Raw genomic sequence first — 72,089 nt, forward strand, 5'->3', positions numbered from 1 at the left:
TGTGTATGGCCCCCTCTAACATCAATGACAGCTTTAAGTCTTTTGTGGTAGTTGTGGATGAGGTTCTTTAATTTCTCAGATGGTAAAGATGCCCATTCTTCTTGGCAAAAAAAAGCTTCTATTTCCTGTAAATTCCTGGGCTGTCTAGCATGAACTGCGCGCTTGAGATCTCCCCAGAGTGGCTCAATGATATTGAAATCAGGAGACGGAGATAGCCACTCCAGAACATTCAACATGTTCTGCTGTAGCCAATGACAGGTCGACTTGGCCTTGTGTTTTGGATCGTTGTCATGTTGGAACGTCCAAGTACGTCCCATGCGCAGCTTCCGGGCTGAGTGCAAATTTACCTCCAGTATTTGCTGATAATGTGCTGCATTCATCTTTCCTTTAACTTGTACTGTGCTTTACTGTAGGAATGGTGTTCCTTTCATCATAGGCCTTGTTGACCTCTCTCCAAATGTAACGTTTATGGTTTTGGCCAAAAAGTTACATTTTGGTCTCATCACTCCAAATTACCTTGTTCCAGAAGTTTTGAGGCTTGTCTCTTTGCTGTTTGGCGCATTCTAGGCAAGATACTTTGTGGCATTTGCGCAGTAATGGCTTTCTTCTGGAGACTCAACCATGCAGCTAATTTTTCTTCAAGTGCCTCCTCATTGTGCATTTTGAAACGGCCACACCGCTAGTTTTCAGAGAGTCCTGAATTTCAGCTGATGTTACTTGTGGGTTTTTCTTTGCAATTTTCCTGGCAGTTGTAGCCGAAATTCTTGTTGGCCTACCTGACCGTGGTTTGGTTTTTACAAAGCCCCTGATTTTCCATTTGTTAATCACAGTTTGAATGCTGCTGACTGGCATTATCAATTCCTTGGATATTTTTTTTGTATTCCGTTCCTGTGTTATACAGTTCAACTACCTTTGACCATTCTTTTGCTTTCCCCATGACTCACCCTCCAGAAACGTCAGTGGCTGGTTGAAAGATGCAAGAGTCTGTCTGGATCCCAGAAACTCACTCAGCTTTTATGCACACACACTGATTACAAGCAAACAGGTCACAGGTGAGGATGTTACCTTTAGTAGCCAAACGCATTTGTGTCAAATTCTGTGCATGTTATCAGGCCAAAATCACCAAGGTATGTGAACTTTTGATCAGGGTCATTTGGATGTTTTTGGCTGTCATTAATATTTAAACAGAGAAAACACAGTAGTTTGACAATAAATGGCTTCACCCAACAAATAACCATGAGTGGAGAGAGTTTTTTTGTTATCATTCATATTCTCTGAAATAAGGCCAAGAAAGGAAAAATTCTGCAGGGGTATTTAAAGTTTTGAGCACAACTCCACCGAGCAGAGAAACTCCTCAGGAGAGATGGCTTGAATGAAGCCTGGGACCTGAGCTGGGAGCTTTGGGAGGCTGGACATGAAGAAAACCTCTTTCTGGGGGGAGGGGGGGGGAATTTGATCTTGTAGCCGGAAGTCAAGATCTCTCTGACACAGGTGGCGTTGACTACAGATAGCCACGTGTCTCGGAAGATGGCCAGGTGGGGGTGGATCGTCATGCTGAAGAGAATCTATTGGAACAGGAATGGGATCCGGAAGAATTAGAAGAGCGACCCCTTGCGCACCAGTTGGGGTTGGGCTTGAACAATGGTTTTCGCCTATCCCGCTGCGCAGGAAGGCGGTCCTGCTGAGAGGAGCCCAGTGAAGAGAATTGATGAAAGCGATGAAATTGAAGCGAACGTCTCCTTGTAAAGGGGCGCTTAGGCTTGGGCTGAGGGAGGGAGGTGCTCTTGCCCCTTGTGGCATCTGAAATGACTTGGTCTAACTTAGACCCGAAGAGTCTTGAGACCCGGAATGGCAGGTTGGTAAGGGACTTCTTGGAAGCCAGGTCCGAATTCCAGGCCTTAAGCCAAAGAATTCTCCATAAAGCAATAATATTGCTAGTGACACAGGCTGAGCAGGTGTCGTCTAGGGACGTGGTGAGCAAGTATTTACCTGCTTGGGAGATCTGGTCCGCCAGGTCAGCAAGTTCGTCCGGGGGAGCAGCAGCTAAGATGCCCTGCTGGAGAAGCTTAACCCAGGCAGAAACCAACTTTGCCACCCAAGTGGAAGCAAAGGCCGGGCAGAAGGATGCGAAGTAGGCCTTCAAGGTTGAATTGGCTAGAGCCTCGACCTGCCTATCTGTAGTATCCTTGAGGGAGGAACCGTAAGGTAGAGACCAGACCGTCTTTGCGGAAAGACAAGAAACGGGAGGATCCACCGCTGGGGACTCCGTCCACTTACTAAGGAGGTCCGAGTTAAAAGGGATACAGAATATTCACCGGCTTTCTGCCAGAAAAGCATTTTTCCGGATGCTCCCAATGTTTCAGAAAAATACCTTCAAACTCTGTCTGATTCGAAAAATACAGAGCGGGACATTTAAACATTTTAAAAGAAACAGAGTGGTCCTGGGAGGGGTCATCGTCCTCCTTAATGTCAAGGGTTTGGTTGACAGCAGAAATGAGGCTGTCAACCATGTCCTGGTTCTTTGAAGTCTGTTCCGAATCAGACTCTGACTCCAAATCTGACCTGGACTCGGGCCACCTCGGGAGAGGAGGCTTGGGATACTGAAGGCATCCTGGAGGATGTTGATGGGACTGGAGAACTGGACGAAGAGCTAACGTGAGTCCGCTTATTTGAGCGAACTCTTGATCTGCCCTGAGGAACATTCTGCTGAAGTGTAGATATAGACCGCTCTGGTAAAGTAACAGTTTTTAAGGTTGAAAGAAGACTAAGTCCATCTAGTTCAACCCATAGCCTAACATGTTGATCCAGATTAGTGGGTCTTAATCCCATGAGGAGGCGCCCTGTTCTTACTTCGGTACGCCTCCAAGATTGCCGCCTGACTCCAGTGAGCAATTGTAGCCCCCTCAGGTATAACAAAGAATCTGTCGTCCGGAAGTGGGCGGTCGTGGGAAGGTAAACTCAAACTGCCCTGACCAGGTCCAACCTGGAAAGTTCCAGAGGTTTTGACGGAGCAGGACAAAAGGAAGACGATGTCCTCATTGAGATGAAAGGTGGAGACCACTTTGGGAAGGAAAGGCGGCACCAGTCGCAAAACCACCTGGTCTTGGTGGAGAACCAGGAAAGGAGAGCGACAGGAAAGAGCCGCCAGTTACAACACGCTCCTGATGGTAGTGATGCCCACAAGGAACACCACCTTCCAAGAAAGAAAAAAAGACAGATACAGTAGTGTTCAAAATAATAGCAGTTCAATATGACTACCCAGATTAATCAATGGTTTTGTTTTCAACAGCTATGCCATCAAATCGAGCGACCAAGAATTCCGGTGGAAGATGGGGCCCTGGGAAAGCGGATCAGGCCTGTCTGGGACCTTCCAAAGGGCATTTGAGAGAAGATTGACAACCTACGCATACCAAGACCTTTTTGGAGCCCATGACAGCATCACGAGAGAGGATCCGCCCACCATGGACAGGAAACCTACAGGTTAAAAAGGGCAGCACCTCTCTCCCGCCTCAGTTTAGTTAACAGAGCATGAGAGGACAGCCAAGGTTAACAACAACAAAACAAATTAATTTTAAGCCAATTACTTTAAGTAACTTCCCCCGAAGGTGCAAAAAAAGAAAATAACTCTACAGGAGTGCAAAAAACATCAGTGTAGGGAGGGAATATAAGAGTGCTGTCATGGGCTCTGAAAAATCCCGTTACCGGTAAGTAACCAAATCCAATCTATAATGCCTATAGAAGTTGGAGGTAGAAGACCAGGTGGCAGCCTTACGTATGTCTTCGATGGAAACCCCTGTCTTCTCGGCCCAGGAAGTTGCTACTGCTCTGGTGGAGTGTGCTCTCAACCCTTCCGGTACTTCCCTATCCCCCGAGGAGTAGGCGAGGGGGATGGCCTCTCTAATCCACCTTGCAATTGTGGATTTTGAAGCTTTACAACCCCATCTAGCCCCCTGATGGCATATAAATAGGGAACTATCTTTCCTAAAACTGTGTGAAACCTCCAGATATTTAAGCACGCACCTTCTAACATCTAATGTATGTAGTTTCTCCTCTTTCTGATTTTTAGGGGGGAAACAAAAGGTTGGAAGATTTACTTCTTGAGTTCTATGAAACCGTGAGACTTTTGGGAGAAAAGCTGGATCAGGCTTAAACACAATTCTATCATCCATAATTTGGGTAAATGGTGGGGATATAGAAAAGGCCTGTATGTCACTTACTCTTCTGGCCAAAGTTAGGGCCACTAACAGGGCTGTTTAAAAAAAATAATTTTATGGGTGGCTGAATCTAGATGTTCGAAGGGGGGGGGTTAGTCAAGGCATTTAAGACCAGGTTTAAATCCCAGGGAGAGGGTTTGGATTTAATGATAGGTCTACATCTGAAAGAGGCCTTTGTAAACCGTGCTACCCAATAATTTGCTGCTATATCAAACGCAAATAAGGCTCCTAAAGCCGAAACATATACCTTCAAAGTACTAGTGGTTAGACCCCATTCTAACCCCTGCTGTAGAAACTCTAGTATCTTCCCAATAGGGATCCCATCCTCTAGTTTGAATTCTGCAAAGGACAGGAACTTTCTCCAAGTTCTAGCATAGATGCGGGTAGTAACAGGCTTTCTGCTACTTAAGAGAGTGTTTACTAAATTTGAGGAAAACCCTTTGCTGGTTAACAGTGCCCTTTCAAATTCCATGCCGTTAAATGGAGATTTGGGGCTGGAGGATGGGAAACCAGACCCTGAGTAAGAAGGTCCGGAATTTCCGGAAGGATCCAGGGGTCTGATATTGACATCCTGAGAAGACAAGAGAACCAAAAGTGGCATGAGGATCATTCTGGCTTCGTCTGTGCTGATCTTTCTTAGGACTGACGGTAGCAGGACCATAGGAGGGAAAGCGTACACCAAAGGAAACTCCCAGGGAATCATGAAGGCGTCCACCGCCAGGGGCTTTTCTCTGGGGTTTAGAGAACAAAATGTTGTCACCTTCCGATTAGACTTCGTCGCAAACAAGTCCACTGCTGGAAGACCCCACATTGCCACGATCTTGGAGAATATTCGAGGGTTCAAGGACCATTCTCCTTCTTTTAGGGAATTGCGGCTGAGAAAATCTGCTCTGATATTTTCTTTTCCTCTTAGATGAACCGCAGAAAGGGAGAGAAAATGATCTTCTGCTTTCTGAAGAAGTCTGTCTGCTACTCTCATTAAGTCTCTTGAACGGGTCCCCCCCTTGATGATTTATATACGCTACTGAGACTTGATTGTCCGAGAGTATACAGACATCCTGGCCCTGTAAATATACAAGGAACCCATTGAGCGCATAATCAACCGCCAAAAGCTCATTAACATCCGAGGAAAACTGTACCTCATTTTCTGACCAGGTTCCCTGAATTAAGCGGTTTTCAAAATGAGCTCCCCAACCTGTAGCACTTGCATCTGTAGTTAAAACTGCCGTAGGTTTACTTTCCCAAGGGGCTCCCCTAGAAAGATTAGTGTAAACTAACCACCAGCGAAGGGATTGTAAAGGAGCGAGGGCCCAAGGTAAACTCCTGGTCTAGATGTCCATCTAGGATTGAGTCATTATATAACACATCCCATTAAAGAGCCCTTGAATGAAATTGGGACAAGCGCACTGCCGAAAAACTTGAGTTCAGGGTCCCCAATAAAGACATGGCTTTGCGCAGTGTCATGGAGGGTCTATCCATACAATGTTTCACTAGTCCCTGAATTTTTGCAATTTTCTCTACTGATAAATGACATAACTGCCTATCTGAATCTAAAATGACCCCCAGGAACTGTTGGGCTTTTTGTAGAGTCAACCTACATTTTTCTAGATTTAGAAACAAACCTAGGTCTTGTAGGACAGAAATTGTTACCTGAAGGTGGGCCTCGCATTGTGAAAAGGAATCCCCCACTATCAGGAAATCATCGAGGTACGGGATTATCAAAATATATTTTTCTCTTATGTGGGCCATCACTTCTGCCACCAGTTTAGTAAAAACTCTTGGGGCTATAGCCAACTCAAAGGGAAGAGCTGTATACTGGTAGTGTCTTACCACCCCTTTCATTTCGATGGCTAATCTTAAATACTTTTGATAATCCCTATGAATGGGGACATGGTAATAAGCGTCTAAGATCCAGGACTACCATATAACAGTGGGGAAAAAGCAATTTTATTATGGTTTTTAACGATTCCATTTTGAAGGTGTCTATTCTAAGAAACCTATTTAAGGATTTAAAATTTATGATAGTCCTTAAACACCCATCCGGCTTGGGAACCAAGAAGAGCTTGGAGTAGAATCCGTCTCCCTCTTCTGTTTTCGGAACCTCAATCAGGACATTTTTCTTTGTTAGGTCTGGTATTTCCGATATGAGGACAGCCTGCCGCTCTGGGGAGGAACTAGAGGGAATAATTACGAATCTCCTGTAAGGAAAGGCTTGAAATTGAAATTTAAGACAAAACCTAATTAGGCCTAAAATCCAACTGCTATGTGAAATACGTTCCCAAGCAAGAAAAAAAAAAAAAAAAAAAACAACAACCTCCCTCCCACCTGGGTGGATTGTGATTCCCCTGGCTTCTGCTCATCTCTGGAAGAACCACATAAGAGTAGGCCTCTACCTTTGCGACCTCTTTCCTCGAATTTCTCCTGTTCTTTAAAGAATCGTCTACAAACTTTTTTCGAAAGGATTTTTTAAGAGAGGGTAGAGGTACAGACGGAAAGCCCTTCTTAGGATCTCCTGCTTTTTCCAACAGATCATCCATGGTTTGGCCAAAAAGATATTCACCCTCACAAGGAATTGTACAGAGTCTAGATTTTGTTTGTACATCTCCACGCCAGCACTTAAGCCAAAGGGCTCGCCGAGCAGCATTTGAACGAGCTGATGATTTCGCTGCTAGTCTGAGTCCGCAGATGCGTCAGCAAGAAAGGCCACTGCACCCTGGACTAGAGGAAGAGAAGAAATAATCTCCTTCCTGGAGACACCCTCTTTCAATTGGTTGTCCAGCTGTTCCAGCCAGACCATCAGGGCTCTGGATGTGCAGGTGGCAGCCACTGCTGGTTTCAAGGCTCCTGTAGTGGTCTCCCAAGTACCTTTTAAAAAGGTATCTGCTCGTCTGTCCAGGGGTCTCTTAAAGCTCCCATGTCGTCGAAGGGGAGGGAAACCTTTTTTGATGCTTTAGCAAATGACCACATCAAGCCTTGGTGCCTTTGACCAGGAGGAGCATGCGGTATCATCAAACAGATACCTCCTTTTGAAAGAGGGAGCGATGCTGCCCTTTCTATCCGGCTTTTGCCACTCTTTCAATGAGATCCTTAATCTTTGTATTCATTGGAAAGGATCTCTTCTTTTTTTTACCTAAACCCCCAAACATAACATCCTCCAGGGACTTCTCTGGTCTAGTGTCCACAATGCCCGTAGTAGAACGGACAGCTTTCACCAAGGCATCAACCTCATTTAAAGGAAAACATTGTCTCTCAGATTCGCTATCAGAGGAGAATAGGGAAGAGGAAGAAATGTCTGAGATGTCGGAATCTGAGCCTGGTCGAAGGTCCTAAGGGGAATGCCTGACCTCAGAATTCCCTTGCAAAGCCTTGCCCACTTCTTTAATTGGAGTTTTTAGGCCCAAAGAAAACCCTGGGGATTCTTCCACCATCACCTTGTCAATAGAAGGCTGGCACAACTTTTTAATATATGCATCAGGGAGCGGGCTGCTGCATAGGGCACATTCTTTATGCTTTGATTTAAACGAACATTTCTTGCTCTGAAAAGATTTCATAGACAGAAGAAAAAAAGAGAGGCAATTAGTAGAACTTTCACGAAGACTCCACTAACCCCCTGGCATATGCGATACCATAGAAGCAGAGGAATCCTTCTTAACCGGCGGAGGATCACGCCGAACGACAGGACCTTCCTTCCTGCTCTTAGCGGTGAACTTAGTCGAACGGCTGGACCCGATCCGGGAACGACGTTGCACCGCCTGTTGTGAGGGCTCCCCAGAGGGCAGCTCCTGCAGCATTTTTTGCTGAGGTGAAAGCTCCTGTGCATCTCCCATTGTTATGAAAAAACAAAGGGCTGGGAAGCACCTCTGCATGTAACCAGCCTATTTTATACTGGCCATGCAGGTACCTGTGTGGAACAGGGGGGGGGCCTCCTTTTCCCCCTCCCCGGGGTGGGCAGATCACTGCGCGTAGCAGTACTTGCAGGACACCCATACTGTTCCGGGCTCCGGCGTCCCCACTGCTCGCATGCGGCCTGTACTTCCTGGCCGCGCGCGAACTGCGCCCACTTCCGGTGAAGGCAGGCGCACCGGAAGTACGTCATAGGGCCGCGCCTGACACGTTCCCCGCCGGCGCGGCCCCGATCTCTTGTAGTGAAGCGGGGGCGGAAAGGCTTACCCGCATGCGGTTCCACACACACAGCGGACCATCCGGCTCCATCGAGGGGATGTCACGCTGACCGCAACAGACACGGAGGTGCCCCAATGAGCCGTGCCGTGGTGTCTCCAGGAAGAAGAGAACCGACCAGGGGAGGAACTTTACCGCTCCAGGTACCCCCTCTATCCCCCTGGACAAGAGACTGCTTCCAATTCATCCTGCAGGAACCTGATAGGTCTCCCATCATGGACAGGAAATCTAAACTGAGGCGGGAGAGAGGTGCCACCCTTTTTAACCTGTAGGTTTCCTGTCCATGATGGGCGGATCCTCTCTCTCGTGGTGCTGTCATGGGAGTACGAATAAAGAGTGTTTGGTGGGCTGGAATTGAACTCTATCTTGTATCCCGAAGACACTAGTTCCCTGACCCACCTGTCTTCTGTAATAGGCAGCCAGACTTGATGAAAGAGCGAAAGACGGCCGCCTACAGGTGGGGTGTCTTCCGGAGTCCGTGAGTCATGATGAGGAAATCTGAGATTTTCGTCCTTTGAACTGACTGGCATGCTCTTGCCTGCCAGGTCTTGTCCGACTTTTGCGTCGACCGCGAGTTGTCCCTGCGTGGGGCGTGGTTGCTATTTTGTGCTGGTCGAGAGACGGACCAGCCTGAAGACTTCCGAAAGGATCGGAATAGAGTTTGGTTACGCTTCTTGTAAGTGTGTTTGGGCTTAAATTGGGGGAGAGAGAGGTACTCATATACCCCCGGTGGCGTTGGATATCGTGTCCAACTGTTCACCGAAAAGTCGACCACTGAGGAACGGGAGGTGCGTGAGGGACTTCTTTGAGGCTGCATCGGCTTTCCATTCCCGCGAGGATACGCCGAATCGTGATGGCGTTTGATGCTATACCCGCTGCACCCCTTGCAGAATCCAGAGCTGCATGAAGCATGTAATCTGCTACAACTGCTATTTGGGCCGCTTGGTCCGACAGCTCTGGAGCAGATATTTGTAGGCTAGCTTGTAAATTTTGGGCCCAAGCCAGGATGGCCTTGGCAGCCCAAACTGAGGCGAACGCAGGAGCCAGGGAGGCCCCCGCGGCCTCGAAAATTGAACGAGCCATGCGTTCTACCTGCCCGTCTGCTGTGTCCCTGAGGGTTGAGCTATCTGGCAGTGACTGTGCTGCTAGCCTAGAGACTGGGGGATCCACTTCAGGTGGATCTGTCCATTATTTGGTGACCTCCTGTGGGAAGGGGTACCGCGCCTCCAGATATTTGCGATTGGTAAACTTCTTCTCAGGCTGTGAGAACTGCTTTTTAAGGATCGCCTTAAACTCTGGGTGGTCAAAGAAGACCTTAGGCGGTTTCAGAACTCCTTCAAAAGGAAATCTTATGTCCTGGAGCCTCCGGGGGCGGATCACAGATATGTCCAGCACCCGATGGATGAGATTATATCAACTAGCGCTGTATTGCTAGGGGGGATTGGGATTAGGGACACCTCGGTTTCCTTGTCTGAGTCTGAATCACAGATGTCTTCCGAATCCTGTGTATCGCTAAGGCGTCTCCTGCTGGATGAACCGGAGCGGAGGCCTTCTCTGGTCAGGGATGGCTGTGGAGATCTGCATTGTCTGTCCCTGGCAGGGGACGGTCTAGATAAGCTGGGACTACGGTGTCTCTCCCTAGAAGGGGATGACCGTGTGGTATGGGATGACGCAGATGAACGTGACCTGTGGGTCCCCTTGCGTCCTGACCTAGACGTGGATGTGCCCGGCTTAGTGCACAGGGGTGGCTATGCAGAGAGCCTTGTATATGCAGAGGAGCTTATAGGATTCACAGCCGAGGGAGAAAACTCCAGCTGTGATCTTACCCCACCAGTGTGCCTGTAGGTCTAGCGCCAAACATCCACAGTCCTGTGCCTCCCCGGAGACTGGCAGGCCTGTTCTCTATCTGCCAACCGGTAGCTGCAGGGTTAATTCTTTTCCTGCAGCAGATAATGGCCGCCGGAGTAAAACATGAGGAAGAAGGGGGGGCGGAGGGGTTTGGCGGAGAGCTGAAAAGGGCGGCAGTTTGCTGTGAAAACGCGCCCTTTCAGTCTGAATCCGCCCCTTCTATGACACTGTAGAGTGTCATATTTGTCATCCGGGGGGGGGGGGCGGCGGCTTCGGATAGGCCGGAGCCACGGTCTAAATTAGATACCTGATGCCCAAAGGGGCTCCAGGCCAGCGCGGAAGTCCGGGAGGGGGTCGGATCTGAACCTGACCCCCCCGGATTTAAAGGCAGGATAGCGGTGGGGGTATCAGTGGAAGGGGGGGCCCTTGAAGAGTCCCCCTGAGGCACCATAGCGCTGGTGCTGCCGCAGAGACAGGGCACAGAAGGGCCTGTGTCTGTTTTGTGCCATGCCTGCCTGCACTCCCCCCGGCCCCGACAGGAGTCCGCAGCAGGGCTGGGGTCCCTGGATTCAGCTGCAGTGTGCTGGCTACTGGGAGCTGCAGAGTGCTGCCTGTATAGGCCGTACCTGAGGCGTATCAACCTAATGCCCCCAGAGGGGGATTAGGGAGGGTGCTGCTGTCACCATCAGGGGGCTTTATCCTCGCCTCGACCCAGAAACCAAAAGGAATTGGGGAAGGAGAGGGGTCTCGACTTCGAACCAGCACCCGAGGTGCTGGGGAAGGAGCGACATGGTGAATAGTCATCTCGACTTCAACTGTGCACCCCATAATAGGGGGCAGAGGAAGGAGCCATGCCGGGAGTCTCGCAGGAGACCCACTTTTCTTCATCTGTAATCCCGTCAGAAAAAAATGGAGTAAAAATTTTAGGTGTGCCTCCTATGCAACACGAAGCAAAAACTGGAGAAGGCTGACGCCGTCCAGGGGTGTATACTGCAGAGGTTAATCTTTTTCTGATTATGCATAGTGTCGCCTCCTAGTGGACAGCAGCATAACACCCATGGTCCTGTGTCCCCCAATGAGGCGACAGAGTAAAATCCTTTGTATCAGATTTGATACATTGAATAAAACCTTGATACAAGGTGGTTCTGTGAGGAATCCCCAATCATGGCCTTTGCACTAAAGTAGAAAACAGGCTGCGCAAATCAAATAAGACTATGCATAAAACACACACGGAGAACAGAGTAAAAGATCCACACAGAAGAAAGGTTAAAATCTTCATTAATACACTGAAAATATGACAGAACTCATGCTTTTTCTTTAAAATCAAAAATACAAAAATTAAATGTTTTCCTAAAAACTTACTAAAAAAAACTCCTTACTTTAAGGAGTGACTTGAAAATGAACCCATGTGTAAATTTATACAATAAAATGGCATACAGTTAAACAGGTAATATACATAGAAACAAAAAGGATGAACAGCCTCCACTGTAGAGCTTTAATTTCCAATACTGTACTCTCTGAACAAGCTTACAAAATACAAACCTCTTTGTTTTCTGTTTTTAGAAAAGGAGGGGCAAAAAAAGGGAAAAAGAAAAAAAAAAGTGCCTTCTCTTCTTTCTTTATGCAGTAAGTGCACCACTGAAACATAGTGCACACACTGGAAACAGCAAGCATCCTTGCACCCACATCTTCTGCACTTCCTGCAGGACAGAGCACCTCATACAAAAATACCCACCATTCAAATTAGCTGCATCAGTACCAGAGCTGTGGATGGATACGTATAGGAGGGAGAGGCTGCGTGGATACATGTGTGAACGTAAATATATATATATTTATATGTGAGTGATGGGTGTTTGGATCTGCATGTACAGACAGAGGGGAAAGAATGTGATAACAGAAACCTGGCCTAGTCGCAGGTTACATATCCCCTCCCCCCCTGTACTGTACGCAGAGTCCACACCTTCTGTACAAGCCTCCATATTCCCACTCTCTCTACTTTGCCTTTTAAAAGCTTTTTTTTTTTTTTAAAAAAAAGGTACTAGAATGGATTACAGATAAAATATAAAATATATATGAATTTCTAAAATGGAGCTTACATGGATTGAACCTTAAGAATTAAATTTCATCTAAAAAAGAAAAGCAAAAAAAAAACATTATGCAAGCAGAGAATAGGAACAGCCAAACATATCATACAAAATAAAAAGTAAAATTTGGCTACTAGAACAGATTGAAGCGACTGAAATACAAGGAATGAATATTGAGTAATATACACTAATAAGGATCACTGTGTAGGAGGATAAATCAAAAAAAAAAAAAAATTGAGAAAAACTATCCGTTCCTGCCGACACAAACAAACTATTCAACAGCGGATAGGATGCAATCTGCAGCTCACAGACAGCGGGGTTTCTCTCGGAGACATAACAATTCCTGGGAGGAGGCCAAGCTGCCCAGTGATGTGCCACCAAACCAGTCACAACACGTCACGGTAAAACCGTTCCTTTTTTTTTTTTTTTTTTATCCCATATAGAATTTTTTTTTTTTTCTTTTTTGTTTGTTTTTTTTTTTTTTTTTTTTTTAGACAGCAAAGTAAAGAAATGCCTTCAGCAGTTATGGCAAATGTTTGTGTACATGAATGCTCAAGTCCTGTGGTTGTGCAGCTTTGCTCCCCTGCAGGTATCTGAAAGCTGCCCCCGTTAGGGGATCCTGCAGGTGCGTGATGTCCTCCTAATCTGGTGGCAAACAGTCATGTAAGCGAAATCTGTCTCTGATGTGAGGCCGCACATCCTCATTCTGAAAGAAAGAAAAAAATTAATAATAAATGTGTGGTTAAAGTGTAGGGAAGTCACAAATCATATGTCCAGGTTGAGAACACTATTTTACGGTGTTCTCCCTATATTTTAATGTAAAGAAAATTAAGAGGTGGGGTACTCCTATACATACTGAAAACTTGTGATACCAGAGACTGGAATAGCCACAAACCACCAATTAAAAAATGACAAGTTTATGAAGAAAATTTAAAAACCGAGAAATATAAAGCATATATACTGTAATATCAAGGTCTAGTAAGGAGGAAACATGAAAACATGCAAGGAACAGTTAAGTGCCCCCTCACTGCCGCGACGTGCGTTTCGCGCAACTGCTTTTTCATGACACACCCTTGAAAAAGCAGTTACGCAAAACGCGCGTCAGGGCAGTGAGGAGAGCATTTGTGGTCCTGGGACCCTATAGGCAAGCACCTTATATTTTTTACTTTGAACCTTGTACATACTGTTATCTATGTACTTTGATGCTAGGGGGCTCTTACCAGCATTGATTGTTCTTCTGACTTCTTTATGTATTTGTTGCTGATCTTGGCACATATGTTGGGGTTCCCATATTCTACACTGGACTTTGCCTTTCCTTGCATGTTTTCATGTTTCGTCCTTACTAGACCTTGATATTATATATGGTTTAAATTTCTTAATTAACTTGTAATTTTTTTAAAATTGGTGTTTGGTTGTTTGTGGCTACTCCAGTCTCTGGTGGCATCACAAGTTTTCAAAAACCTGACACTTTATCAGATATACCGTATATTCCGGCGTATAAGACGACCTGGTGTATAAGACGACCCCCCTACTTTCCTGTTAAAATATAGAGTTTAGGATATATTCACCGTATAAGACTACCCCTTTTCCAACGCATACCAAACACCGGTAAAAATTAAAAAAAAACAGATTTGAATTTAACATGGTCCTTTTTTAATTTAAATTCTTATGACATGCAGGTATATAGCAGGAAAACTGTCACTCATAAACATATTAAAATAGGGGGGACCCCACGTCATTTTTTGGGGGGGTCCCCCATTCTAATAGCTAGTAAAGGCTAGGTATTCAGCTGGGGGCTGATATTAGTAGCCTGGGAAGCTCCGTGGGTATTACCCCCTTCCCAGACTTCAAACATCTGCCCCAGCCGTCTGCTTAACCTCCGCTAGAGACTATAATGATGGTGGATCCCACGCCAATTTTCTTTTTAAAAAATCCTTTATTTTAACACTAAATGACAATTGAGGGGTTAATAAAGATGCAGTCCCTAAATTATTAATTTTGTAATTAATTTTTCCCAAAAATGTTGACGTGGGGCTTCGCCATATTTTTGTGTCCAGCCAGGTACAGCAGGCAGGAACGGGCTGCCCCCAACCACCAGCTGCCTATTTGTACCTGGCCGGACACAACAATATAGGGAAGCCCTTTTTTTTTTAATTATTTCATGAAATAATAAAAAAAAAAAATACGTGGGGCTTCGCCCTATTTTTGTGTCCAGCCAGGTACAACTAGGCAGCTGGGGGCTGGAATCTGCAGCGCAGGGAGGCCCAAGCTTTCTGGGCCCCCCCTGCTGCAAATTGCAGTCCGCAGCCACCCCGGAAAATGGCGCGTTCATAGAAGCGCCATCTTCTGGCGCTGTACCCAACTCATCCAGGGCCCTGGTGCGGTGGCTCACTGGGTAATAAAGGGGTTAGGGCCAGCTTGGCATTATCAGCTGGCCCTAAGCCCGAAATTCATGGGGTCACGCCAATATTAGACATGACCGCCATGAATTTCTAGTAAAGTAATTAAAAAAAACACAACACCCAGAATAAAGTCCTTTAATTGAAATAAAGACACAATTTTTTAATGTTCTAAATTAAACCATACTTACCATCACGCCCATTCCAGCTGAAGCCAACGATCTCCTGCAATAAAAGTAAAATAATAAAGCAACCTCATCCTTACCTCTCCATGGTTCCCAGGACAGCTCCAGCTCTGCTACATTCACATGACAGGCTGCACCACAGCAGAACGCTGCCGTTCAGCTTGCCATGCGGCAGACACTGAGAAGCGCAGGCATACTTGTGCTCCTCAGTGTCTGACTGTGACGGCATCCAGATGAGCCGAGATCATGTCCAATGAACTCGGCTCACCTCATGCACGTCACTGACAGCGTGGGAAAATTCTCCTGCTCCCCGCATGCGCAGTAGAAGTTTCCCACGCTGTCAGTGACGGACGTCCAGGAGGTGAGCTGAGTTCATTGTCGGCTCATCTGGATGCCGTCACAGAGAGACACTGAGGAGCGCAAGCATGCCTGCGCTTCTCAGTGTCTGCGGGATGACAGGCTGGATGGCAGCGTTCTGCTGCGGTCCAGTCTGTCATCTCGATGTAGAAGAGCTGAAGCTGTCCTGGGAACCATGGAAAGGTAAGGATGATGTTGGTTTATTATTTTTCTTTTATTGCAGGAGATCGTTGGCTTCAGCTGGAATGGGCGTGATGGTAAGTATGGTTTAATTTAGAACAATAAAGAATTGTGTCTTTATTTCAATTAAAGGACTTTATTCTGGGTGTTTGTGTTTTTTTTAACTTTGACTATGGGGTTAGTAATGGGGGTGTCTTATAGACGCCTCTCCATTACTAACCTGGGCTTGATGTCAGCTGGCATTATAAGCTGACATCAACCCCAGCCCTATTACCCCCTGCCACCGCTACAGGGCAGCGTGGAAGAGCGAGGCTAAGTGCCAGAATTGGCGCATCCTATGGATGCGCCATTTCTGGGGCGGCTGACGGCTGGTGTTTCTAGCCTGGGAGGGGGCCAATATTCATGGCTCCCTTCCTGGGCTATTAATATCAGCCCCCAGCTGTCTGCCTAGCCTTTGCTAGCTATTAAATTAGGGGGGACCCCACGTCATTTTTTTGGGGGGGTTCCCCATTTTAATAGCTAGTAAAGACTAGGTATTCAGCTGGGGGCTGATATTAGTAGCCTGGGAAGCTCTGTGGGTATTACCCCCTTCCCAGGCTTCAAACATCTGCCCCAGTCGTCTGCTTAACCTCCGCTAGAGCCTAAAATTAAGGGGAACCCCACGCCAATTTTTTTAATAATAAATCCTTTATTTTAATACTAAATGACAAGTACAGTAATCAACACTATCACTGTACTTCATATATATGTGACTGACATGTTTCTATCTATCTAATCTATGTGTGAAGCTCTATTCTGTCTGTTATAAATTGTCGGGTACAGATGCTGAATTGCCGGCCGGCTTTTTTAAAGAGACAGTGCATGAAAACACTATTATTTGTTTTAATAAATCCTTTACACTAAATGACAAGTACAGTAAGCAATACTGTCACTGTACTTCATATATATGTGACTGACATGTTTCTATCTATCTAATCTATGTGTGATGCTCTATTCTTTCTATTCTAAATTGTCGGGTGCCGGCTTATGCCGCTGCTGAATTGCCGGCTTTTTATATATTGTCACAGAAGCGATGCGAACTTCCCTGCTCCGGACACAGCGCAGCGCTTCTGTGACAAGTGAAAGCTGTTGGCACAGAAGTCCTGCCCTGTGTCCGGAGCTGGGAATACGCAGCGATGTGTCAGTTTCAGCACAGAAGCGCTGACTGTCTGGACGTACCGCCGCCGTATTTTAACTCCCTCCACCTTATATTAACTCCGACATGGCAGGGATACGGCCACGGCAGCTTATTAACACCCCCAGAGTATCCCCGCATGTCAATTTCTGAAAGTTCAAAAGCATTACCGGCGTATAAGACGACCCCAGACTAGACAGAAGATTTTTCAGTCTTCAAAAGTCGTCTTATACGCCGGAATATACGGTACTAAAAGTCGTCATTTTCACAAACAAACACAAATTCAGCATGTCTGCACGGCTTATATACTGAAAGGGATTGAACATGTACATTAAAAGTTGACTTCAGAATGAGGCCTAACTTTTCGAGAGTATTAAATCTTACCCATAACATTTACACTGCATTTCCTAATTACATTGCTTGGTTACCTGTTCACACTAAAGAAGACTTTACAGCTTCCCAGAGATGTCAGTCTTAGGCTGCGTGCCCACGATGCGTTTTTCAAGCGTTTTTGCTGCGGAATTTTCGCAGCGTAAACGCTTGGTAATCCGTCCTTCATGGTCCCCAATGACAATCCGTAATTTCAATGCCCATGCTGTAGAATTTTCCGCAGCGTTTTTCAGCATGAGGTTTTCCGGGCAAGGACATGCAGAAATGAAGCGGAAATTTTCCGCTTCAATTCTGCATCGTGGGCACATAGCCTTACTAAAACTGAAAAAAGAATCTGCAGCATCTTTTAAGAAACTGACAACTTGATTGCAGTTGTCAGTTTATTCACAACTTTAAAAGGCATCTAAGAAAAAAAATGCTTTAACCCCTTAAGCCCCGCGGGTGGTTTGCACGTTAATGACCGGGCCAATTTTTACAATTCTGACCACTGTCACTTTATGAGGTAATTACTCTCGAACGCTTCAACGGATCCCCCTGATTCTGAGACTGTTTTTTCGTGACATATTGTACTTCATGATTGTGGAAAAATTTATTCGATATCACTTGCGTTTATTTGTGAAAAAAACGGAAATTTGGCGAAAATTTTGAAAATTTTGCAATTTTCAAAATTTGAATTTTTAAGCCCTGAAATCAGAGCAATATGTCACACAAAAGAGTTAATAAATAACATTTCCCACATGTCTACTTTACATCAGCACAATTTTGGAACCAAAATTTTTTTTTGTTAGGGAGCTATAAGGGTTAAAAGTTGACCAGCGATTTCTCATTTTTCCAACAAAATTTACAAAACCATTTTTTTAGGGACCACATCACATTTGAAGTCACTTTGAGAGGTCTTTATGACAGAAAATACCCAAAAGTGACACCATTCTAAAAACTGCACCCCTCAAGGTGCTCAAAACCACATTCAAGAACTTTATTAACCCTTCAGGTGCTTCACAGGAATTTTTTGAATGTGGAAGAAAAAAATGAACATTTAACTTTTTTCACAAAAATGTTAATTTAGACCCAATTTTTTTTATTTTCACAGGGGTAACAAGAAAAAATGGACCCCAAAATTTGTTGTGCAATTTCCCCTGGGCACGCAGATACCCAATATTTGGGGAAAAAATACTGTTTGGGCGCACGGCAGGGCTCGGAAGGGAAGGAGCGCTATTTGACTTTTTGATTGTAAAATTTGCTTGAATAATTAGCGGACGCCATGTTGTGTTTGGAGAGCCCATGTGTGCCCAAACTTTGGAGCTCCCCCACAAGTGACCCCATTTTGGAAACTAGACCCCCCAAGGCACCTTTCTAGATGCATAGTGAGCACTTGGAACCCCCAGGTGCTTCACAAATTGATTCGTAACAATGAAAAAGTGAAAAAAAAAACACTTTTTCATTTGTATGAATCAATTTGTGAAGCACCTGAGTGTTCCAAGTGCTCACAATGCATCTAGATAGGTGCCTTGGGGGGTCTAGTTTCCAAAATGGGGTCACTTGTGGGGGAGCTCCAATGTTTGGGCACACAGCGGCTCTCCAAACGCAACATGGTGTCGCTAACAATTTGAGCCGATTTTCCGTTAAATTTGTTAGAGGACACCATGTTGCATTTAGAGAGTCCCTGTGTGCCCAAACATTGGAGCTCCCCCACAAGTGACCCCATTTTGGAAACTAGACCCCCCAAGGCACCTATCTAGATGCATAGTGAGCACTTGGAACCCCCAGGTGCTTCACAAATTGATTCGTAACAATGAAAAAGTGAAAAAAAAAACACTTTTTCATTTGTATGAATCAATTTGTGAAGCACCTGAGGGTTCCAAGTGCTCACTATGCATCTAGATAGGTGCCTTGGGTGGTCTAGTTTCAAAATGGGGTCACTTGTGGGGGAGCTCCAATATTTGGGCACACAGCGGCTCTCTAAATGCAACATGGTGTCCGCTAACAAATTTAACGCAAAATTGGCTCAAATTGTTAGCGACACCATGTTGCGTTTGGAGAGCTGCTGTGTGCCCAAACTTTGGAGCTCCCCCACAAGTGACCCCATTTTGGAAACTAGACCCCCCAAGGCACCTATCTAGATGCATAGTGAGCACTTGGAACCCCCAGGTGCTTCACAAATTGATTCGTAACAATGAAAAAGTGAAAAAAAAAACACTTTTTCATTTTTATGAATCAATTTGTGAAGCACCTGGGGGTTCCAACTGCTCACTATGCATCTAGATAGGTGCCTTGGGGGGTCTAGTTTCCAAAATGGGGTCACTTGTGGGAGAGCTCCAATGTTTGGGCACACAGGGACTCTCTAAATGCAACATGGTATCCGCTAACAAATTGAATGGAAAATCGGCTCAAATTGTTAGCGGACACCACATTGCGTTTGGAGAGCTTCTCTGTGCCCAAACTTTGGAGCTCCCCCACAAGTGACCCCATTTTGGAAACTAGACCGCCCAAGGCACCTTTCTAGATGCATAGTGAGCACTTGGAACCCCCAGGTGCTTCACAAATTGATTCATAAAAATGAAAAAGTGTTTTTTTTTTCACTTTTTCATTTTTACGAATCAATTTGTGAAGCACCTGGGGGTTCCAAGTGCTCACTATGCATCTAGAAAGGTGCCTTGGGGGGTCTAGTTTCCAAAATGGGGTCACTTGTGGGGGAGCTCCAAAGGTTGGGCACAGAGGGGCTCTCCAAACGCAATGTGGTGTCCGCTAACAATTTGAGCCGATTTTCCATTCAATTTGTTAGCGGATACCATGTTGCATTTAGAGAGTCCCTGTGTGCCCAAACATTGGAGCTCCCCCACAAGTGACCCCATTTTGGAAACTAGACCCCCCCAAGGCACCTATCTAGATTCATAGTGAGCACTTGGAACCCCAGGTGCTTCACAAATTGATTCATAAAAATGAAAAAGTTTTTTTTTTCACTTTTTCATTTTTACGAATCAATTTGTGAAGCACCTGGGGGTTCCAAGTGCTCACTATGCATCTAGAAAGGTGCCTTGGGGGGTCTAGTTTCCAAAATGGGGTCACTTGTGGGGGAGCTCCAATGTTTGGACACACAGGGGCTCTCCAAACGCAACATGGCGTCCGCTAACAATTTGAGCCGATTTTCCATTCAATTTGTTAGCGGACACCATGTCGCGTTTGGAGAGCCCGTGATGTGCCTAAACAGTGGAGCTCCCCCACAAGTGTCCCCATTTTGGAAACTATACCCCTCAAAGATTTTATTAAGGTGTATAGTGAACATTTTGAACCCAGAGGTTCGGCACATTATTTGTTTACATTAGGTCATCATATTGAATAAGTTTTCATTATTCTTGAGCGCAAGTGCTCGCTACTTGAGTTTGCATCGGGTACTCAGGTATGCACCATGTACAGCGTGTGCTCGAGTGACATGCTCGAGTCCCTGCTCCGCATGTTTCACGGTTATTAGACACCCAAAAAAAAACATGCGGGGATCGCTCGTGCATGGCAGGCAATCCCCGTAAAGTTTTTTGGCCGCGAAGCATATGGGGCAGAGACTCGAGCATGTCACTCAAATACCCACGATACTCAATGCATACCAGAACACCCGATGCAAACTCAAGTAGCGAGCACTTGCTCTCAACACTAGTCGCCATATCGTCATCTTTTTTTCTTACTTTTGAAAAAAATCCCAACCCCAGCCCTAACCCCAGCACAACCCTAGCCCCAGCACAACCCTAGCCCCAGCACAACCCTAGCCCCAGCACAACCCTAGCCCCAGCACAACCCTAGCCCCAGCACAACCCTAGCCCCAGCACAACCCTAGCCCCAGCACAACCCTAGCCCCAGCACAACCCTAGCCCCAGCACAACCCTAGCCCCAGCACAACCCTAACCCTAGCCCAATCCTAACTCAAGAGTTTATTTTTGACGCCGTTCCTTGTGCGGTATAAGTGATTAGACGACTTTATTCTTCGGGTCGGTGTGATTACAGCAATGCCAGAATCATGTGGGGTTTTTATGACTGACAGCTGTCACACACTAAAAGACGCATTTTTTGTAAAATCTAGTTTTTGCATCGCCATATTTTGAGAGCTATAATTTTTCCAGATTTTGGCAGACAGTCATGTGACGGCTCGTTTTTTGCGGGATGACTTGACGTTGTTATTGGTGCCATTTTCAGGCACGTGACATTTTTTGATCGCTTTCTATTCCGATTTTTGGGAGGCAGAATAAACAAAAACCAACAATTCAGGAATTGTTTTTTTTTTTTTTTTTTATTCTGTTCCGCGTGTGGTAAAATTGATGAGGCAGCTTTACTCTTCGGGTCAGTACGTTTACAGCGGTACCACATTTGTATCATTTTTCTATGTTTTGGCGCTTATACACAATAAAAGCTATTTTATAGAAAAAAATATTTTTTAGTATCGCTTTATTCTGAGAGCTATAACTTTTTTATTTTTCGGCTGATGGAGCTATATGGCGGCTTGTTTTTTGCGGGACGAGATGACGTTTTCAGCGGTATCATTTTTATTTATATGCGTCTTTTTGATCGCGTGTTATTCCACTTTTTGTTTGGCGGTATGGTGATAAAGCATTGTTTTTTGCTTGGTTTTTTTATTTTTTTTTTTTTTACCGTGTTCACTGAAGGGGTTAACTAGTGGGACAGTTTTATAGGTCAGGTTGTTCCGGACGCGGCGATACCAAATATGTGTACTTTTATTGTTTTTTTTTAATTTTTTTTATAATAATATTTATTGATGGGTACATTATATTTTTATTTTTGGTGTATTATTTTTTTTATTTTTTTATAATATTTTTGCACATTTTTTTTTTTTTTTTTTTCCACTTTCACACAGTTTATACACTTTATTACTTTTTCCCACTCTGGGACTTTCACTTTTTTTTTTCTGATCGCCTGCATGGCACAGGAATGGAGCACCATCCCTATGCCATGAAGCCTGTCAGAAGTGCACAGTGTGAAGATTGCTTGGAGATGCACTGCGCATGTCCAAGCAATCTTCCTGCTCTCTGGTGACCCGGATGTTGTCATGACGACATCGGGTCGTCATGGCAACACCCGGGAAGCCTTTGCAGACTGCGCTGGAAGCCGGAAGAGGAGGTGAGTATCGCCGATCACCTCCCCTTGCCCCCGCAATGCCGCGATCGACTTCGATCGACTTCGATCGCAGCATCGCGGGGGTTAATGTGCTGGGAGCGGTGCGTGACCGCTCCCTGCACATAGTACCGGGTGTCAGCTGTGACAATCAGCTGACACCCGGCGGCGATCGCGCCCGCACAGCCTGTGTGCGGGCGCGATCGCGATGACGTACTAATACGGGTCTGGCTCTTAAGTCCCAGGGCACAGACGCGTATTAGTACGTCAGATGTTATTAAGGGGTTAAAATGGTATTCCTGGGGAACATCAGTATTTACTAAAAAAAAAAAAAAAAAAGACATTACTTGCAAGCTGACAGGTTCTCTTTACAAGTTCTCTCCGATCTTTAACCCATTCCCGACATATGACGTATGGTTACGTCATATGCTGGGTCCCTGACTTTGATGAGGGCTCGCAAGCTGAGCCTGCATCTTTCTTTTCCTTCATCAGTTTTATATAGTAAAAGTTCCTTGATGAAAAGGCAACATTGATGTAAGAAAAACAATATGGATAATGGCTAACTTTCTTTTCTTTTGCTCCAATTGTATCCAGCCCTGTAGAAAAATGGTGAAGCTTACCAGTTCTACAAGCTTCTCCAGGAAAGGGACAAGCTTCAGCAGCTCCTTGTCATTTTTATCCATAAACCAACTCTCAATGGGGATACCGTTTGAAAGCTAAAAGAAAGTAGATTATATATTAGTTCAGAGCACATTTGCTATAGGAGAACGCACGTCAGCCTAACCGAGACATTTCTCTGATAAAATACTATATCATCAATAGGGTCACTGTCATGTCAATCAAGAAAGAGCTGAAAAAGTGTCTAACACGTTACCATCCAAATGCACAACCGGTTCTACATCAGATGTAAATTTAATATCCAAAGGTATACAGTGGTGAAAAAAAAAAAAATAAATTAGTATAGATTGAACAGAAAATTTTGGGGCACTTTTCATTGTCAATTTGCTTAAAACGGACATACAGCAAGAATTAACTGGCCCAAACCTATGACCATTCAGTATGCAGGATGTGTTTATAGCTAGTCTTGCCACAAAGTATTAAAATCTCAACTATAAACACAGCATTGACTTACCTGGTATGCAAAGGCTTGTGGTGAGTTATCAATGATGATTGTTTTAGAAAGATCCCTCCCCAGGATGTTCAGGTCTTTGATGTAGTTCCCTTGGACACACACACAGTGCTCTCGGAACAATCTGTGTCTGGGAAAATCAGATATACAGAGTGAAAGACGGTTAACATGGGAAAGACACTGATTAAGCAAGACCCTTATCACCAGAAACCAGTCATAGAATAGTGGAAAGCTTTTTTCACAAGTCTTTTTTTTATGCCAGGTGCAGGCGTCATAACAGAAGTACATTTCTGACTCCGGCACACAGGTGGCTGCATGATGTGCCAAATTCTCAAAGACTTGTGCCACGTAAATGAATTTGGTGCATCTTACTCAAACAGATCTTGGATCAAATGCCAGTCTTGATGAATGCCCCCTATTATTTTTGAAGCTTTGCATGATATTGCTTAAAGGGGTTTTCACATGAACAAAAATTCATTTTAATCAATATCTCTTTTGGAGTAAAAAGTTTGACAACTGAATGTATTTAAATAAAATGTTCCTGTGCTGAGATAATCTTATAAATGTGCCCCTGCTGTGTACTGTGTAATGGCTGTGTCTGACCGTACAGGGACATGGTCTGATAATACCACAGCTACTGGGCAGGGGAGGACACAAAGTATACATATATTAAAAGCAGGGGATCACAGCTGATTCTTTCTTTGAAGTAAAACATTGTTTAAAAACAGGCAGGGAAATGTTTTACCTCACAAAGAATCAGCTGTGATCTCTTGCTGTCATGTCTGTATACTCTTTTGCTTCCTCCCCTGCCCAGGAGATGTGGAATGATCAGACCATGTTCCTGTATGATCAGACACAGCCAATACACAATACACAGCAGGGGCACATTTATAAGATTATCTCAGCACAGGAACATTTTATTTAAACACATCCAATTGTGCAACTTATTATTCTAAGATCTATTGATTAAAATGAACTTTAGTTTGTAGGAAAACCCCTTTAGGAGAGTATAAACTTACCTGACAAGTCGCTTTTTGGGATCCAAAATATTTAGTAATTTGTCTGCATAGACTTTCTTTGAGGCTGTAAAAAGGATAATCTGTAGAACACAAAAATAAGATGTGAAAAAAAAGCATGTAATTAAAACAAGAAAAATTACTGTATTTTGCAGACTATAATACATAAAATATGGGGAGGAAAAAGGCTTTTTTTAAAATAAAATGGTGGCTCGTCTTATAGTCCGATTTTACGGGGGTTACGGTTGTGTGGGGTCACAGGAGGCATGGTTGCTGCTGCAGGAGGCTGGTGGCAGCCGGTAAGCAACATTCAGATTATAAGACGCACCCCCCATTTCAAATTTGGGGGGGAAATGTGTGTCTTATAATACGAAAATTACGGTATGCATCAGCTTGCTATTAGCTGCAAAATAATAAAAAAAAAATATCTGTTTAATCTGGGCCTCAAAATAGGAGTCACAGCAATGAGTTACTCAGTTTGGAAAAACGAAGGTTTAGGGGCGATCTTATTACGATGTACAAAAAACGAGGGGACAGGGATCTTTTAAAGGTACTCTGTCAGCATTGAATGACTGTTCAAACTAAGTAAAGGCATTTGCTCGGTGCTTCATGTCGGGGCCAATCACTTATATACACCTTCCCATTTGCTTATTTTCCTTCGATCTCCACCCCCATCTTTGATTGACAGCTCTAGTGTCAGAGCCAAAGAAAGGTGTCGATAGATGGAAACCAAGCAGGGACTAACGTGTATTTAGATGTTTGGCCCCAGCATGATGCACCGAGCGCCAGTACTTGGTTTGAACAGTCATTCTGTACTGAGAAGAGTCCCTTTAAAGAGAATCTGTTGGCTCTAATGCCTCCATTTTTAGAAAATACTTGTAAACGCCAAAATATTACAATAGTGGGGGGGGGGGGTTATCGTTTCTTATAATTCTTGCTTTGTGCAGTTTCCTTGCCGTTTATAAATAAATTGATAACTGGGTGTTACTAGTATGGGGCATGTTACTGCGCACACTGATTGCGCTCAGTCAGAGTTGATAATATCAGACTTAAAACACCCTTTTGACAAGGCATCGCACACCCAGTTGCCAATGTATTCACACAGTGTATGGTGAAATAATAGGAGCGGCAGTACATACGAGGGGCGTTCCTTAAAGATTTCCCCTGACCCACTTCTATTTATCACGGGACGCTGAAACTTCACATGTGTAATGATACAAGTCTCTAAAAGATACGTGCCAATTTACAACTCAGAAACAGTCTTGATTTTACAGGTGCTGAAGTGGTGTGAGGTGTGATAATGGACCTAGTGGAATACAGAGCACTCATCAAGTTCCTTTACTTGAAAGGCCGCACACTAAAAGGAGATGTTCGACGAGATGAAAGAGGTTTATGTCGTTGATTCATCCAAGACCATCTTTACACGCATAAGGTATTCGCTCGGTGGGTTCCCGGCTGCTCACACCTTTCCAAAAGCAGGAATGAGTCGAATACTCTCAGGCTCTATTGACGATGTGCCATGGAAACCAGGAAGACTTTTTCAACAAACTGATTTCACAGAATGAAAGCTGGGTCCATCACTATGATCCCGAGACTAAAGTCCAGTCGGTGCAATGAAAGCATCATGATTCACCGCCTCCAAAGAAGGCACATGCTCAACCCTTGGCAGGCAATGTCATAATCACAGTATTTTGGGACTAGCACGGAATAGTATTGATGGATTTCCTAGCAGAGGGTACCATGATCACTGGGGCATACTAAGCTTCACTGCTGCAGGAATTGCGGTAGGCCATCAAAACCAAGAGACGTGGCATGCTCACCAAAGGTGCCCGCCTTCTGCAGGACAATGTACCAGTTCACAAAGCACATGTTGCCCAAATGGAAGCATGCTCCCGTGACTTTGAAATTCTACCGCATCCCCCTTATTCACCCAACCTTCCACCATCAGATTTCCACCTCTTTCCAAAAAGTAAGTTATTTTTCAAGGGCAAGCATTTTCCAGATGAAGAGACTCTGATTTCTGAAGTTACAACATGGCTTTTGGAGCAACTGTCGACTTCTACAAGCGAGGTGTTTACAGTTGCTTAAAGAGATGGGAGAAGTGTGTGTCCCTAGGTGGCACCTATGTACAGAAGGACTAATAACTGCCAAGTTTCATTGCTCTCAGTCCACAGGAAGTGGATCAGGGGAAATCTTTAATGAATGCCCCTCGTAGATACAGTTCTAAGGAGTGACAACAAAGTAAAGGGAGAAGATGAAACATTCAAAAACTCACCTCATAGATCTGAGACATACGTTCTAAGAACTCACGAAAGAAAGGTCTTAACCGTACATAAACCTACAAAAATAAGATAATGGGAAAAAGTTACTCAAGAACACCACAAAAGAATTCTGAGAACAGTAAGTCTGTGTAAGATGTACTGACAAGTGCAGGGGAGAGAACCTGTAACACCACACAATCATGTCCGCAACACACTTAAAATTAAGATAGTGTGGACAGAACAAGCTTCTAAAATATTTTTAGGTTTTAAAACACTCAACAGCCAGCCAACCATGTAATCTTCACAGCAACCATCTGGGCACAAGTTGATACTCAATAATTACCAGATTGATCCTCACCTGGTAAATGACATCTTGGAACAGCACAGGAAATGTCAGGGCAGCATCCTCCAGCTCATTGAGGCTGCAGTGAACCAGAGTCTCATCCTGTTAAAAGAGAAAAAAAAATAGTTAAACCAAGAATAAAAACAAAGACTCATGACTGAAAGTCCATAAATGTGATACCTTACCAAGTCCAGGACAAGAGAGAACTCAGGTGTACTCCTAGTCTTTAAAGGGAGAGCTGGCTTCCTGTTGAGCTGCTCTTCAGTCAAGGGTGGTACATGTTTAATGAAATAGTATCTACAGGAGAGAGAGCAGCCATTAGCTTATGATAGGCAATCACTTCTCATAAGCTCTGCAGGTTTTACCAATCACATGAAAACTGTGAGGGTCAGGCCTTACAGCAAACCGGTCACCAGATTTCACAATATAAATTGAACAGATCTTAGACCTGATGAGGTTGGTGTATATACTTTGAAAGAATAGATGTGAGAAAGGATTATACAGCCATTGTGAAAATGTAATTTAATCTCTGCCCACCTAGACTGATTGACAGCTCCTCAGTGTCCCTCCTGCCTGTAGAGATCGAACGTATCCAACGGGCGATGGTTGACTTGGAAGCAGGGAAACCCTTGCGATGCCCCTCAGGGATGACAAAAAGGGCATCCGAGCGCCGAAGGTAGGCCGTTCTAGAAAGGTACACACGTAGAGCTCTGACCAGGTCCAGTTTGTGCAGGGACTTCTCCCGTGGATGCACTGGAGAAGGGCAAAAGGAAGGCAAAACGATGTCCTCATTAACGTGAAAAGCGGAAACCACCTTTGGCAAAAAGGAAGGCACCGGCCTGAGCACAACTTTGTCTTGATAGAATACCAGAAAAGGAAACCAAAAAGAGAGGGCTGAGAGTTCTGCGACCCTTCTAATAGAGGTAACAGCCACCAGAAAAGCCACCTTCCAGGAAAGGAGAGAGGCTGGAATGTCCTGAATGGGTTGAAACAGAGGCTGTTGTAGGATGCTTAGGATCATATTAAGGTCCCATGGTTCCACTGGAGGGCGATAGGGAGGCGCTAGGTGGGCCACCCTTGTAGAAACGTCCTGACCTGAGGACGGCTAGCTAAGTTACGTTGGAATAGAATGGGCAAGGCCGAAACTTGGCCCTTGAGAGTGCTGAGAGAGAGTCCCGCCCCTAGGCCAGACTGAAGAAAAGCCAAAATGACTGGCAAAGAAAAAGACATAGGAGTCAGCTGATCCTGTTCGCAGTGACGAAAAAAGGCTCTCCAAGTTCTGTGGTATATGCGCGAGGTAGCGGGTTTTCTGGCGTTAATTAGGGTCTGAATGACATTGTCAGTAAAGCCCGCCGTCTTCAACACCGCGACCTCAACGGCCATACCATTAAATTCAGAGAACGAAAACTCTGATGAAGAATAGGACCCTGAGAGTGGAGGTCCGGACGGTCTGGTAGTCTCCAGGGGGAGTCGACAAGCAGATTTACCAGATCTGCATACCAGACGCGTCTGGGCCAATCTGGGGCTACTAGGAGAACTGGTACTCCTTCTGTGTTGACCTTTTTGATGACTCGAGGGATCAAAGGTAGAGGTGGAAAGAGGGCAGTTGGAACTGTGACCATGATAGGACAAGCGCGTCCTGGGCGATTGCTAGCGGATCGCGGGACAGAGCTACAAAGGACGGAACCTTGTGGTTTAACCGGGACGCCATGAGGTCGAATTCCGGTGTGCCCCACCGTAAGCAGATTTGGTGAAACACCTTGGGATGGAGAGACCATTCTCCTGAGGCGAGGCCCTGCCGACTGAGGAAGTCGGCCGCTCAATTGTCGACCCCTGGAATGTGGCTGCTGAGATTGCCGGGACAGTCTTCTCGGCCCAAAGTAGCACTCTTGCCACCTCTTTTAAAAAGGGCTTGCTGCGCGTTCCTCCCTGATGGTTTATGTATGCCACGGCCGTGGCATTGTCCGATTGTACACGCACTGGGAACCCTGCCAGGATCTTCTGCCAGTGACGCAACGCCAGGTAAATCGCCCTGATCTCCAGAATGTTGATGAGAAGGGAGACTTCGTGGGGACTCCACCGGCCCTGGACCGTGTGTTGTAGAAAAACTGCCCCCCAACCGATGAGACTGGCATCGGTCGTGACCACCTGCCAGCGAAGCGGAAGGAATGATCCCCCGGGTCTGAAGGAAGAAGGGCGGGACCACCAGGTTAGCGACCGTCTTACTTGACGAGGTAACTTGATGCGTCGATCTAGAGATGACGGATTCTTGTCCCAAGCTGACAGAAGGGCTAGTTGAAGAGGCCGGGTATGGAACTGGGCAAACGGAACTGCCTCCATGGCTGCTACCATCTTTTCCAGGACACTCATGCATAGGCGAAGGGAGTGTGGACTTGGGTCGGAGAGGATGTGGATTCCTTGTCGTAGAGAGTTTATCTTTTCCCTCGGAAGGAGGACCCGGGCACGGGTCGTGTGGAACTGCATCCCTAGGAAGGTTAAGCGTTGGGATGGGACCAGGGAGGATTTGTCTGTGTTGATCAGCCAGCCTAACCGGGAGAGTGTGTTCAAGGTGATCTGGAGACTGTGGAGACAGTCCCTGAACGTGGGGCCTTTGATTAACAGGTCGTCGAGGTAGGGGGATGATTACAATTCCCCTTGTTCGAAGAATGGCCATAGCTGTCGCCATCACCTTCGTGAAAACCCTCGGGGCTGTGGCGAGGCCGAAGGGGAGGGCAGTAAACTGGTAATGCACGTTCCTGAAGGAAAAGAGAAGGAACTTCTGATGTGACGCGCAGATTGGGATGTGAAGGTATGCATCCTGAATGTCCACTGAACATAGATATTCCCCGGCCTCCATGGAGGCGATAACCGACCTGAGGGACTCCATCCTGAACTGTCGGATGCGTACATGTCGGTTTAGCTGTTTGAGGTCCAGAATCGGACGCAGTGAGCCGTCCTTTTTTGGGACGACGAAGAGATTTGAGTAAAAACTGGAAAACCTTTCCTGAAAAACACTGTCAAATTCTGCATGGTTAGAAAAAGTGCGTGCAGGACGCTTAATCTTTTTGAAGGAAACTGAGTTGTCCCGGGAAGGGCTCTCGTCTTCTGTAACATGCAGAGTCTGATTGACAGCCGTTATAAGGCTGTCTATCTTGTCCTGGATCTTGGAATACTGGTCTGTTTTGGAACCAGAGTCTGAATCTGAAGCAGAGTTAGATCCCGGGGCGACCTCCGGGGAAGAGGTGTGAGACGCAGGGGGCATCTTGGAGTCTGGAGAGCTGGAGGATGAGCTTGTGCGAGTCCGTTTCTGAGAACGTGCCGTCAGTCTGCCCCTGTGAGGAGGGGGCAGGGGTGCCTGCAAATCGTCTGTGGGGACGTTCGGAGCGCTGGTGGCCGTGGATAACATAGGCAAAAGTTCTGGTAAGCGTTCTAAGACCTGCATCAGAGATTGAGAAACCTTGGTGAGGTCAGAGACAGACTGTGACATAGCAACAGCCCACTCCGGAGGGGAGGGGGTTACCACGTCCTGAACGGCAGGGGGATCTTGGGGTGCCAGCATGGCGGGAGGTTTGCAGGTCGAGCAGAAGGCCGTCGTAGTGAGACCCGCGGGCCACTTCGTACCGAAAAGAGCACAGGCGTAGTATGTGACAATGTGAGAGGGATGGACAGAGCTCCCCGTGTTTGGGCATATGTGCCTGACCAGGGATACTGCAGAGGAGGGCGCTGTGGGCAGGGAAGGGTGGGGGTCGGTGTCAGGACAGAGCCTACCCGATCCTGCAGAGAAGCGGTCCCGTGTCCCCCTGAAAGGCTCCGAAGGTGAGGCTGGAGCGGGTTACAGTAGGTGCCGACGGAGTAGGGAGCTGCGTGCGGCAGAGTGATGGTGTCGGTGTAGGGGGAGGAGCAGAGGACGCTGCGTTGATGACGGAGCGCGTCGAGGCTCCGATAGGCGGATGGGAAGGGGGGGCGGGCTTGAAAGGCCCCCCGTTGATAGGTCCGCGGAATGACGGAAGCGTCACTATGCTCCTCGGCCCTGGTTGGTCAAATAGGAGGGGGCGTATAGCCGGAGCGGGAAAGCCCACCGGACACGACCCCCACCCCCACCCCCGACGGAGAAAAGAAGAAGGAGGAAGTGGCCCAGGGAAGCGCTGTTAAGCGCCATGTTTGGTGAGAGGGGGAGGGGGGAGGAAGGCAGGCAACGCCGGGGAACTGGGACCTACAGCGGAAAGACAGGGAAGTACCTGTCTTAGCGGGTCCAGGAATAGTCTCTTCCTTTCTCCTTCTGAGGATGGTCTCAGGATGCCTTCCTGGATAGGGGGGAATCCTGGCTTTTCCTCCTTCCTGCACTGTCCGGTCCTGGACAGTGCAGGAGACGGTGTCAACCCCAGAAAACTGGGGGAAGGTCACCCGCAGGGACCACAGTCTCCCTCCCAGGCCGCTCCGAGGAAGGGGCTGGGGTGGGGTGGGGAACAGGCTAGGACTGGCCACCGAAATCACCCTGAGACACCCTAAGGTGACAGGGGATAGGTCCTGCCCAGCGGGTCCGAGAGTGGCCGATGTGGGGGTAGCCACATTGCTCTCTCGGTTTATAGTGGGTTAACAGGGGACGCAGTGTTCCCTGTTAGCCTGAAGAGCTGTATCAGAAAGAGAAAAAACAAGGATTAATAAACACAACAGGGTTGGATCTGTGAAGATCCAGGTCTACCACCTACAGACACTAAGCTTAAACTGGTGAGCTTGGTGCCTGTAGGCGGGTGCATACTGCGGAGGAGGAGCAATTTTCCTTTTTTTTGCCTAGTGTCAACCTCCTAGCGACAGCAGCGTACACCCGTGGTCCTGTGTCCCCCAATGAAGCGATAGAGACATAACGTAACGGTACACCTTAACACCTCCTCATTTGCATATTAGTGCCCTTCCCCTGCTTATGAATGACATTGCTTCCTTTCCTAGAGCAAGCACTGTCTGAAAGCTGCTGGTGTGTAAGCACATGCGCACTGCCTGCTCCCGGTAACGTAGTCCTCCTCTCAGAAGCCGCTCACTACACTCCCAGGTATAGACTACTGAGCAGCGCCAGCAGAAAGATGACGGGAGTAGGGACAGACTGACGCGTGCTAGCAGAAAGACGATGGGGGAGGAAGGACACGCCCAGCCGGAGACAAAATGCCAGTACACATGCCAGCAGCATTCGAACAGTGCTTGCGCTAGGAAGTGAGTACTGTCAATCAGAAAAGGGGAGAAGGCCCCCCAATATACAAATGAGGAGGTGTAATGGTGAACCAAATTCTTGGCCACACATTTGTACCGTAGCCTCCTCGTTTGCATAAGAATTAAAATGTATTTTCTCAGGCACTATACCAGTAACAGGTACAATGTTAGTATGGTTTATATAGGAGCTAAATCCCCTACAATACTGAATAAGCCTTTTAAAATACATTTTGGAGGTGGAGGACAATCTGTATTAAGAAATCTGGTAACCGATCCGCTATAAGAAACAGCAAACTAAATATAGATCCTTTTTTGGTCTTCTAAATAGTGTTCTGAATATGTATTGCAATCGAGTGCAAAAACAAAACAAAAAGCTAGAAATGAAAAAAAGAAAGACGCTGGAACTCACGGATCAAACACCTCCCAGTCTTCTTCATATGCTGCTTCAGCATGTGCGGAGGAGTAACCACTGTCTGGGGACACTGGGGCTACGAACAAGACAAAAATAAATTTTAAAAAATGAAACCACACATTAGGATCAGCAGGTTGAATGGACTAAATAAGTTAGAAGTGTTACTGGAGTATGAGGAAATGTATGATTTTTGTAAGAACAATTAAATCATAGATTTTGTAGATATTCTGGAGGAACCAATGCTTAGTGTTCAATGAATTAGAAGAAAATAAACTGTCCGATCAAGCATGCAACATCACAGTTAATATTTTATGCAAGAGAGAAAAGAATGACAAGATGGAACCTGGGTGAAAGCACCCAGGAATTGGGTTAAAGATGATGATATGAAAAAAGATGTTTTAATATGAAAAAACGTATTCTAGTGTAAGCTGGATGAAAAAATTGTGATAACTGGGCTTATTTGGGGGAAGTGGGGGTGGATTGGGAAATATAAAGAAAGCAGATAAGATGATATATTTTATAAAACTTTGTTGTATCTGAAATTGATAATTGTGCAAAATAGAAGTTAAAGCAGGCGATTGTTATATCAATGGTGGATGAGGAAAGTAAACTAAAACCTGCAGCAAATATGTAAATGTGTGTGTCAGAACATTACGGTTAAAGCAATATACATTAGAGAAAATAAACTAAGTGCAGACTAACCTGTTAATGTTGGGATTTCCCGCTCAGGAGCATTCTCACCAGCATCCAGCCAGCTAGTGGCTGCTGAACGGACAGGTGGCCCCTGACTGGGGTAGGATGCTCCATTAGTGGAGGTGGTGGTGCTGGTGCTGATCTCGTCCACCTGCTCTATTTCCAATTGTTTTACTATTTCCTCAGCTTCCACTGCTTGACCGGGAGAATCTGATCCTGACGTGCCTGAGATAAAGATAATTTGAGCCCCAAAATAAAAAACTAACTGTATACAAGACCAACAGTATGTAAAAGACATAATATAGTTTACATAACAAACTCACCATTTTTATTTGCTGGTGAGAAAAAGTTGAAGACGGGGGAGAAAATGGTCCCCAGCAGCGTGGTCCTGGGTGGGCTGGTTGCAACCGATGCATCGTCCAGCTTTCCATTTTGTTTTAGATGTTGAGGAGTCACCTCGTAACTTGCAGCCTCTACAATAAGAAGAGTCAGAATGCTAAACAAGTCCAAAGCACAAAAGCCAACGATCGTATTCCAGCAAACAGTATCAGAGCCCTCGAAAGCTGGGTTTACTGATACAATGTAGAACAGAGGGTTGCAACAGCTGACATTCTCCCAGCAATCTGCATGGGTGGAGTTGTAGTTTTACAACAACTGGAGCATTGCAGGCTGCTGACCGCTGCGGTAAAATGTGCCTCCACTGATATAGGGATCAGGAATTGGTCTTCCCTCTCTAGAGCACATTAGTTTGTACCATAGGTTTCACTTGGAATCACAGGATGAATTGGCTGTAATTTTGTGACTGGCACAGTAAGTATACACATGTGCTCAGTAAACCTGCTGGTTAAAGCATTGGCTCTACCTCCATTTACTTGACTTTTCCGCCGGACGCGTGCAATGGGCTTGCTTGGTTTGTCACCGGTACGTGGAGTTGAGGTGATGAGGTTGTTATCGAGGTCACGCTCCACCCTGCTCCTCTTTGCGGGGTTCTCTCGATCCTCCTAGTAATAGAAAGCTGTGCTGTTATCTCTTATTAGTGCATCACTACATCTCTGGGTTAGGCAGGCCATACACATTAGAAAGCTTTCTGTCATACGTTTGATCGGCTTACAGCCATCTCAGCTGACTGTCCCATACATAAGAGCGATTGTCTGCTCTATGAGAAAGCAGCTGGCTGACATGTTGGCTTATCTACGGGAGAACAATGCGATCAGCAATCCGAAATCAGACATGCGCAACCGACATCTCCCCCGACAGCACCCACATATACATTAGATTGTTCTCTGAACCTGTCAATATAGGCGGATACGGCTGACAGTCTAATGTGTATGAGGACCCTTAGGGTTGCTCTCAAAGAACAGCAAATTTATTTCTGATTAGCCTGTTGGAAAAATCGGGTACACATTTACAGAACTGGCGCTATGTCCATTACTGCCCCCTGTAATAGTCAGGATTAGATGCTGAAGTCAATAGCGACTTGGGGCAGAGAAGCAGCTAGGCATGGTTAAGTCCCCTAGAGGAACGAAGCAAAAGAAAATGTTAATGTTCAAAAATATAAAGGGGGTTTCCAGTACCAAGGTGACCAATATAATGCCTGTGGGTGCCCGACACCCAGCTACCTCACCGATCAGCTGTTACCAGTGCATGACGAGGTGCTGTGCTGGCCCAAACACTGTTTACATCTGACCACCACTGAATCTGCAAATCTGGGAACAACTAAAGGGTGAGGATGCCGGACCACCACAAATCTTATACGGATGGCCTATCTTAAGGACTCTTCAACAAAACCAGTAGTGGACCATTCTTTAACCCCTTCATGACAATGCGATTTTTCGGGTTTTTTGATCCCCTTCTTCCCGGAGTCATAACTTTTTTATATTTCCGTCAAAATGGCCGTATGAGGGATTGCTTTTTTGCGAGACGAGTTGTGCTTTTGAATGACACCATTGATTTTCACCATATAGTGTACTGGAAAAAAAAAAAAATAATTCCAAATGCTGTGAAATTGCAAAAAAAAAGTGCAATTCCACAATTGTTTTTTTTATTTATTTATTTTTTTATTTACCATGTTCACTAAATGCTAAAACTGACATACCAATTTGATTCCCCAGGTCAGTATGAGCATGTACATGCCAAACATGTATAGTTTTTTTTTTTTTTTTATTAATCCCTTTCCGACCTGGTCAGTAATAGTACGCACCAGGTCGGGAAGGCCGGTTCAGCGGGGGCTCCGGTGGTGAGCCTGCACTGAACCGATCACATGTCAGCTGATTACTACAGCTGACATGTGCCCGCAACAGCTGCGGGTGGAATCGCGATCCACCCGCGGCTGTTAACATGTTAAATGCCGCTGTCAATCTCTGACAGCGGCATTTAACTCGCGCTTCCTAAGCCCCGCCCATCGGTGACGCCCATCACGTGATCGCGGGTCACCAATGGGTGGGCATGACAACCCAAGGTCTGTCTGCAGCAGACCCCTGTGGTTGTCATGTCTCAATTGCTATGAGTGCCACCTACTGGTCAGCGCTCATAGCAAGTGAGCATTTCTCCTGCATACAAGCGAACTGCTCATCGCTTGTATGCAGTAGAAGCAATCAGACAACTGCTGCTTCTAGTCTATAGAAGCAAGCAGAAAGTGTAAAAAAAAAGTTTTTCAAAAATATATAAAAGTTTAAATAACCCCCCTTTCTCTCTAATATATATATATATATATATATATATATATATATATATATATATATATATAAAAAACACATACACATATTTGGTATTGCCGCGTTCAGAATCACCCGATCTATCAACATAAAAGAAGAATTAATCTGATCAGTAAACGGCGTAACGAGAAAAAAATTCTAAACGCCAGAATTACGTTTTTTTGGTCGCTGCAACATTGCAATAAAATGCAATAACGGGCTATCAAAACATCGGATCTACCCTAAAATGGTATCAATAAAAACGTCAGCCCGGCGCGCAAATAATAAGCCCTCACCCAGCCCCAGATGCCGAAAAATGTAGACGCTACGGGTCTCAGAAAGCAAACTTTGGATTTTTTTTTCACCACTTAAATAAAAAAGAACCTATACATGTTTGGTGTCTACGAACTCGTAATGATCTGGAGAATAATAATGGCAGGTCAGTTTTAGCATTCAGTGAACGTGGTAAAAAAAGGACCCAAAAAACAACTGTGGAATTGCATTTTTTTTGCAGTTTCACCGCACTTGGAGTTTTTTTCCCGTTTTGCAGCACACGATATGGTAAAACCAGTGATGGCGTTTAAAAGTACAACTCGTCCCGCAAAAAATAAGCCCTCACACGGCCATATTGAACGAAAATTAAAAAAGTTCTGGCTCTGGGAAGAAGGGGAGCAAAAAATGAAAAACAAAAACAGAAAGACTCAAGGTCGTTTAGGGGTTAAAGTGGTGAATTTTTTTTTTCCCCTTATGTCACCATTTTCCAAGACCCACAGCGTTTTGATTTTTCAGGATCTAGAGCTTGACGAGGGCTTATTTTTCGCGACCTGAGCTGACATTTTTATTGATAACCTTTTGGGGTAGATAAAAGGTTTTGATTACCTCTTTTTGCAATGTTGCGGCGACCAAGAGAAACAAAATTCTGGTGTTTTGATTTTTTGTTATTGTTACGGCATTTAGAGATCTGATTGTTTTTATATTTTGATAGATTGAATATTTCTGAAAGCAGAGATACCAAATATGTGTGTTTTTTAATGGTTTTATTTTCAATAGGGTAAAAGGGGGAGGGAGATTTGAACTTTTGTTTTTTATATATTTTTTGTTGTTGTTTTTACTGGTTTCAAATAGTCTCCTTAGGAGTTTTAAAGCTGCGATCTTCTGATCGCCTGTGCTACACATAGCAGGGTTTTAAGACTGATATATATAGCAAAAATCATGATATGTCCGTTTTTTTCCGGATGCACGGTCCGCAGAAGTGTCTCACGCTGAACACACACGGATGACATCAGTGTCTCATCAGTGTGACACATACAGGCGCTTGGGAATCAGCGCTACAGTTAGTGCTGTTCCCAAAAGCCGGGTGCTGAACGCTGCCCTCATCATTGTTCCTTGCTCACGGTGTGATCATGTTGGAAGTAGTAGTCTGCTCCCGCAGTGTCCCTGTGTAAAAATAAGAATAAAATAATAAGATCCTTATACTTACCGCTGATTGGGCGGTGCTGGGGCAATGCTGTGGGCCTTGTCCTTTCAAAAGAATTCGGCGGTGAGAGGAGGTTCCCTCTCCTGTACATAGCCCTGCGGTGGGCTTCGGGAAAATGGCAGCCAGAGCATGCGCAGATTTAGATCTTGAGAGACGAGATCTCTATCTGCGCATGCTCCGGAAGCCATTTTTCCTAAGCCCACGGCAGTGCTATGTATGGGAGAGGAAACCCACACTTATCGCCGACTTCTTCTGAGGGCGGGGCTCACAGGATCACCCCACTCCCACCACCACCGCCCAAGTCATCCTGAATCAGCGACCATGCAGAGAGGACGGGTTCTCAGAATTGCCCGACTCCTGCCGCAGCCAACCTCCTGTATCTGTGACCCTGGCTCCTGTGACCCGCTGATCCACCACCGCTGCCCCCCTCAGGTAAAACCGTTTAGAAGGCGAACCATTTTATTTAAAAATACATTTTTTCCTATTTTGCACCCCAAAATTTGGAGTGAGTTATAATCTGCAAAATACGGTATATTGATACACAAAAACATGCTTAAAAATTATTGAATAGCACAAAAGTCTTAAAGGAAAAAAAAACCCTATATTAATTTAGCATTGACATAATTGTAGTGGTCATTAGCGTAAATTTAGAGTAAAATTTACACTTGGGTTGCACTAAAACCCCTCTCAAAAAAAAAATAAAAAAATTCTACTTTCAAGAGCATTTCATATAATATATGTAAATGAAAAAGCCATGCTTCACAAGAATCAGAGATGGAGAGGAAACATTTTAACCACTTAAAGACATTTTTTTAATGAGTATTGCTAAGACAGACTTATGGCATATCCACTAGTTGTAAGCCACCATCGCACCGCTACATACACCAATCTTCACATTTTTCTATGCCTCCTCAGACAAGCCACCCATACCCACACAGGTCCCAAACTTACCTTTGTTGTGCTGCCTTTGATGAAATTTTTGATGGTGGACAGCAGACCAGTGTCTGGTTTAGACAACTTTTCTGCAAGAGGTGAGCTCTCCTCCTCCTCCTCTTCTTCTGAGTGCTTCCTCTTAGTGCGTGCAGTGCGCCCGGCAGGACCGTGACTGCTGCGCGGAGACCCCTTCCGCGTCCTTAGCCTCATCTTTATGATTGCCACATAAAAGCTACAACAAAAAGAAAATGAAAAAAGTTTAAAAGGCAGATCACACCCAACGTTGAATAACATTACTGAATAATAATTTAAAAAAAAAAAAAGGGGTAGGTGCCCCCATGAAATGGTCCTCTGATCATAGCAGAACAAAACCAAGTATATAAAAACAACTGCAAAAGGAAATTGCTTGTATGTCAATGGCAACTGGATAAGTCTTTCTTTCGTGTATTAATTTTAATTGGCATTAGTAACTGGAAAAAAAAAACAGGTTCCAATGGGAAACACCACTGTCCTACTTCACACCCTCCCAGTGCACGTCACTGATCAGAAGTATATATTACTGTTATCCTCAATATCTTCTTTGACATCTCTAGTACATGTTCTTGGGACAGCCGAAGGACAACTGATCTGACCACACAGAACACTCATACTTGCTCACCTATGAAGGGCAACTTATTCTACTTCGATATATATAAATAAATAATATTATTAATAATAATATATAGACAAACAAAGTTTTTGACAACCTTCTGTTGAAGTAAGACCCCACAAAGGTCACTGAAATTTTTAATTTAAATTTACTGAATATAACAAAAAAAAAAAAAACTTTTTTCTTGAACTACAATTCAAAAGCAAACTAATGAAAATTACCTGGACAAAAACGATGGTACCCCTAGAAAATACTGAAAATAATTTGACCACAGGGACATGTTAAACTAAGGTGTGTCCAGTAATTAGAATCACAGGAGTCTACAAAATAGTAATCAGTCAGTGTGCCTATTTAGAGGGTGAAATGTAGTCACTGTGCTGTTTGGCATCGTGGTGTGTACCACACTGAACATGGGTAAAGAAAAAGGTAAGAGTAGCGTTGTCTCAGGAGATTAGAAAGAAAATTATAGGCACACATGTTAAAAGGTAAAGACTAAAAGACCATCTCCAAAGCTTGATGTTCTTGTTACTACAGTTGTACATATTATTCAGAAGTGTAAGGTCTATGGGACTGTAGCCATCCTCCCTGGACATGGCTGCAAGAAGAAAACAGATGATAAGTTTAAGGCTGAGTGCCCACGTAGCATTTTTCAAGCGTATATGCTGCGGAATTTCCGCAGCGTAAACGCTTGAAAAACGCATGTGTATCCGCACCCCATGGTCCCCAATGGGATTCCGCAAGTTCTATGCACATGCTGCGGATTTTTCCGCAGCGTTTATGCCGCATTCAAAAATCCGCAGCATGTCATTTAATTTTGCGTTTCCGCAAGCGGAATTGCCTTTGTCCAATGCATAAAAAACGCAAGGCAATTCCGCATGTAGAAAACGCGTGATAAACGCGTGCGGAATTCCGCATGCGTTTTTCCGGGAGAGGACTTGCATTTATGCAGCAGAAATTTTCTGCTTCATAAATGCAACGTGGGCACACAGCCTAAGAGACGGATAAGGCTATGTGCCCACGTTGCATTTATGAAGCAGAAAATTTCTGCTGCATAAATGCAAGTCCTCTCCTAGAAAAACGCATGCGGAATTCCGCACGCGTTTATCACGCGTTTTCCACATGCGGAATTGCCTTGCGTTTTTTATGCATTGAACAAAGGCAATTCTGCTTGCGGAAACGCAAAATTAAATGACATGCTGCGGATTTTTGAACGCAGCATAAACGCTGCGGAAAAATCCGCAGCATGTGCATAGAACTTGCGGAATCCCATTGGGGACCATGGGGTGCGTGTTACCAAGCGTTTTTCAAGCGTTTACGCTGCGGAAATTCCGCATCAAAAACGCTTGAAAAATGCTACGTGGGCACACAGCCTAATAGGAATGGTAACCAAAGAGCCCAGAACAACTTCCAACGAGATTAAGGCCATGTGCCCACGATGCAGAAATGCTGCATATTTTTTACGCTTCTCCCTGGCAGGAAAAACGCATGCGGATTTTACATGGGGTTTTCCCGCCAGGTAGAAGCGTTTGTCAAGCGTCTTCACATGCATTTCTGGATGCGGGTTATCAAGCGCTTTTCCAAGCGATTTTAGTATCACTTGGAAAAGTGCTTGACAACTTGGTCACACTATATAAATCCATGCAACCGGCATGGATTTATAGTAGTGTGACCAAGTTAGTTAAAAAAAAGAATACGAATGGTGAAAAATAAAAAAAATAAAGTTTATACTCACCTTCTGGTGTCTTCCCAGTGTTTTGTCTGCTCCGCTGGTGTCTTGCACTGCTTGCGGTGGTGTGAAGGACCTGCGGTGACGTCATTGAGCCATGTGATGGGTCACATGACTCAGTGACGTCATGGCAGGTCCTTCACAACAACGCGAACATTGCAAGAGACCGGACGGAGCAGACAAAACACCGGGAAGACATCGGAAGGTGAGTATAAACTTTATTTTTTATTTTAAATTCTTTTTTTTACAGTTTCTATGGTACCCAGGTCTGGATGAGAGTCTCCTCTCCTCCAGGACTGGGTACCATCCGCACATTGAAACGCATATAATCCGTGAGTACAAATGTACAGACACGGATTATATGCGTCTCAATGCAAGTCAATGGCAGCGATTACGCCGCGCTTCCGCAAAATTAATGGACATGCTGCGGATTTTTGAGCGCAGCATAAACGCAGCGGAAAAAAACGCAGCATGGGCATTGAAAGTGCGGCTTGTCACTGGGGACCATGGGGGGCGGATTACCAAGCGTTTTTGAAGCGTTTATGCTGCGGAAATTCCGCAGCTTAAACGCTTGAAAAACGCATCATGGGCATACAGCCTAAAGGTGTACTCCAAGGTTAAGGTACATCAATCTCAGTTCGCACCATCAGTCACTATCTTGGCCAAAGAGGACTTCATTGACGACAGAGGAGGAAACCACTGATGAAAGCAAATCATAAAGAAGCAAGACATGCCACAAAGCTTCTGGGAGAATGTCCTTTGGACAGATGAGTCAAAACTGGAGCTTTTTGGCAAGTCACATCCGCTCTATGGTGAAAGACACAAAAATGAAGAACATTGTACCTACTGTGAAACATGGAGGAGGCTAGGTTATTGTGGGCGTGAGAATATGATTTGAAAGAGACCGTGTCATCGCCTGCTCTCTGTACATCTTGCACATGGTTTTCTTTCATACAAGTCATTGCACCTGTAAAGTCGGGTATACGCTTCTCAGCTTCAGAGGCGCACTGCGCATGTCTGGAAGAGGAGAAGCTTCATTTTCAGCTCCTTCATTGACGTCAGGCTTCTTCTCTGCTTCCAGACATGCACAGTGCACTTTTGAAGCCGAGAAGCGAACACGCGGATTCAGAGGCGCAATGACGTGGGTTAAGAAAGTCGCGCTCAGGAGAGTGATAACATGCTGAGGAGGATGACTAGTCTGGGGAAACAAACTCCACATCAACTAGTCAAAGGATTCATTTGCATATGATAAACTGACTTTCAGTCAAGGGAGCGAACAAGCATTTTTATCCAGGCCATCTTCATTTGTTTTTTTTGCCTTCATTTTTCCTTTTCCAATGATTTTAATTAACTTTTAAACATTAAATACAAAACATATGGGTATGCATGAAGGAAAGAGGATTTTTTGAAAAGGCTGTTATAAAGTGTAATACTTGGATGAGTATTATTATTTAAGCATATTTCTTGGTAAAGCCAAGCAGGAGAGATTTCCTGGTTCAACCAATATTGGCTTTACTTAATATTAGCCCAATAATATGCGTTAATATTAGGTAAGCCTAATCCTCCGTTCATTTTATTTTTATATAATATTTTTGTGGGCGTTCTTGGTTTTTTGTTTTTCCAAAAGAAAGAATTAATTAAATTTTGTATTTTTATAATATGGGAATCAGGGATTATAAGTGTTAAGTTCCTGAATATATATAACATTTTCGGGAGAGTGATGGTTTTAATTATTAAAGTTCTGCCTATCCATGAAAGGTCTTTATCAGTAAAGAAGAGTAGATCTTTTGTTACAGTTTCAATAATAGATTCCATGTTTCTGGTTATTAGGGTATTAATCTTTTTTGTAATGGTTATTCCTAAATATATTAGTTCCTCTTCCGTCCATCCAAGTTGTGATTCCTCTTTAATTTTTTTTATTTGAACGTCGCTTAGGTTAAACTGCATTATTTTTGATTTATCTTGATTCATTTTAAATTTCATTTTTCCATTGAACCACAATTCAAAAGCAATGTCTGATTTTCATTAGCTGATATTCAGTAAATTTAAATGGAATATTACTTTTGCCAGTTTCAAGTTATTTCAGTGACCATCCTGGGTTATTTCTTAGGGGTACCAACAAGTTTGTTCATGCGAGTATCACTAAAGGGAATCTGTCAGCAGGTTTTTGCTATTTAATCTTAAGGCAGTATGAGGTAGGGGCTGAGACACAGATTTAATGATCTTACCTGTGTGCGGTTTCCATAAAGTAAAGGTTTTATCACCAGGAGATTATCAATGCACAGACTAGCTCCCTCCTGACAAGTTGTCCGACTCCACCCCCTACTCTGATAAAAAAAAAAAAAACTCACTGTCAATAGACAAAATACACAGAAAGCTGTGGTGTGGGCCAGGTGTGATTTCTGAGCTCTGCTACATCTACAAACTCTGTGTCAACTGTTGCAGCCAGAAATCTAAGTGATACATCTTTGGAGTCAGGGTCTCTCTTCAAACATTATTCTGCTCAGATGAGGTAGCAAATTCTGGTGACAGATACCCTTTTTAAAAGGATATGTCACCTAATAGCCAGGAAAATTAGACGACATTACCCATAGGAGTTATAGTGGCAAAAATGCTGGTTTTCACCAAGATTTACTAGAAATGGATGTAACTAAGAAGTTTCCGAGCAGAAGTTATAACAAGCCACATGATCTAATAATACCAGAAAAGGAAAAACTATCTGATGTTTTATTTAATAGCAGTCAGACCAATGTTATTCTATGGGGCAGCGCTGATCAGCGGTTTTCTCATACCGATTCAGCATGGGGGAAAAAAAAAAAAAAACGCGCAAATCGAGTCACACTTGGCCATTCAAGTCTATGGATATGTGGATAACATCTGAGTGCAATCCGATTTCCACTGCCGCACAGAATGGAGAAGAGAGAAATTTCGTTCCCAATCTTCTCCTCACCTTTAACTCCAGCAAAATGGCGCCAGCACCCACGCAGTAGCATCCTGCATCCACGCAGGTTTCCTTATTGCAGCATGCACACAATGGCTTCTATTGATCACAGGCCCTCGGACAACTTTTCCTGGTTTGTTTACATTTTTCATATCAGTCAATAGGAAAGCAGAAAAACACACACACACACACACACACACACATTACACACTTCTGTAACCTTGCATAAAAAGGTGAATGTTGACAGTAACCCCTATCAGCACTGTGACGTACTATTATGCAAAGGCACCTATGGATTTAGCACAGCCATAATAGTATGTTGCGGTGATAGAGCTGTGGCTGCTCCACCAGCCGTGAGTGCAGACTGTTATACAGCGGACACCCCATTTTAGCAGCCAGGATTACAGAGAATGTTGAGCTCCCGCAGTCTTTTTATTCTTTAAGGCTACGTTCCCACAATGAGCTTTTGGTGCATTTTTGAAGCATCTTACATTTCCAGCAGAGTGGATGGGATTTATAGATATCTCATGTCCACTGTGCTTTTTAACGCAGCGTAAATTGATCTATGGTGCGTGTTTCAAGTCTGCAACAGGTCAATTTCCCTTGCGGGTACGATGAGTTTTCTGTGCAGGATTTCATCACAGATTTGCATTAAATGCGGAAATTCAGCAGGTAAAACACTCACGAATTTTTGATGCATTTCAGCAGCAGAAACTCATCAAAAATGCATGTAATCTGCACATTACTGTATCAATAGAGTTATCAAAGCCAAATACCAGTAAGTATCAAAAACAAAGCAGTTTTATTTAAAGCATGACATACCAAAAGACAAAAAACACAGGGTCAAAAAAATGCGATAAAAACGCATGTTAAAAAAATGCAAGTAACCCAATTTAAATAATAGTGCAGAAATTCAGCATCAAAAATGCAACAAAAGCTCCTTGTGGGAATGTAGCCTAAACTTGTTTCATTAAGGCTATGTGCCCACGATGCAGAAATGCTCCGGATTTTACATGCGTTTTCCTGCCAGGGACAAGCGGAAGTGAAGCGTTCTTCACATGCATTTCCACATGCGGGTTGACAAGCGCTTTCCAAGGGATTTTAGCATCACTTGGAAAGTGCTTGACAACTTGGTCACACTATAAATCCATGCCGGTTGCATGGATTTATATATAGTGTGACTGTAAAGAATGGTAAAAAAATAAATATTATACTTACCTTCTGATGGCCCCCGGAGTCATTTTCCGATGTGTCTCGGCTTGCCGGCAGCTCGTGGTGGAATAAAGGACTTGCCGAAGTCAGCGGTCGCGTGACCAGTCACATGACTAAATGACGTCACGGCGGGTCCTTTTCAGACCATCGCGTGTTTCCGGCAAGCCAGGACACATCGCTATGGAGACCGGGGCCCATCGGAAGATAAGTATAATATTTATTTTATTTTTTTATTTTTTTTTACAGGTTCTATGGTACCCGGGTAAGGAGGAGAGTCTCCTGTCCTCTACACCCGGGTACCATCCGCACATGTACAGATGCAGTGATACGGATTCCAAGCGTTCCAATGCAAACCAATGGCGGCGAAAACGCAGCGCTTCTGCAAAATAATTGGTAGTGCTGCGGATTTTTCCGCAATGATAATCCGCAGCGGAAATTTCCGCAGCATGTGCGGATTATCATTGGGGAACATGGCAGACCTTCTACCAAGCGTTTTTTAAGCGTTTCTGCAGCGGAATTGCCGCTGCGGAAACGCTTAAACACATAGTGGGCACACAGCCTAAAGCACACCTGTCAGCAGGATTGTGCTTAGTAAACCACATACACTGTCAGGTGGGCGACATTACACTGATTAAAATGATACCTTGGTTGATGAAATCCGTCCTGTGGTTCTTGTGTATTCTTTACTTGCAGTTTGGAGATAATGATATGCCCGTGCTCCGATGCAGCCTGTGGGGGGGGCGCTCTATCTGGTGCTCTGCTTACATATTCATCTGTATGCTCTTATGACAGCTCACTGATCATTCACTGATCTGCCTCCTATTTTACCTAGCCCCGCACTACTAGATGCATTATGTAAAATATAAGGCAGGTCAATGAAGGCACAGTGAGCCGTCAGCAGAGTACAAGATAGAGCGCCCCCCACAGGCCCCCCAAAGCACGAGCATATCATTATTTCCAAACTGAAAGTAAAGATTACACAAGAACCACAGGACGGATTTCATCAATCAAGGTATCATTTTAATCAGTGTAGTGTAATGTCACCCACCTGACAGCGTATGTAGTTTACTGAGCACAATCCTGCTGACAGGTGCGCTTTAAACTCACAACTTAAGGATAAAATAAAAGAAGCAACAAAATATACATATTACACAAGTTGTTTTGTAAGTATTGCAAACAGATTAACCTGAGGGTATGGGTCAAATTAACGACCTAGTATACAGAATACGCTGACAGAAAAGGTAATATTTTAACTAATCCAATTTGCTAATCAATGCCGATTGTGCCATATAAGTGGACAGACAGTGTTAGGGGCTCCCTCAGCATCCTAATCAGCACCCCCCTAATGCAATCTTGGGGTGTCGCCTACCAGTTGACATGTGACATGTGGTCTTACAACCATGCCGCCATAACTTTAGGCATTTGTTTAACACGTATGCCAGGACGTACGTATATGTTACACAGATGTCACTGACGGAAGATGTATAGCAGTGAGTGGGGAACCTTATTTCTGCCATGGCCCATTTGGATATTTATACCATCCTTTGGGGGCCGTAAAAATTGCGCACTAACTCCGCCTACAAAGTACGTCCTGACGCTGGCACTGGTAACAGGACATAATCTTTCACTGCATGCGCCTCAGCGTTCAGTAGTGAACACTGCGTGCGTATGCACAAAGCGCAAAAAGAAATTAATGGGCCAGCAGCAGCAAAATACAGCTGCCAACCCAAGCACTGCGGTCCCTGGGAGCTGGATAAAGGGTAATCAAGGGCCGTAAAGGGCCCACGGTTCCCCACACCTGATGTAGAGAGTCATCTCACCATAGAAATTCATTGTAAAATACATATATGAATGTCTATAATAATATATATATATATATATATATATATATATATATACACACACACACACATACATACAATAAAAACTACACCTCTTGCAGCAAAACAATAATAATTAAAAAAAAAATTACGATGGGGAAAGGAAAACCAATAGAATGCAGTGACACAAAAATGTATCCCCCCATAAAACAAGTTTTTATTGTTGGGCAGTACCATGACAGAGTTCACAACTGAATTTGTTATTTCTGTTCCGCTTCATCAAAGTAGAGCAAAGAAATAAATAGCTGTCATTGCAGTCACATGACGAAATCTGAATTAAATGGTGGTATGGAAACTATATGTAGTCGGCACTGTTAATCAGATTTTTCTCTAAATAAATTTAGGTGAAGTTTCTTTTTTTTTTTTTAAATAATTCATATTGTAAAACGATCTATATTGGGCAAAGTAGAAGAACATACGACATTCATTTACAGTAACAAAACTCGCTGTCTTTTCTACATGTGCCTTTATCGACTTTAGGAAACGAATGCATATTCCCACTGCATTTTGGGGTAAGTGAAGAGTCTCCGCGAGCTCAAAGAACACTGGATTTTGGCTGTTGGAGCTGAAAAGAGGACATCGGTAAACCAGGGGAGGAGTCCTGAGGAGATAATTTGCATATTCCCACTGCATTTTGGGGTAAGTGAAGAGTCTCCGCGAGCTCAAAGAACACTGGATTTTGGCTGTTGGAGCTGAAAAGAGGACATCGGTAAACCACACGCCTACCGGCGCGCGCATTTTGAAGCTTTTTTTTTAAGCTTTTTTCACTGTTTTCAGAACATTAACAATAAGAACATGGAAGAGTCCAGGAGCCATTTGGTGAGCTGCATATCCTGCTACATGTTCACAGACTTGCCAGTGGAAAAGCCAAACTTCACATGCCAGAAATGCAAGCTTGTGTCCCTGTTGGAGGAAAAGTTGCGAAATCTAGAAGAGAGGTTAACTACCTTGAAAATCATTAAGGAAGGTGAAGAGTTCTTAGACAGAGCAGAATTATCTCTTCATGATTCAGAAAGAGAAGAAATTCGAACTGCACCTGACGAAACAGAGGAATGGAAGCATGTGACCCACAGAAGCAGGAGGATCGAGAGGCAGTCAGCACCCATACTGCTCAGGAACCAGTACCAGGCTCTCACGCAGGAGAACCAGGAAGAAATACAGCAAAATAAGACTTTGCCAGCAACGAATAACCTTGTAAGCCCTCAGAATCCTCCTGGATGGAGAAAGAAGAATGTTGTGAAGAAAAAACGGAGAGTGGTGGTCATGGGGGATTCCCTGTTAAGAGGAACAGAGGCCGCTATCTGCAGACCAGACATAACCTCAAGAGAAATGTGCTGTCTTCCAGGAGCAAAAATTAAAGATGTGTCTGACAGGATATCAAGACTCTTCAGACCTACAGATCACTACCCATTCCTGCTAATACATGTGGGGACAAATGACACCGCAAGAAAGGACCTGGAAACCATCTGCAGTGACTTTGAAGACTTAGGCAAGAAAGTGAAAGAATTGGGAGCGCAGGTGGTCTTCTCATCCATCCTCCCAGTGGATGGCCATGGAACAATGAGGTGGAATAAGATTCTACAGGTGAACAACTGGCTACGTCGATGGTGCCGTCAACAAGGATTTGGATTTCTGGATCACGGAATGAATTACCTATACGATGGACTACTTGCTAGAGATGGGGTGCACCTTACGAAGACTGGAAAACATGTATTTGGAACTCGCCTTGCTGCACTCATCAGGAGAGCTTTAAACTAGAACAATGTGGGAAGGGAAGCAAATGGCCAGAAAAAGCCATACAGCTGACAAATACTATTGAGATCTCTGCTACTGGAAGTGGAAAGGAAGAACAAAGACAAAACAATTTAAATAATAAAAATATGGGAGGAAGAGAAACCAATCACAAACTAAAATGTTTTTATACAAATGCACAAAGCATGGGCAACAAACAAGGAGAATTGGAACTACTAATGCAGGAAAAGGAATAGGATGTCATTGGAATCACTGAAACTTGGTGGGACGATACACATGATTGGAATAAAAGGCTAAAAGGATACAACTTATTTGCAAGAAACAGACTTGATAAACGAGGAGGAGGTGTTGCATTGTATGTTAGAAAAGCGTATATCTGCACAGAGATTGAAGCTTCAGAGACTGGGAGTTCTGTGGAAACTGTTTGGGTAAGAATACAAGGAGAGAACAACGGAAAGGACACCATTGTAGGCATTTACTACAGGCCACCTGGGCAAGCTGAAGATATGGATGAACTCTTTATGTATCAAATGACCAAGTTCTCCAAAAAATATGACGTAGTGGTCATGGGAGATTTCAACTATCCAGACATTTGTTGGGAATCTCTCTCAAGTAAAACTAACAGGTCAAGCAAATTCTTATCCTCTCTTGCTGACAACTTTATCTTCCAAAAGGTAGGGGAGAAAACAAGGGGATCTGCTACTTTGGATCTAATCCTTATAAACAGGGAGGAAATGGTTGAGGAGGTAAAAGTGGCTGGGACCCTAGGAGGCAGCGACCATGCTATTATAGAATTTTGGATAACTAGAGGAGGAAGACATGTGAAGACTCAAACTTCAAGGTTAGATTTTAGAAAGGCAGATTTTAAGAGACTCAGAAAGAGAATAGGAGGGATCCAATGGCTGGATGTCCTTAAGGACAAAAATGTCCAGGAAGGATGGGAAATTTTTAAAAATGAGATTCTCAAAGCACAATCGTTAACAATCCCGAAAAGTAGAAAGAATGGGAAGCATTTAAGGAAACCAGGATGGATGAACACAGAACTTAAACACATGCTAAAAAGAAAGAAAGAAATGTTTATTAAATGGAAAGAGGGAGGCATATCTAAAAAAGATTATAATGCAGTCTGCAGATCCTGCAGGGCACGTATCAGGTTAGCTAAAGCTGACAATGAATTAAGGCTTGCAAGAGATGTCAAAAGCAATAGAAAAGGATTTTGGGGGTATGTCAAAAGTAAAAGAAAAGTCAAAGATGCTATAGGATTTTTACAGGATGAAAATGGAGAAATGGTAAGAGAGGATGTTGAGAAGGCCGAACTTTTTAATTCCTATTTTGCATCTGTTTTCTCTCAGAAAGAAAATGTAACATCAACTGATCTTCACTGTCCTTTTAAAGGAATAGAGGAATCCAAGTTATCTGTAAACAGAAAGATTGTGAGGGAATATTTAGCTAACATAAATGAGTTCAAGTCTCCAGGTCCAGATGAATTACACCCCAGAGTACTGAAGGAGATCGTAGAAGAAATTTTAGAACCACTCTCCATAATCTTTGAAAATTCTTGGAGAACAGGAGAAGTCCCAGAAGACTGGAGAAGAGCAAATGTTGTTCCTATCTTCAAAAAGGGGAAGAAGGTGGACCCAGGGAACTATAGGCCGGTGAGTCTGACTTCTATACCAGGAAAGATCTTTGAACAAATTATTAAACAACATGTATGTAAGTACATGGATAAGAATGAAGTGATTAACCAGAGTCAGCATGGGTTTGTAACTAACAAGTCATGTCAGACTAACTTAATTTCCTTCTATGACAGAATCACTGACTGGGTGGATCAGGGAAATGCTGTAGATATAGTATATCTTTACTTCAGCAAAGCATTTGACAAAGTATCTCACACCATCCTTATTGAAAAAATGACCAAGTATGCAATGGACCAGGCAACTGTTAGGTGGATTCATAACTGGCTTAGTGATCGGACTCAAAGGGTGGTTGTAAATGGCTTCACATCCAGCTGGATGAATGTCTCAAGTGGGGTACCACAGGGCTCCGTCCTGGGACCTGTATTGTTCAACATCTTTATCAATGATTTAGATGAAGGAATTGAGGGTAAACTGATTAAATTTGCTGATGACACAAAGCTAGGAGGGATAGCTAATACTAGAGAAGAGAGAGAGAGAGGATTCAAAAAGACCTAAATAAACTGGAGCAGTGGGCAGCAACCAACAGAATGGTTTTTAACAGGGAAAAATGCAAAGTACTACATCTGGGCAATAAAAATGAAAAAAGCATATACAGAATGGGAGGAATAGAGCTAAGCAACAGTACATGTGAAAAAGACTTAGGTATACTAATAGATCATAGACTGAACATGAGTCAACAGTGTGATGCAGCAGCAAAAAAGGCAAATACAATTCTGGGATGTATTAACAGAAGCATACAGTCTAGATCACGTGAAGTCATTATCGGTCTTTACTCCTCTTTGGTCAGACCTCATCTGGAATACTGTGTACAGTTTTGGGCACCACATTTTAAAAAAGACATAGACAAACTGGAGCAAGTTCAGAGAAGAGCGACCAGAATGGTGACTGGTCTGCAAACCATGTCCTATGAGGAACGGTTGCAGGATTTGGGAATGTTTAGCTTGCAAAAAAGAAGACTGAGAGGAGACTTAATAGCTGTCTACAAATATGTCAAGGGCTGTCACATTGTAGAAGGATCATCTTTATTCTCATTTGCACAAGGAAAGACTAGAAGCAATGGGATGAAACTAAATGGGAGGAGACACAGATTAGATATTAGAAAAAACTTTTTGACAGTAAGGGTGATTAATGAGTGGAACAGGCTGCCACGAGAGGTGGTGAGTTCCCCCTTCAATCGACGTCTTCAAACAGAGGCTGGACAGACATCTGTCCGAGATGATCTAGTGAATCCTGCTTTGAGCAGGGGGTTGGACCAGATGACCCAGGAGGTCCCTTCCAACTCTACCATTCTATGATTCTATGAAAGTAACATCTACCCTCTGAGCAGCAGATCCTCACTGTCAGAGCTCGGGGGGAGGGGGTGTACACATAGATTCAGGCACTTTTTTGCACCGTTGGGTGCCTTACAATCAGCTAATGGAATTGCTGACAGTAAAGGGTCTGTGCACATTAGGGAACACAACAGTGTCGGTCATTACTGGAATGTGCCCCTATATAAATGGGGAATACCTTGTACCATAGCAGAGCATTGGAAATAAAAAAAAATAAATAAAAATCAGAGATAACCCTGAAGACTGAGCACACAGTAGTACCCAACATGCCATGCAATGACTGGCAGCCTGTACTCAGCAGGTGATCTTGCAAGAAAATGCCAGAAACCACTCTAGCCTATACAGTAAGGTCAGATTGCAGAGGCCCACTGAGAGGACAATCCCAATTACATGCAACTCCTCAAATTCTTTTAAGTGGAAACCTTTGTAATGTGCTTTCTGCGCACCTCACCCTCAAAGTTTAAAGGCCCCAGGAAACAATATTTTCAGCGTGCAATGGATTTTCCTGAGACATTGTAACGACACACCACAGTACAATACCAAAAAGGGACTCGGATCTGCAGCACATGTGAATAACAGGAGGATGCCACCCATCAGCACGGTCACAATAAACACCTGTTTTACTGAAGCACCGATTAGTGTCAGCGCCTCCTACAGTACCGTGCGATACTACACGTTCTGTACAAATCTATACCAGTGTCAGGAGGAGCTGCTGTGGCTCCATGTTATTCTGGTACTCTGCCGTACTGTACGGGAACCTGAAGGAGCTCCTGTCCTCTGCATAGAGTGATATCCAGCACCCATCTCTCTATTTGTAAAGTTGCTTTATTTGCTAAATATTTTTTTCTTCCCCCTTCTCAATTTTGGGGCTTCAGAACAATAAGTTCAGTAAAGTCACAGTCTCAGGTTACACTTGCAAATTATAAATGATCAGACAAAATTGATTACAAGGTTTCTTTCAAAATTATCAATTCTGGGAACGGGGCTCGGCTTGAATGGAGCGATGACCAGGCATGTGCTCCTCCGTTCCATTCAATCTCTACGGGATTACTGGAAACAGGCGAGTCCTGAACGCCACTATCACAGTCAGCCTCATAGAGCCGGGTTCCCCAACTCCAGTCCTTAAGGCCACCAACAGGCCATGTTTTCAGGATTTCCTTAGTATTACACAGGTGATAATTCCATCACCTGCACAATACTAAGGAAATCCTGAAAACATGGTATGTTGGTGGACCTCGAGTTGGGAAACACTGCCATAGAGAATGACTAGAGCAGAGGTGCACATGCCGGACCACCACTTCATTCAGACAGAGCATTTCAGAGCCCGGTGGTCGGATCCCCTTCAATAGGTGTTAACTTCTAAAGATGGGAGTGAGCTTGTAATACTGCAGCCAGTGCACAGGTTAATCATACATAATGTATGGCTATGAATGGGAGAATCACTTCAAGTCCTGCCGAAATTCACTATGGCCCAGACCTATTTATCAGTGTAACTGCCCAGCTGGGGGGGGGGGTAAACATTATAGGATGTGGATATACAACGTGGTGCAACTTCCTTGCAAAGGCAGAATCACAGGGGTGTAATGCCCAACAGGCTGAATGTAAACCCATACATATATTAGAAAAAATGTATTGGAACAGCACCATTTAGTAAATACTCACAGTGGGTGCCAGGCCTCTAAACAATCTGTCCATAGTGTAGCAGAATAAAAAATAATAAAGGAAGCACTCGAAAACAAGATAGATTTTTTGAAAAAAAAAATAATAAAATTATATAATATACATACACATACCTGGATACCAGTTACTACATACAAGTACATGGATAATATATGTACACCCTATTACACACATTATATAATGGGCACACATGTACCCGATGTTTACATCCCCCCATACATAAACATTATGTAATACATTCCACGCGTCCATATAGATTTATACTACACACTTAGCCCCGTGATAGAGAGAGAGAGATATATATAGATATTTTACAGACTTACCCCAATACACACATTCTACAGTACATACATTGTATAAAACATACACAATACTTGCATCCCCTGTACATAAGCATTATGTACAGTAATATCCCATGTGCACACATATACAGTTATACACACATTATATATAAATTCCCATATACACACATACATACGTCACTCGCCCGCCCGCTCACAGCCATGTCCGGGTTATCACAGGTCCCGCACTGTACACGGCCGTGTCCTCACCGGAGGAGGCGGGATACCTGTGCACACACCGACCATTCCCGGGCCTCTCTTCCCCGAAGGCCTCTCCCCATCCCCAGCCTCTATTACCCCATACCTGGAGTGTCCCGGCGTCCTCCGGGTGATAAGCGGTGAAACCACAGGGTGCTGCTGAGTAGTTCTCGGCCTCCCCGGGGCCGGAGTCCTCCGTATCAACGGACCGCGGCAGCTAAATCCCGGGCGCCATTTCCCGCCGACCAAGGGAACGCAGGACCCGGATACAAGGTAGTGCGCATGCGTGTAGAGCCTGTGAGTAGGGAGGGGGAGGAGAGAATGTGGAGAGGGGTCTGTAGTGTGAGGAGGAGGATGGATACAATGGGCAGGTTGTGTGCGCGGCGCCGAGCGGCCACTAATGTGCAGCACCTGTGGCCACCTCTATGGCTGTATACACTGCAGGGCCACGGCCGCTGCCACCCCAACACCACAGCCTGGCGCCATGCAATCCACATCATTCACTCTCACCACTTACAGGTCGCGTAATAAAAGTCTAGTGATGTCTGCAGTCCACTAGTGACGTGTGGAAAATACCACAGCCAAATTGTGCCAGCGAAGTGTTGGCATAGGTGTCCGTCCTGGTGAGCCTGGGTGTCATACCTGTCCCCTTACCTGAGGCGCCCGCCAATGTCGGCATAATACGGCGGTGTTCACACCTGGTGCAGAATTTACACTGTGTATTTGGACGTAAATCCACATTTCACCCCGAGCCAGCCGTCATGCACCCCCCCCACCCTCCGAGCCCGTCGTCATACACCCCCCGCGAGCCCGCCATCATGCACCCCCCCCTCCGAGCCCGCCGTCATACACCCCCCACGAGCCCGCCATCATACACAAACCCCAGTCCCGCCGTCATACACCCCCCGCGAGCCCGCCACCATACACAAACCCCGGTCCCGCCGTCATGCACCCCCCCCCCTCCGAGCCCGCCATCATACACAAACCCCGGTCCCGCCGTCATGCACCCCCCCCTCCGAGCCCGCCGTCATACACCCCCCCCGGGCCCGCCACCATACACAAACCCCGGTCCCGCCGTCATGCACCCCCCCCCCTCCGAGCCCGCCATCATACACAAACCCCGGTCCCGCCGTCATGCACCCCCCCCTCCGAGCCCGCCGTCATACACCCCCCCCGGGCCCGCCACCATACACAAACCCCGGTCCCGCCGTCATGCACACCCCCCCCTCCGAGCCCGCCATCATACACAAACCCCGGTCCCGCCGTCATGCACCCCCCCCTCCGAGCCCGCCGTCATACACCCCCCCCCGGGCCCGCCATCATACACAAACCCCGGTCCCGCCGTCATGCACCCCCCCCCCTCCGAGCCCGCCATCATACACAAACCCCGGTCCCGCCGTCATGCACCCCCCCCTCCGAGCCCGCCGTCATACACCCCCCCCGGGCCCGCCATCATACACAAACCCCGGTCCCGCCGTCATGCACCCCCCCCCCCTCCGAGCCCGCCGTCATACACCCCCCGCGAGCCTGCCGTCATACACCCCCCCGGGCCCGCCGTCATGTGCATGCAGATTTTTCTGCTACATGTGAACATGCTTCTAATGTGCAAAACCCAACCTGTGAACCCTGCGCTTGTGTACGTTCACGCCAAGTATTTTTTGAGGCAGAGAAATCCACGTGTTTTTTTTTTTATTTATGACATTTTCAGATCGGCTGAGGTTTTTGCAGCCTTTTGTCTCCATCGTGTGAAGGTTTGAGCCAAAAAAAAACAAAAAGAATAAAAAAAATTCACATTGACGGCAAAGTGTATTTCTCCAGTGAAACCAATCAGAGGTGCATATTGGGCCGTGTTTGATGAGGATGGTGAATCAGATTCACTTCAAAATCCACAACAAAAACCTAAATGTGGGCTTGCCCGCTTGTTAGGGATTTTTCCACTGCAAGACAAAATGACGTGCAGCAGATTTTAACATACACAGTACAGGAAAAAAAATTCTCCGCAAATCCATCACGTGAGGACATGGCTGGAGGCTGCATCCACACATCTATGTGTAACATCCGTGGTTTTTCTATCCAGCAGCTCACGGACTCATTGGGGCCAATGCACCAATACTGGTGTAGTGCTTGCTCACGCCAGGCCAGTCGTGATGGAGTAGAGGAGGCGCACACCCCTTTATGAATGTGGCACCTCTTCTGGGTGGCGTACTCAGCGGTGCGCCACGCCAGAAATGCCACTCCAGTCTGGGGGGCAGCAGCATTTCTGGGGTAAAAAAAAAACAAAAAACCGCCACCACTTTTCATGAATTGGACAGGTGGCCATGAAGATGGCAAGAGTTGCAGTTTTTTTGTCCAACTCTAAGCGTGAAAGTTTTGATTAAATCTATTCACACATCCGTGAAAATTCCAGATCTGAGTGTGAGTTCCGTGAGACTTGGAGCGTAGCCTATTCTCATCCGTGTTTGTGGATCAAACTTGGCCATTGAAATCTACGGGGATCTGTGAAACACGGATGTAAATCGGAAGGCTCCCAGGGGCTTCCATGTCTAGCAGGTCTGTTACTTCATGATCAATTAGAATAAGGCTGATCAAAGTGTGATGACTCCTTTTTCTCCATTCTGTCAGACGTGGAAATTGTGCTGCACTTAGATGTTATCTGAGTGCAGTCCGATGGTTTCCATGGACTCATTGACTTGCATGGCCGAGTGCGATCCAAATATCAGATCAAACTCGGGACACGCTACGATATTTTCCCTCAGATCAGCTATGTCCAAGGAAAAAAAAATTGGACATGTGCACAGTCTCATAGAATAACATTGGTCCAAATGCAATCTGATGTTCTGTTGGGTCGCACTCAGACCGATAATACATTCGTCTGCACGAGCCCTAAACCGTGATCTTCCAAGGGTCTTTTTAGTTTCTTGGAAGCAAGCACATGATTTTTTTTCAATGTGCTGGATCTGAATCTCATTCATTTTTGGTCCAGGTATCCATTTTCACCATCAGTGTGACATTCATTTTTCTTGTGTGCAGGAAAAAAAAAAAAATTCTTATCTTCTACTACCCAAAAGTGGGTGGAAAAAAAACAAACACTCCAATGAAAACACAGATGTTATCTGCGTGCTGTCCGTTTTTGTATTTTTCATGGACCATTGACTTGCTTGGGTGCATTTGATTTGCAACACAGATCAAAAATAGACTTGTCTGTTTTTGTTTTGTTGAGGACACTCTGTCCTGAGTGGAACCACACACGTGTGAACGAAGCCTAACTATAATGATCATGGTGACATCAGTTATAATTAACGGTCATGGGTGCAGATCCCACAACAAACACAGGTATACTATTGCACGTGCTGGAACGAGCCGTGCATCCGTGTGGCCATCACATCACCAAGACATATGTTTTTCTACTGGGAGGAAACTATGAAGGTTTCTGGTGAACGACAGCAAGCAGAGGTCTTTAAAACCACAAGAGGATAAAACAAAAAAATGCATAACTTGTACTGTACAACGAACGCACTTTATTTGGGGAAACTAATACTCTTTTAGGCCTCATTCACACGTCCTTGTTGGGTTTTTCTCATTGATAGAACAGGTTCTCATTATAATCTACGGAGCTATTCACATGTCTGTGTTTTTCAAGTCTATGGGTTCGTGAAAATAATGTAGAGCACACGCATGGCATCCTTGTGCTGCCCATATTTAATATTGCAAAGTATATCCCAACATTTACAGCAATGAAGAAAAAAAACATATTTTCAACAATTAGAACCATTCTGCATGCTGCATATATTTTGGTTAAGGCCACTATGAGTATTAAGCACGTTTTGGATGTTGCAGCGAGAACTACAACCCCTGGCAAAAAATTATGGAATCACCGGGCTCGGAGGATGTTCATTCAGTTGTTTATTGTTGTTGAAAAAAAACAGATCACAGACATGGCACAAAACTAAAGTCATTTCAAATGGCAACTTTAGGGCTTTAAGAAACACTAAATGAAATCAAGATTAAAAATGTGGTACTCAGTAAGGGTAATTTTTTTCAGACCAAGCAGAGGGCCAAAATTATGGAATCATGATAAACACACAAAAGAACACTCCAATACATCACTAGTATTTTGTTGCACCACCTCTGGCTTTAAGAACAGCTTGCAGTCTCTGAGGCATGGACTTAATGAGTGACAAACAGTACTCTTCATCAATCTGGCTCCAACTTTCTCTGATTGCTGTAGCCAGATCAGCTTTGCAGGTTGGAGCCTTGTCATGGACCATTTTCTTCAACTTCCACCAAAGATTTTCAATTGGATTGAGAAAGGGACTATTTGCAGTCCATGACATTGACCTTATGTGTCTTCTTTCAAGGAATGTTTTCAGTTTTTGGTCTATGACAGGATGCATTATCATCTTGAAACATGATGTCATCATCCCCAAACATCCTTTCAATTGATGGGATAAGAAAACTGTCCAAAATATCAATGTAAACGTGGGCATTTATTGAAGATGTAATGACAGCCATCTCCCCAGTGCCTTTACCTGACATGCAGCCCCATATCATCAATGACTGTGGAAATTTGCATGTTCTCTTCATGCAGTCATCTTTATAAAGCTCATTGGAATGGCACCAAACAAAAGTTCCAGCATCATCACCTTGCCCAATGCAGATTCGCGATTCATCACTGAATATGACTTTCATCCAGTCATCCACAGTCCACGATAGCTTTTCCTTAGCCCATTGTAACCTTGTTTTTTTTTGTTTAGGTGTTAATTATGGCTTATGTTTAGCTTTTCTGTATGTAAATCCCATTTCCTTTAGGCGGTTTCTTACAGTTCGGTCACAGACATTGACTCCAGTTTCCTCCCATTCGTTCCTCATTTGTTTTGTTGTGCATTTCCTGTTTTGGGGACATATTGCTTTAAGTTTCCGGTCTTGACGCTTTGATGTCTTCCTTGGTCTACCAGTATGTTTGCCTTTAACAACCTTCCCATGTTGTTTGTATTTGGTCCAGATTTTAGACACAGCTGACTGTGAACAACCAACATCTTTTGCAACATTGCGTGATGATTTACCTTCTTTTAAGAGTTTGATAATCCTCTCCTTTGTTTCAATTGACATGTCTCCTGTTGGAGCCTTGAATCATGTCAGTCCACTTGGTGTAACAGCTCTCCAATGTGTGATCACTTCTTTTTAGATGCAGACTAACGAGCAGATCTAATTTGATGCAGCTGTTAGTTTTGGAAATTAAAATTTACAGGGTGATTCCATAATTTTTTCCTCAGAATTGAGTGATTCCATATTTTTTTCCCTCTGCTTGGTCTGTAAAAAATTAGCCTTACTGAGTACCACATTTTTAATTTTGATTTCTTTTAGTGTTTCTTAAAGCCTTAAAGTTGCCATTTGAAATGACTTTAGTTTTGTGCCATGTCTGTGATCTGCTTTTTTTCAACATTAAACAACTGAATGAACATCCTCTGAGCCCGGTGATTCCATAATTTTTGCCAGGGGTTGTAGAATGATCATGAACCAGTTCGATTCTTTTAGACTTGCTTGTCGCAGTACCTTACCGTCCCCCTGTAGTCCCAACTTAGAGAAAGTTTTCTATAACCAGCACCATGATAGAAAGAATAAAAAAGTCAAAATACTTTACATATTGGATGAACGTGACAACCATGGCAGGGTTATGACACATACTGCGTTATTACAATGGGGGGGGCTCGTCTTGAAGCTCATTTATTAAAATAAATGGCCTCTTTTTATTCCAGTGCAGGACTTCATATTCTCTGCACCCAAAACAGGTTTCATTCAATTATTCTCCATAGTAAGGTGAATATTAGATTTATGGTCTTTTTAAAGGGGTTATCCTAAAATCAAGACTCACATCTATCCACAGAATAGGTGATATGTGTTTGATCTCTGGGGACCCCAACAATCCATTTAAAGACTATATGATGTAGGTAGATGGCCAAGTGCTGTACTCCTCCTCAGCATGCATGACTAACAATATCTATTCGTATGGAGGACACAGAAGTCTCCATTCCCATGACCCCCAGTGATCAAACACTTACCACCTATACTGTAGATAGGCAATACATTTTGGCACCGATTCATCATGATCGGCGTTGTTCACACCGTTCTTGATGAGGAGGTGTGCTGGAGTCGGACGAGTGGTGTATACCTCTGTGTGCTCCCTGGCACAAATCCTACTCCAGTACCTGCTGGAGTAAGATTTAGAGCATAGTGAACGCCGCCACTTGTCATGAATTTGTTGAGCGGTAATCGTCACGCCCCTGTCAGAGCTGGGTATAAATGTCTTAAGAATGCTAAAAGTCGCAAAATTTAAGCGCAGTCTTGAATTGCGCCAAAATTTTGCAACTTTTCAAAGCTTTTTAGAATACCGACATCAACGCTTTGAGGAATAGGGAAAACCATTTTAACTTAATAAATTCTAGTTTTATGCAAGCAAAAAAAAAAAGTTTAATCTCCTTATATTAAAAACGAAAAAATACTTTTTAGGAGATTGTTCATTCACTTTGCACCAGCTTTAGGATATGTGTATATAAAAAACAAAAAGGAGGTCACAAAGTTTGGTGCACGCATGTCACGTTTGTGACTTTCTACTCATTGCCAATTTTGAAAACTGCTAAAGTGGGCAGCTGGCATTGTGAAATACTGCAGAGACTGGTGCCAAGTGTAGCGCATATCCGTGCCCGCTCAAGGCAGGCATAGAATCCAATTTTTGAGCCCCCCTCTTTATACATTTGGGCATTTTATATCAGGACCAGTTTAATACTGGCCTATGAAATGCCAACCTTAGTAAGTTTCAATTCCTCATTTTCCAGATCTTAGTTTGCCTTTGGTGGATTTCCATACACATCCATGGGAATGGAAACACAAAGTATAGAATGGCTGCATTATTTCATGGGTGAAACCTTTTTCAGCTGGTCATACATGACAATATTTTAGCTCTTGTGCAGAGACTGCCAAGAATAAGGGCCAACTCATCTAACAATACAGCGGCTGTATATTTTCATCCATATTGGGGCCACAGGTCCCAGCCATGTGTAATGGGGGAAGAGGGGTCTGGATCACTCATCCTTTTCTCAGCCTTTGGTCAAACCCAACTCAGTCTACATGACTGAAAGGATGCATTCATTCGCTTTAAAGTGCAGTGGAATAAGGCACACACGGGAAAGAAGAACCTTTTTACTACCTTTATTAAGAACGTCCTTCACAGGTTGCTCTCACACACTGCAGGACAAGGACGCAGGTTTCAGGGCAAATTGTAGACAGCACCGATGCAGTCTATGGCCCGTGGGCCAGATTACACACAAAAACATACAAATGTTAACACAACCAATACCAAATCTTCTTGAATCGTAAGGTTAACAGAAGAAATATGTATTTCAGACAGGTATTGTCAGGGACAATAAGAGCTCAGCAATAGGACTATAAACGGGTCTTGTCTGTTTGGCCACAAAAATATGTAAAAGTCTTATTGTTAAGATCGACGTTCGGAAACTAAAAATACTGCAATTTCAGCTTTTTCTTTGGCTGCTACCCAGTTTTTCTGCAGTAATAATTTGCCAGTGAACCAGGTGACATCCCCTGCATTATCTATATTATCTTCTTGTCACTTACCTAGCCTAGAAAAAACAATGATTGCATATGATAGTCTTAAGAGGAGTAAGATACGGGGGTCTGGAAAACAAGGCAGATGATTCCTTTAGTTCTTCTTCAATATTTGCATTAATGAAAGTGTCCTTGTGATGAAAGATAACTCAATGGTTGCCGTACCAGTATGTTACACGTTCATTAGTGGTGAGCCAATTAATCAATTGGGACAACGAATATTCAAAAGGCCTAAAATAACACTGACCGTTCAGTCGGTGCCAGATCCACAGAAAACCAATAAATACACATAATGCTTTCCTTAGGGTTTACGTAAAAAAAAAAAAGAAAAGCTTTCCCAAACGACAAGGTCTTCATTTTCCCCACCTCTCCAGAATATGGAGAAAATAACCACAGAAAAGAAAATACGGCTCAGATGAAGTCTGTGTGTGGGCAGCGAGCGTCGGCCAATTGTACAGATGCAAACAGCATGGGCACAGGGGCTCCAGAACTAGAAGTCTATCTCTACTAAGAGGTGCAGAACGTTGTGAGCAGGTTGATCCCTTTTTTCAGTATTCAATTTCTAAATCCTTTCCTATTCATGCACTGGAGTTAATTAAGGCTGTATGTGATGTCCTGCAAAAATAAAAAGTTACCAAACTGCTTGTGCCATCCAATCCCCAGGGGGGAATACAAATAATGTACTATGCGAAAACATTGATCCATGTCCCGATGCAGAGAAACCCCATAGAAGAACACGGCAGTCCGTAAGTGGGCATTCGCAGTGAGTCGGCCATCAGCAATACTCTCGAACCCTAATGACATCTAACGATATGTAGAACGTGAGGGCTGATCTGAGTTAGTCTTAAAAGGTGCAGGATCTGCTTGATCAGACGTGTTACATGGTACAGTGCATCAGTCTATTTACACATATTACATACAAAATACAAATATTATATAAATATATTTGCAGAGAATCTAGTACTTGGCTGCACTGCTTACACTAGGAAGATTGGACACGGTTTCAGAAAGTTTCCTACGACGCGGCCCTTCAATTCACACAGAACCTGTCATAGATATCCCATGATGTGGGGGCTTGCATCAGAAAGTCAGAATCCATAGGTCACGATTTATCAGACGTACTGGGAGAGCAAAAATCCTAACTTGTCCGACAACGTGATCATGTGTGCAGCGGATCCTCTACAGGGGACGTTCCTGGGAAGATGATATGTACATGACAGTCGTCAGCGACCAGGGATTTCATTTAAGAACTTACTCGTACTCAATCCAGAATAAAATTTCCAGCAAAAAGTTTATATTTACAACCCAAGGGGAGGGGAAAAAAAGATTATTAAAAGTCAATCAATGAGGAAGCTCAACTTCTACAGCCACGAGTGGACTGTGATGGCCTTTGTAGGAGTAGACCCAACTACAACAGCGTGATGCCCCATCCAACAAAGAAAGAGGCAAGTAACTAAAGAACAGGTCTGGTCCTCCTGGCACCAGTATGAACGTCATATGCTCCTGGTCTTTGAGCCTCCTCTTACAGCACAAATCATAGACTAGAGAAAGACCCCAGCACTTGGCACGTTTCATTCCATTCTTCTGTCTATCCAGTCCACAGGTTACAGGGTCTCACCAAAATGATCTTTTCTGTATTCGGCTGCATCCACTTGTCCGTCGTTTTCATCATCTAAATAAAGCATAAGAAGATGTTATTTCCTCCAAAACAAATGACAAGTGTTAAAATGTTAAAAATGCAAGAGTCACACGCAAAAAAAACTAATGAAAGCTAACACTATTTTATCTGTGACATATATCAGACTGATAAATTGCAATCTGTGGACTCAGTGAGGCAGCATGCAAATATGTTTGGGCCACTTAAAGGGAATCTGTCACCAGGTTTTTGCTACCTCATCTGGTAGTAGCATAATGTAGAGAAGCTGAATCCAACCATGTATCACTTAGATTACTGGGTGCAGCCATTATGATACAATCAGAGCTTTAGATTTAGAATGAAGCAGAGCTGAGGAAGCTAACCCCACCCCCAACACAGCTAACCCTGCCCACATTAGGCTCTGTGTATACAAAGTCCATAGACGGTGAGTTGCTATCACAAGAGGGGGCGCTGCGGGACTAGTGTAGTCCGGCAATGTTAATCTCTTAGTGATAAATCCTTCACAGTTAGTAAACAACAGTAAGCATTTTGACAAGTGACACATCCCTGAATTCTGTGTCTCAGCCTCTATCTTCTGCTGTCTCCAGATTACATAGCAAAAAAAAACTGCTGATTGATTCCCTTTAAAAGGAGAGTTTTTTTCAGGACTTTTTGAAGCAGAAACCCTTGAAGGCTATGTGAACACAGCGTCACCCAAAAGCTGGCTGAAAAAGTGCCCATACAATGAAGATAATGCAGAGCAATGTCAGAACGACAGTGCTGTGTCTAGAGTCACTTTTTTTTTTCTTTTTTTTTTTTAACGGCTTCAGGGTTTGTTAAAACAAATGATCAGGCAGTTTCTACTAGGAAGCCGCTTGCTTTGTATATTTAATAGTATAGCGTGGAAGCTGACGTTGGCAGAGCCTCTGCTAGAATGACGACACGGCCGCCGAAGAAGAAGAAGCCGCCTCAGGATAGCAACTGCCGGCGTTGCATCTAAATGATGCTGTGCACATGCCCCAAATATCCAAGCAAAACTCATGTTTTTTCAACTCCTCGTTTTTGGGAGAGTTTTTGCTCCAAAACCTCATGGGGGAAAAAAAATAAAAAAATCTGTATGAACATACCCTAAAGGAAGCGAGCATATAGTATTTTATACACTAATAGTTCATAGAAACAAAGGTTGACTAGATCATATCTCCCTGCAGATCAGAATTGTCAATGGGATTATAAATTCCCCATGAGACAGAAAGTCTCTTTTTCTTCTATAGACACCAGTCTCCTGTACATCTTGTGCATTAGTGGTCGTATGAGGACATCTAGTGTACATATGCCCAGTTGGCCAGAGCAAGTGACCAGCATGAATGGCCAGGCTGTAATACTACCACTAAGTCCATACGTGGACCGTAATGCCCAGAACGAACCACGATCAGTTTTAGATGCCATTATAAACAGATGCTCCAGTTTTGAGAAAAGGGGTTGCGTTCATTGAACAAATAGGGGTTATTCAGCATCTTCTATCTGTAGCGAAGATTTTTTTTTTTCTTAATAAATACAGATCTTTCTCCTCGGTGGTGGTGCAGGAGAACGATGTATGCTCTCACTGAGCCAATATTGCTCTAGCCATCTTCTGATTGGATGAAGCGGATTGTCCTATAGCCAGACTACATGAGAGGAGATGGCTCACGTCACTGTCCTCTTCCAATACTCTAAACCTGAGCCTCCATGCGTCATTTGGGACATGACTGGAGCTAAGAGAGAACAGATTTTCCCTTTATGCCCCTCAGGCTTTCAGTCTTTGGATATAAAAGCCAATCATACCTGTGACAGGGATGCCCATGTTCACTACCCATTTTATTTTTCCATTCCAGCACTCAAGTTTCCCCAACATGTGGTGGCATCAATATTCTTTACGCATGCAGCCAAGACTTGGCCCATCATGATGGCCAATAGCCCCACGATATTGTTTCACAATTGTACTGCCATTATCTGGCCACAGGTGAGCAGAGCTTCTTAGGTGCTGCGACTGCACTCTCTTGCCTTACCCTTAGGCTATGTGCCCACGATGCAAAAATGCTCTGGATTTTTTCATGAGCATTTCTGCATCTCCCTGGCAGAAAAAACGCATGCGGATTGTACATGCGGATTGTACATGCGGATTGTACATGCGGATTGTACATGCGTTTTTCCTGCCAGGGACATGCGGATGTGAAGCGTTCTTCACATGCATTTCCGCATGCGGGTTGACAAGCGCTTTCCAAGCGATTTTAGCATCACTTGGAAAGTGCTTGACAACTTGGTCACACTATAAATCCATGCAACCAGCATGGATTTATATAGTGTGACCGTAAAGAATGGTAAAAAAATAAATATCATACTTACCTTCTGATGGCCTCCGGAGTCTTGATTTGATGTGTCTCGGCTTGCCGGCAGCTCGCGGTACACTGCACTGAAGGACCTGCCATCACATGACTAAATGACGTCACCGCAGGTCCTTTAGTCCACCGCAAGCTGCCGGCAAGCGAAGACAAGCGCACCGGGGGCCATCAGAAGGTAAATATAATATTTATTTTATTCTTTTTTTTTTTACAGGTTCTATGGTACCTGGGTCTGGAGGAGAGTCTCCTCTTCTCCAGACCCGGGTACCATCCGCACATTGAAACACATAGGATGCGCATCTACATATACAGTGATGCGTAATCCATGCGATCCAATGTAAGTCAATGGCGGAGAAAACGCAGCGCTTCCGCAAAATAATTGGTAGTGCTGCGTTTTTTTCCGCAATGATAATCCGCATGTGCTGTGCACATGCTGCGGAAATTTCCGCTGCGGATTATCATTGCGGAACATGGCAGGCCTTCTACCAAGTGGTTTTTAAGCATTTCTGCAGCGGAACTGGCGCTGCAAAAATGCTTAAAAAACGCATCGTGGGCACACAGCCTTAAAGGGAATCTGTCAGTAGGATCACCCCTCCTAAGCAGTCTAGATGGGCATTTAGGTGATAGGGAGCTGAATAAAATGATATCTGTGATCTGATGATTTATTCCAAAGAAATCCACGTTTTCTTTGTATGTTTAGTTGAGTTGTTTAATACTACGGGCTGGACACTGATATGCATGAGAATCTGCCTCAAGAGATGATTTCTAATAAAAGGGGAGGTACCAGTGTGAGACAAGAAACTAACACAGAACAGGAGAAATTACATTTGGTTCTTAAAAACACATTTTTTGCAGCTCTCTGAGCTTTGCTGTATTGTAATACTGTGTGAGCTAAAGGTGAAGCACTGAGAGGAGATGTGTCAGTTATAATCACAGACAGCTCTGCAGTAAGATCAGGCGAGCAGGCTGTCAGTCATTACATGTCTCACACTGGTAAGGCCTCCATTCATGCAAAATAAGCTCTGGAGGCAGATTCTCATGCAGATCAGTGTCCGGCCCATAGAGCTTAAGAGCTCATTACATATAAGTAAAACGTGGATTTCTAAAGATCATGACATCGGAACGCAGATATCCAGGAATCATTTTATTCAGCTTGCCCATATAGATTGCTTAAGAGGGGTGTTTCAACTGACAGATGCCCTTAAATATTGAATATAATAATGAGAAAAATCAGGAATTGCCACTTTGGAATTGTTCTATGTAATTTCCTCAAATCATGAGCTGTTGGTGATACTTGAAGCTTGGAGTAGAGTAACCCCCGACTTATGCCAATTTTACAGATCAGTGCTCGCTGTACCTTACTCCGGCTGCAATGCACAGACTAACCACTGGCGTCCTCACCCCAACTTGACAGTCTCGTAAAACACCCACGGCCAGTCCGTGCATCACGCTCCAAGTGCAGACCGCAAAACTAGGGCTGTGGAGTCTGAGCCCATTTTGGTGGAGTCGGTATAAAATGGACCAACTCCGACTCCTAAAATATATAATAAATTGGGTACAGTAGTTCAATGCAGTTTGTGGGGAATATTTTTATATAAGAATTTGGAAAAGTTATGAAATGTCCTATAAATGTCTGTCCTATTCCTGATCTAAGGGTCTAGACTTTTAGCTGAGATGACTCTGTGCTACAGTAAATTTATCACTTAAACATGAGCCGTGTATGAGGGAGTCGGAGTCAGAGTCGTGGAGTTGGTGTCATGAAAATTGAGGCATCAGAGTCAGAGGTTTGGCTTACCAACTCCACAGCCCTGCACAAAACACAGATGTGTGAGTCAGGCCTTAGAGGATCTGTGTCTTTTCATTATTTCCAGGCATATTTTCATGTTCTCTCTCAATATGCGAGGGACTGAAAGTCAACTTGAACTTATAAATATGAAATAAATCTGAGAGAGTCAAAATCTATAATTTACCCCAAATCACCGGAATGTGATGGACTAAACACCTGGCCCATATTAGCCTACACACTGAACTTCTCAGTGGGAGCAGCTATATCATGCCTTCCTTTACCTGGAGGTATTCCTAACCACAAGACACGCTGATTGCAGAATATATTTCACATGGGTTAATCTGCAATAGGATGGGAATATGGTAGCACTTTATGGGGGACCTAGCCCTCAACGTCTAAAAACTATATTGATTCATTCTTAAGCTGTTTTTATATTACACAATTTTATATTCTGCAAAGACCTTTGACCATTGAGTATAAAAGGCTAAAAGTATGCACAATAAAAAAAAATCTGATTTATGCCCCCGGGGAGGCGACAGACTAGTCTCGGATCTTTAAAGTATATTTTCTCTGAAATGCCGAAGTGTCTCGGAGAAAATCGTACAGCCAGGATTTAATTCATGCTGCCCGTGGTTTAGGCCACATGAATCAGATGACAGGTTCCCTTTAAACGCCACGACTTTCTCAGGTTAAGGCTACTCCTGTCATGTGTGAGACTACCGCTCCTCCATCTTGGATAGGACCACATTAAGGCATGTAATTGTATTTCATACACCATCAGGGCTGGACAAATCCTAGGAGTTAGACAGCCAATACTTAATCCCTCTCCAATTTGAAAATTACTCGGCCAAGCATACGTTTTTGGTGGCGTAGGGAGAAATAAGATGGAAAAATGCAAATAGCCAACAGCTATCTTACAGGGGGTTTCCAGGCAATAAGTGTCTTCATAACTCATTTTAAATAATAAAGTTGCTATATCTACTCTTTACGCTTGGTTGTAACATGTCATCTATTTTTGGTAGTTATGATTTTGGACACACAACGCCCATATATTATTATTTTATATATATATATATATATATATATTGGGTAATGAGTGTCTTCAGTCTATCAGCTTGTGCAAAGTTTAAATAAATAAATAAATAGAAAGAGCAGTTATTCACCTTCCTCTGCTCCAGTGCTGCTTCTTCGCTGCTGCTCTGGACTTTGTCAACAGGCTGCTGGGGTGATGTCATGGCTAAAGCTCAATCAATTACTGAGCTCAGTGGCTCTGACAATAATATAAGCTGCTGAGCTCAGTGATTGGCTGCAGTGGTGATGTGGTAAGCAGATGTAACTTTACTGTCAACCATGACCAGAGCAGAGGCAGTGCTAGAGCAGAGGAGGGCGAATATCAACTCTTCATTATTTCAATCTAGCACATGCGAACAGGTTGAAGAAACGTATCCCTGTCCTGTAAAACCCCTTTAAAGTGTAAGGCCACCTTTTCTGGATTACTAAACAATAAAACAAAAAGGTCCAAATGGCTAAAAGGTGAACATAAACTAAATTTGATGAATATTGGGTCATTATTGTCCCTACTTGAAATGACTTTTCAAAACTTGTATCCTATGCAAAACTGGTGACACAAGTTAGGAAAAGCTTCTAATTATCAAGTACATTGTCTGTGTAACACTATGGCAAATTGCTATCACAGCAAGCAGGCGCGACGCTAAGTAACACGATTAGCTCCGACGGCAGATACTTCATGCTGTTTCTAATGAATGCAGAGCAAGATGAAATGGCTGTGACACCACAAACCAGACGAGCCCTTTACACACATGACTGATGGCGGGGAGTAAAATGCAACATACGGAGATTAGCAGTAATACAGAAGAAACATGCAGCCTAATACTAAAGGTGCAGAGGCACAATACTAGGCAGCCGGTGGTGGAGAAGTCATGCACAGAAATCGGGCATGCAGAATGAAGCACGAAACGCCAGTCAGTCATCCAATGTCTCCAGCAATAAATGTATAGAAAGCCATAGCTGTGAAACGGTTATAAATAGCAGACGCTCTTGTGCCAGGAGCCACGTGATGTGGATAATCCGGAGCTGGATTGTATAGAACATGGGGATAATATGACGCAGGCAGAGCCCACGCTCACCTTGTACGTCTTCTTCTCCCCCATCACCATCCTCTTCCTCATTGTAGGCCAGCTCTGCCTGCTTGTCTGCCTCGTACTCACCCACGTTACCATCATCCCCGTTATAATCTGCCACTTTAGAACCATGTTGAGCATCTACGGGGGACTCATTCTCATCAAAAAACCGACCTGGGAAGTCGGGAGCAGGAAGGAGCAAAAAGGGATGGAAGGGCAGGAGAGAAGAAAGGAAAATGTGAGAAAAATTAGGAAACATCAGCAAAGACAGGACAGGACGTTATCCCAAAGATTAACGTGAGATCACTGCACTTGTCAAAGCAATACCGAAACCCAAAAATGAGCAGTAAAGTCCCATCGCACCGCTTCATCTCAAAAAACTCAACTGGTCTGATAAGGGGAAGGGATAATGTCACGAGGGTCAGCAACCAGCTCCACTCAAATTGTGGAGAAACTACAACTCCCATCATGTCTTTTATAAAAACTGGGGTGTCGCTGGTTGCTAGCCCCCAAGTTTAGCATAAAATAGCATTCTGAAATTAATTGATTAGTTACATGAAATAGGACAAGCACAGAATACAATAGTGTAAATTACACAAAGTGATCATTCAGTTCTAGAGAAAAAAAATTATATTGAAATCAATCGAAACAGCAAAGAAGTTAGTTGTAGATAGTGGGGTCTCCAGTTGGGGTGCATGCCAAAACCAAGGAAAAATCGCACAAGCATAGTAAATTAATAAGTGGATCATGCATTAACAGTAGGCTGTGCTGCCACAAAGGCTACTTAAGGGGGTTGTTTCATGAGAGACATGGTGTAACCGACCACCAGCGTAAAGGGCTGCTGGAGCATGTGATGGTTCTGTCCATTCACTGCTGTGAGCGAATACAGCAACTCCTATAACAATGAATGGAGAGCGAGACTGAACGTGCACAACTAACCCCCACTCACAAGCGTGGGACGGGGGATTGGGGGACCCCTATTCTGGAGATAAATGTGAATCACAGATATGGAACCTGCAGATATCAGACATTTTGTCTGTTGTGAGATAAGCCCTTTAAATATGTAAAAAATGCTATTCTAAAATAGTAGTGAATAATGATGAACATCAGACAGCAAGCACTAAGGATCTCTTGGCATTCCCAAAATGTTTTAGTAGATACTTGTATTCTCCATACAAGACTTCTGGAGCAGCTTTTCTTCGGTCTGCATTGAGGTACTTGTGTGTGTCTCCTTGGGGGAGGGTCCCTTACCTGTCTAATACTGTCCAATCAATGCTGAGTGTGAATGGACACGCCCCTTTGATAAAAAGAATGATGATAACACCCAGTTGTCAATGTGTTCATATATTTCTAAAAAGAATAACAGGAACGGCACAACACAGATCTAAGAAAAGATGCTGGAGAACGGTTATATGAGCAGTACAAGTATTTGTCAGGAAAGGGGACAGTTGTTTTTCGGCAGTATAGAGGCATGTTTGTGAGCTAGGAAACGTTCTGTACAGCTACATCCATGCAGGGAGGAAAGAGAAAGATCACAGGATAAGAGTTACCATTGGTTAATTTATAACAGGAGTGAGAGAGGTATAAAATACTGGGAAAAGGTGAGAAAAAGCCAGCACGTCCTCCATCCCAGATCTACCAAGTGGCCATAATCCAGGGATCACACTGAACAGATCCTAGACTGTGATAAATGGCAGATAACCATCAGGATCGGAGCTCTGCATTTACAGAAATAATGTGCTGGGGGCGATCCTCCTGGTAAAATAAACCGGCTAGTCTCCACTTCCACTGCTGGATGCACCATAGTGTTCATAATAAATCCTGCTTTGTTTTACACCGGGAAACCTGTTGGACGACATTCCCATGGACAGCGGAGGACCCGCAGTGATAGCCGCACCAGTAATGGCCGCTGTGTACATCATTGTGAAGAGGGTTCAGGAGAGCTGCACATTTCACTCTTTGCATTGCAAAAGGGGGAAAGTGGCAATGACGTCCACAGCTTCAGTTCACACAGTGCAGATCTCATTCTTGCAGCTCGTCAATTTACAGTTTTTTTGCAGAGTGCATAAGATAACGCAGCAGATTTCCCGCATGCGAGTACAAAACAGAAGATTAGCTGGGAACATAGCCGGAAGGTGGGTTTACACCTGACTTGGGGCATTAAACAACTCATCGGCTACTGGTTAAAAGCCCGGTTACACAGGCCAACCACGTGTGCGCACAGAACCATCAGTAACAGACTGATCCATGCGCATAGCCTGCCATTGTTCTCGGCAGCACAGGACCCAATTACACGGGATGATGCAATACCGAGAACAACAATCTATAAGCAAACCAAAAGATCATTTCACCCATCAAACAAGAGTTGTGCTGGTTTATTGCTGATCAGAATCCTGTTTAGGGTGCTTTTACATTGTGTTTCTGCACCCGTTCAGTGGTCCCACAAAACGGGATCCGGACGTATGTGCCGACGGGGCCATGGACTATAATGGTATCGGCAGAGTGAATGTGCGCTCCGACGTGCATCATTTTCGGAAGTGTGGGCCTACTAGAGACGGATACTCACATGTAGTAGACTGCGTCTGGGTGTCCACCTCCAGTAGACATATACACCCAAAAATGATGCACAGTAGAACGCACGTTCGCTCTCCCGACACCATTATAATCCACGGCCCTGTCGGCACATACGTCCAGATCCCGTTTTGCAGGGGGTCTGGACGTAAACCCCAACGGGGCCACTGAATGGTTAAAGAAATGCAATGTCAAACCAACCTTAGACTGCACGATTATTGGGAAACAAGTCCAGGAAGGCTCGTTTCTGATAACTGTGCAGT

The 72,089-nt window shown here is 44.3% G+C and overlaps 2 protein-coding genes across 4 annotated transcripts in view; both read right to left on the reverse strand.

Annotated features, from left to right (window-relative positions):
- Window positions 1-11,502: 11,502 nt before the first annotated feature.
- On the reverse strand, window positions 11,503-53,932 carry CTDSPL2 (CTD small phosphatase like 2). The gene is made up of 13 exons (XM_073653504.1): window positions 53,798-53,932; window positions 38,303-38,516; window positions 34,044-34,182; window positions 33,505-33,654; window positions 33,191-33,406; window positions 32,486-32,564; window positions 27,060-27,171; window positions 26,890-26,976; window positions 26,546-26,608; window positions 24,274-24,353; window positions 23,258-23,384; window positions 22,746-22,841; window positions 11,503-13,031 (listed from the first exon to the last, which is right to left on the reverse strand). The coding sequence occupies exons 2-13, from the start codon at window positions 38,492-38,494 to the stop codon at window positions 12,966-12,968; spliced, it is 1,407 nt and encodes a 468-aa protein (XP_073509605.1). The 5' UTR covers window positions 38,495-38,516; window positions 53,798-53,932; the 3' UTR covers window positions 11,503-12,965.
- Window positions 53,933-60,881: 6,949 nt separating this feature from the next.
- GOLM2 (golgi membrane protein 2) overlaps window positions 60,882-72,089 on the reverse strand; it is a 42,951-nt gene continuing 31,743 nt past the window's right edge. For 2 of the 3 annotated variants that reach the window (XM_073653506.1, XM_073653505.1), the window contains exons 9-10: window positions 69,262-69,429; window positions 60,882-62,986 (exon numbers count right to left, since the gene is read on the reverse strand). In XM_073653506.1, coding sequence (XP_073509607.1) covers window positions 62,919-62,986; window positions 69,262-69,429 — 236 coding nt within the window. In that variant the 3' untranslated portion in view covers window positions 60,882-62,918. The remainder of the gene's footprint in view (window positions 62,987-69,261; window positions 69,430-72,089) is intronic. The other variant, XM_073653507.1, reaches the window with a different exon arrangement.

The sequence above is a fragment of the Phyllobates terribilis genome, unplaced genomic scaffold (assembly GCF_046119375.1).
Source record: "Phyllobates terribilis strain yellow unplaced genomic scaffold, ASM4611937v1 Scaffold_11__3_contigs__length_659146591, whole genome shotgun sequence".
In the NCBI taxonomy this organism is placed as follows: domain Eukaryota; kingdom Metazoa; phylum Chordata; class Amphibia; order Anura; family Dendrobatidae; genus Phyllobates; species Phyllobates terribilis.

Coding starts and splice junctions, on each gene's coding strand:
- CTDSPL2 (XM_073653504.1), bottom strand. CDS start 38,494: ATGAGGCTAAGGACGCGGAAGGGGTCTCCGCGCAGCAGTCACGGTCCT. Junction 26,977..27,059: donor TCTCTCTTGTCCTGGACTTG/GTAAGGTATCAC, acceptor CTCTTTTAACAG/GATGAGACTCTGGTTCACTG. Junction 22,842..23,257: donor CACAAGCCTTTGCATACCAG/GTAAGTCAATGC, acceptor ACTTTCTTTTAG/CTTTCAAACGGTATCCCCAT.